Source organism: Salvia splendens, chromosome 2 (assembly GCF_004379255.2).
Source record: "Salvia splendens isolate huo1 chromosome 2, SspV2, whole genome shotgun sequence".
In the NCBI taxonomy this organism is placed as follows: domain Eukaryota; kingdom Viridiplantae; phylum Streptophyta; class Magnoliopsida; order Lamiales; family Lamiaceae; genus Salvia; species Salvia splendens.
In genome coordinates, this window is record NC_056033.1 from 32926355 (window position 1) to 32998443 (window position 72089).

Consider the following 72089-nt stretch of genomic DNA (forward strand, 5'->3'; position numbering starts at 1 on the left):
AAACTTCATGTGCCACTGACGGCTGGCTTGCTTCAACCCATAAATGCTCATTTTTAACAAGCAAACCTTGTTCTCATCACCAGCCTTCACAAAGCCCTTGGGTTGAGCCATATAGATAGTCTCCTTAAGCTCACCATGTAGGAAAGCCGTTTTAACATCTAGTTGTTCTAGTTCCCAATTCTTTCTTGCCACAATAGCCAATAGAATTCTGATAGAAGTATGTTTGACCACAGGGGAAAACACCTCATCATAATCAATCCCATACTCTTGTGTGAAACCCCTTGCAACTAACCTTGCCTTGTATCTCAGTTTCTCACCTTCTGCCCCTTCTAATTTTTTCTTGAATATCCATTTGCAGCTCACAATCCTCCTTCCATCTGGTCTCTCCACCAGCACCCAAGTTCCATTTTTTAATAAAGAATCAATCTCATCAACCATGGCTCTCATCCACAGTTCCCATTCATCACTGCTAACTGCATCTTCATAACTGCATGGTTCAGAATACTCCATTTCCTCAGCAGCCATCAGACAGAAAAATAGATATTCTGCATCAGAGTATCTGTTGGATGGCTTCACAGTCCTTCTCACCCTATCCCGGGCTAACCTCCAACTTCCTTCAACACCAGAATCTGTCTGCTGCACTGGCTGCTGCACTGGCTGTGATTGTGATTGAGAATTGGTTTCTGTGTCAATCACATTGTCCTCCACACTATCTTGAATATTAGGATGCTCCACCTCAATTCCAGCACTCTCAAACTCAGTTGCTCTTGCATTATCATCAGAGCTGGCAGTACTTGGCCCTTTCTTGAATGGTAGATCATGCTCCCAAAACACAACATCTCTGGAGATATATTCTTCCCACTACCAGGCTCCGTGCACCAGAGCCTATATCCCTTCACTCCCGGTTGATAGCCAAGCATGATGCACCTTATAGGTCTAGGTTCAAGTTTTCCCTGCCTCACATGTGCAAAGGCTCTGCAGCCAAAGGTTCTTAGATTCCCATAACTGCATTGTCTCCCAAACCATTTATTGTCTGGTATCTCTCCATTCAAACTTGATGCAGGGCATTTGTTTATTAGCACAACGGCTGTAGAAGCTGCCTCGGCCCAGAATCGCTTCTCCAATCCAACAGCAAAGAGCATACACCTTGTTCTCTCCAAAATGGTGCGGTTTGCTCTCTCAGCAACACCATTTTGTTGTGGATTCAGAGGAACCGTTCTGTGCCTTTTAATCCCTTTTGACTTGCAAAACACATCAAAGTCCTTTGATAGATATTCCAGACCGTTGTTAGTCCTTAAGCATCCCAAACTTTCCTTCTTTTCTGCCTCTACCTCAGTGCACTACTCCTTGAATCTTGTGAGAGCCTCTGACTTTTCTTTCAACACATAGACCCACATTTTCCTGGAGTAATCATCAATAATGCTCATGTAGTACTTCCCACCTCCAATGGATTGAACTTGGGCAGGCCCCCACAAGTCACTGTGGGCATAATCAAGAGGCCGGGTGGACGTATGAATGGCCTTTGGGAAGCTCAGCTTCTTAGCCTTCCCAAGTACACACTCTTCACATTGCACTAATTCATCCTTAGCTTCATCACAGTGGATAAGCCCCTTCTTCACTAGCTCTTTCACAGTACCAATGGTTGGGTGTCCCAGCCTAGTATGCCATGTTTTAAGATTCTCAGTGATGAGTACACAGGCTTCCTCAGTGCTATCATTCTGGATACTTGCTGCCATGTAATACAGACTGCCAAGTCTCCTAGCTTTCAACAGTATCTTCCCTGCCTTGCTGATGACCATTACACCACCCTCAGCTACAAATTTGCAGCCCTTCTTTTCAAGAGAGCCTAGAGATATCAGATTCCTTTTTATCTCAGGAATGTATCTAACATCACTGAGCAACACAATGCAGCCATTCTCAGCCTTCAGCTTTATAGTACCAATCCCTCTAACAGAGCAGATTTGGTTATTCCCCAGAATTACTGATCCGGAGGTCTCCTTTAAATCTTCAAACCACGCAAGATTGTGACTCATATGGAAGCTACAACCCGAGTCCATTATCTAAGAGCCATTGTCATTCTTGTCTATAACATTCAAAGCCACTGGAAGCTCACATTCTTCAATTTCCTCAATGGAATTCACAACCTTCCCACCACCTTCTTGCTGCTTTCTTTTCCAAGCAAAACAATCTTTCTTTAGGTAGCCCGGTTTCTTGCACCAATGGCAAGATCTTGTTTCCCTCTGTTCACCCGGACTAGGCTTAGGAGCTTCACTATACTTCTTGTATGGTTTCTTGCCCTTGAACTTCTTCACATTCAAGCTTTCATGGACTGAATTTCCAGATTTCATCTCAACACCTTGCAGCTCCTTTGATCTCAAGGCAGCCTGCACCTCCAGAAAACTCACCGTCCTTTCCCTTCCATACAATATAGCATCCCGGAGCTGATCATAGTTTGATGGGAGCGCATTTAACAACAAAATTGCTTTATCCTCATCCTCAATCAACACATCTATATTTTCCAGATCGTCAATTGCCTTATTGAAATCCTCCAACTGCTCCAACACCCCTTTTCCCTCCAAGAACTTATAGGAATACAATCGCTGCTTCATAATCAATCTATTCGCAAGCGACTTAGTAAGATACAAGTCTTCCAGTTTAGCCATTATACCTGCAGCCGTTTTCTCCCTTGCAATCTCTCGAAACACCTTATCTCCGAGGCAAAGGACGATCGTGCTATACGCCTTCGCCTCAAGCTCCGCACGTTGCTGAATCGCTTTTTCATCAAGATCTTTGTCCTCCGCCTCATTTCCTATTTCTTTTGTCGTCAGAGCAGATACAAGACCTTGTTGGGTAAGCATAGCCCTCATCTTCATCTTCCACAGGGCGAAATCGTTCTTGCCGGTAAATTTCTCCGCCTCAAACCTCGATGCCATCTTTGTCGCAGATCCGCCTCCTTCTCGCAAGAATTGAATCGATTCTCCAATTTGCGATTCCCACAGACTGCGCCAATTGTTATGATTACGAGCAGGTTATGATTGCGAGAGTGTGAATGAGTATTTGATTGGAGAAGAATCAAGAATGTTTCGCAAAAGAAGAAATCTTATTGAATTGAGAGAGAACGAAAATCAGCTGCTGTGTTAACTGAAAAGAAACAAACCAACGGCTATTTAAAACTAAGCTAACTAACGGTCGAAAGAAACGAACGCTCGGGATTTAATCCATCTTAAAACGCGAGATCCGACGGTTGCTGAAGCGTCTCAGCTTCCTCGACTTCTTCAGTGTTGATGCAGCTCATTTGCAGCTCGATTCATCACTTAACTTCTACATGGATGAAACATTCTTGTCAGCTGAATTCATAGTTGCTATGGAGAATAGCTTGCTGGAATGGTAAAATTCTTTGTTTCACGTCGAATAGGAGAAATGGGAAGAATTTTCTTTCTTGGTGGAGTACTATTTTAAGAAGTGAGAAGAATTCTTATGTTTATACATGTGTACATTTCTAAAAAGGTGACAGTGGCAAAACGCAAAACTTTTGGGTGCAGAAGTGATTCCCACGTTGATGATTTAATGATATCTACGGCTCTGCCAATGGTAATTAGATTGTTTCTTAATTTTTGACGAGAGGTTTCAAGATTTAGTGACCTAACTAGAGAACTTGTGTGTGTTTTCAAAATCTTTAGCGTTGGACAAAGCACATTCTAATGAAATAAACACGATAGCACTGGCCAGTTTGGTGAATGGTGAATGCATATCAGATATTTCCAACATATTAGAGCAGTCAGTGTATTCATAAAGTTTACTTGGTAACCATTTATATCTTATGAGAGCAAATAGCTGTTTATGGAGTCTAAATACAAAGAAATGCTTCTAGCTGCATTTATCTTAAAATAGATTAATGATGAGGACTATAGGTTAAGAAGGTGATCTATATATTTTCTTTTCTCAACTCAAACAGGTTGAGCAGAAGATGTGTGTGATTGCGATATCTAGCGTGGAATCAATAGAGGAGATGAGAACTCCTGTTCGTGATATCGATTTCAAAAATAGGTTGAAATTGGATAGCACTGATAACAAGATTTTGCAGGATCAACATAGAATTCCATTTCAGGATATTAATGGAATAAAAGTAGAGAATGACTCTTCATTACTTTATTTTCATTACTTTATTCTCGCTCTTATTTTATTACTTTATTATCTTTCCACTTTAACTATTTAATCATTTTCCTATTTCTTGTGTTTAAAACAACCGCTTATGGCAGACGAAGGGAGTATCAGATTATTACAACTTTTTTTATAAATTTCTAATTCATTTCAAGACTACTAATAGTGGGAATGTGATGTGAAGTTTTATTATGTTTTGGTAGTCGAATGTAGTACTTAAACACGAATGGCGCCAAAGGAAATGTGATGCGAAGTTTTCGATTTAAAACTAATTTGATTGTCCAATGAATGCCTAATGTTATTGTACGCCTCATAATTAGGTAAGTGTTGTGGACATTAACCTTTAAATATCACATAAAATAAGTGCTAATTACTTTCCTAAACTGACAACCAAGTATATTTATTTTTGTTTTATTTTCGAATTGGAAGACCAAATTCTTTTTAACGAACCTTATATGCTAATATGCTGGTCCCAACAAAAGCCAGGTCGAAGCTGGAAAGCCTAAATTATTTTAAGCCACAAGTGATCCAATTAAAGAAATCGTCTTGAAAGTGAAATATAAATAATACTCCAAACTTTGAGCTTCTTTCAGCTGAAATTCATACATATAACATAAAGTTGCATAATCGTCATTCTCATTAATTTATTCGTGAATAATATATTGCCAAATAATATTAGAAAATCATTCATTCATTGGTTACGGTAAACATGATACTATCAATCAATGGTAGCATCATTGCTTAGCTAACACTATAAGCAAGTCCTTAAATTTTTACTTAATTTCACAAGCATTGGCTAATTCTGAATTCCAACTTGCATTTAAATATTAACAGCACCATTCTCGAATGTTCGAATTTTAAATTGTATTTGTTTACCAAACTTAATTGTTAGTTTGGACGTATATTTAACATTTCGTTTGGATATATAATTACGAATATTACGACTTTTGTGTCTTTAAAGAAAGATGATTTTTAGTACTACCGTATCTTTTTTGAACCCATGTTCAGTTAATGTTTCCAATCATTATTACAACTAATTGACAGTTGACACATACTTTTGAGTCGATTGCTTAAACCCATTTTGCAGCCTTTGATGGATACAAACTTTGGAATTAAAAAGAAAATTGAGCAATAGATTATAGCACGACTTTACAAGTGTTATGCTAATATTTTGGTGCATATAAAGACTCTTATACTAAAATATACTACTCCCTCCATCCCATAAAAATATGTGCACTTTTCATTTACGTCCATCCCACAAAAATATGTGCATTCCATTTTTAAAAAGTTATACTACTTTAGCTATCATTATCCTCATCTCTTTTACTTTATCACACCATTCTCATCTTTCTCTCTTACTTTACCAATTTTGTCTTAATTTCCGTGTCACACCCAATGCCCGTATTTTTATGGGACGGATGGAGTACTACTAAAGTAGCATTTCTAGATTGCATTTCCTAGTTGACTACTCCAAATTGCTTTCTTTATCTATTTAATTCGTCGCTTTAACATACTATTATCATAGTAACATTTTGCAATATTGTATATTTATTTTTCCGTTTCCATTTTAAATTTTGTAACTAATAAAAACAGTTGGCGAGGTACACTGAATTCTTAATAACAAATGAGACTGTGAGAGACACGTCATTTTAAACTACTCCCTTCGTTCCATAATAATAGAGGCATTTCTTTCTGGCACGAAGATTAAGAAAAATTGTATTGAGTGAAGTAAATGAAGATTAAAGTATGAAAGTGAAAAGATAGAGAGATGAAGAAAGAATAAAGTAAGAGGGAGTAAAGTAAGAGAAAGAAATGTGTTGATTTTTACAAAAAAAAAAAGGAAATGACTCAACTACTATGAAACGGAGGGAGTACGGTTTAGGATTATAAATCAAAACAGAACTATACAAGTAGAGAAAGTACAAATGATGTGAAAACACATAAAAAAATTACAAACAGGGTTTTGAAAAATGATTTAGTAAAAAAAGAATAAATCAAATAAATTCAAAGAAAAAGAAATGAAATGAAATTTTTCCCTACAACATCATAAAATCAAAAAATGATTTATGTATATGTGTGTATGTGTGTGTTTCAACTTTCAAATGCAAGGTGCAAGGAGCTCTATTAAACCTCAAAAAAATTTAATGTCACTCTCATCTGTCCGACAGTGACTAAGTTGTAGTAAGTGTAAGGAAACGCCCAGACGTCAGTTTTTGTACCATTATAAACATACGGTAGTAATATTTTTACGTTCTTACGTAATTGATAACTCTCTTATTAACGAAATTTATGAGGTCAAAGTTCAATTTGTATCACTAATTAGATTGGTTGTCAATCAGTATAATTGTTTCAATATCCCCGCATTGCCGTAGTTGCTCGTAACAATGAAACTAGTAATACATTTGATTATTGCCTATACTCCACTTTAGAAGTCAGGGCAAGGGCCGCCCCAAGGGCAGCAACGTGCTTAGCGGATGGCTTAAACACACCACCGTGTACTTATCCGATAAGCACGCCACTGGAGGCCGTTGCATACCCGCCTCTTCCATGCCTTGGCGTGCTAAGCTAGGCGTTATTCGTTAAATAGAATCAATCATGGTTTGCCACATTTTTTTCTAATTTTTTATTTTTTGCTAAAATTGTTTTTATAGTAAAAAAAATTATTTTTCAAGATTTGATCAGTATTTGGTGGACTGATCACTACAAAAAACTCAATTTTTCGAAACACAAATATAAAGACGCAATTACTTGAGTTAGAAATTTTTTAAAAATAACAACAATTTAGGACCCAAAAGAAAGAGTTCCTAAATTAAGGACAAATTAACTTAATCTTTTGTTTTTTTAGGACACTTACATTTGCGTTTTAGTTGGGACACCAAAAATATGGATGTTTTTTTAAGGGTTGGGGGTATATTAAGAAACACAAATTAGCGTCTTTAACTGCATTAAAAGATGTCATTAACGAAATTTTTTTTATGGAGTATTGAATTTGATTGTAAAATCGATGCATAAAATAATAAATTTATTTCTTTCGTCTATTGATGTTTGGGAATATATACACTTAGTTGATTTAATTAATTTTTTTTTCGTTTTTATATCTTTTTTAGTTTACATACTTATACTATATTTTTGTTTTAAATAATAAAATTGTAGGAGTAGTATTCTTTGTGAAACTTTGGTTTTATTTTAATTAATTTCAACCGTATATATTTATCATCTAACATTATAGCTAAAATTTATTACTCCGTACATAAAATCTGTATAAAGGTATACTGCCGAGACTATAGAAAATTATAGAGTAAAGGTCAAAACTGGTCCTGAATGTCCATTTTATGATTTTGGTCCTATATTTTATCTTTTGAATTTTTGCATCCCAAACATTTAAACTCGGATCACAATTGGTACTACACTAACAATTCCGTCAATTTTTAAACGGTTTTAACCCGATTTTTAAACGGTTTTAACCCGAGTGTGACTGTTAAAACCATCAAAATCGGGTTAAAACCGTTTAAAAATTGACGGAATTGTTAGTGTAGAACCAATTGTGATCCGAGTTGAAATGTTCAAGATGCAAAAATTCAAAAGATAAAATATAGGACCAAAATAATAAAATGAGCATATGTTTAGGACCAGTTTTGGCATTTACTCAAAATTATACTTAAAGACATCTAAGATTATTTTTATTTTAAAATATATTTTAAGAGAGAGAAATGAGAGGATAAGAGCATCCACAACGGAGAGCACACCGCTGTCCGTTCGTCCGTGCCAGCGGCACTGCACCGCTGTCCGCCGCTGCGTTCAAATCGGGTTAAAACCGTTTAAAAATTGACGGAATTGTTAGTGTAGTACCAATTGTGATCCGAGTTTAAATGTTCAAGATGCAAAAATTCAAAAGATAAAATATATGACCAAAATAATAAAATGAGCATATGTTCAGGACCAGTTTTGGCATTTACTCAAAATTATACTTAAAGACATCTAAGATTATTTTTATTTTAAAATATATTTTAAGAGAGGGAAATGAGAGGATAAGAGCATCCACAACGGAGAGCACACCGCTGTCCGTTCGTCCGTGCCAGCGGCACTGCACCGCTGTCCGGCGCTGCTCTTAGCTAAGAGCACGTCCGTGCCAGCGAGCAGGGTGACGTGGCGCGTTTCTATTGGCCGTTGGCATTTTCTTTTTTTTCTTTTTTTTTTAAATCGAAAATAATACCAAAAATAAAAATATATATATATATTTGGATTCCCAAAAATATACATATTTTATTACCATTTTTTTGAATTTTTTTGAAATTTTAAAAAAAAAAATTAATCCCAAAATCATTTATAAATACACACATTCATCATCCATTTGGGCGAAATTCGGCCACGAGTAGTGGGTTTTTTTAATTTTATGAATTTAATTATGTAATTTTTAATTTTTAGGATTTAAATTATGTAATTTTTTATTTTTAAGACTTTAATGAAGAAAATTTTAATTTTTAGTATTTTAATTATGTAATTTTTATTTTTTTTTTGTAATTTATAATATTATTCTGGTTATTTTTAATGCATTTTAATATTGTGAAAATGTTTTTATTCAAATTGAATAATAGAATTGTGGGACCCTTGAGCATGTCCTTGCGGAAGAGCACGGATGTGGGTGTTATGTTCTTGCCTAAGAGCAGGGAGTAAAAGTGGGTCCGGGCCCACATCCGTGCTCGTTGGCAAGAGCACGGATATGGATGCTCTAAGAGAGAAAAGAGTAAACATGAATAATTGAATTTGTCCTTGAGACTGGAAGGGATAAAATATGATAGAAGTAGTTCCAAGAAACGAAAAAAATACTTCAAATGATTAAAACATCAACCCATAATTATTATGATTTTAAATTATGTAGTTTCATGCTTACAAGATTTTAATACAAGATTTTAAACTATTTTCTTCTTATAATAATCTAATTTTAAAATTTGAAATACATAATTTCTTTATTTAAAATTAATTTTGAATTTGAAACTGCAATTTATATGAAAAAATAAAGAATTTAAAATATAAGATTAAAATAAGAAATTATATAATAAAAATGATGATCTAATTAAGACGATTTCGTTTTTCAGATCCACTCGCCATTAGTTAACTTGAGAGTTGAGATTATACAGTAACATTTATAATGGTAAAAATGATTAGTTTGACCTCCAATGATCGGTAGTCATGGCTTTTCACACTTTTTTTCATGGTATCTAGATGTAAAAAGTAGTACTCCCTCAATCTAGAAAAATATGAACTTTTAATTAGTTTGTTATAGATTTTAATATATAATTATTAAAGTATAGTTACATAGTCTTGTGAAAAAGTGAGATAAAAGTTAGTATAAGTAGTATTAATGGAGAGTGAATTCCACGTTTAATAGTGTAATGATAATGATATATAGGGGTAAGGAGTGCGTTAAAATGCTAATTTTTCTTAACTTGCTAACTTGCTAACTCATCAAGGTAGTGTATTAAAAATGTTAACACATATTTGTGTTAGCATTTTAATAAACTGTGTTGACATTTAAATATCAATGTCAACATAATGTATTAAAATATCAACTTAAGTTTATGTTGACATTTCAGTATAATCGTGTTGATATTTTTAATACATTGCATTGATGAGTTAGCAACTTAAGTAAAGTTAGCAACGGATCACACCACGTATGGGTAATGTGTTACTATTTAACTATTCCAAAATTAGAAAGATCATATTTTTTAAAGACGAACTAATAAGGAAATAGTTTATATTTTTGGATAAAGTATTATGATTTTTTGGACAAATCATATAAATTGAGATTTGAGATTTCTGTAAGGTTGATATAAATTAATTATCAGAATATGCGGTCTTATGATAATAAAAGAAAATCCATAATATATCTCATTATGAAAAATACAATTCGAATTTCTTACTGGGTAAGTCGCCGAATATATTGGTTTTATCGTTTAATATGGTGGATTGGTGGCTTTAATTATTTACATTAAATTACATTAACCCAAACTTTTATATTTGGAGAAAGTTAATACTTCCATATTTATAGCAGAAGCGGCCTCCATTAATCAGGAAATTTCCAATTTATTATCATTAAAATGAAGCCTATTTAAACGAGCATATATAGTACTAATGCAATTTCCCCTTATATTAATGCATAAATTAAATTTTCCGTTCAATAACATTCTTTATTGTTTTACTTCAAGACTTAAAGTGCAATATCTATATCATTCCAATTTCAAGAAATGGTAAAAGAAATATCACGACTCTACGGAATATTCATATATATTATATCTTCTTACAAATAGTCATCTCTATTGAAGAAAATCTCTAACTACAATTAATCTATATTTATATATAATAGTAAATTTTTTCAGTATGTAATGGATCAAATATTTCTATTAATAATATTTTTATTTTTAATTTTTTTAACTTTTTTTTTTGTTTAACCACAGGTGTACCGAATCTGCCTTTTGGCGGAATTCGACTAATCATGCTCGACCGGGCTTGCGGATTAAGGCCGAAAATCTTCCAGCGGGTGGGCGGGGTTTGAACCCGTGAACTTTACTTAATCAATTTTATATTAATATTCGTTTTGGAGCTTTTTACAGTTTCCCCATCTTCATTCAGAATTACTACAAAAATTACAACCATCAAATTTGGTACGCAGAAAATGCCGTCCTTGCTTATTTATAAAATATTATAGTCAAATTAGCGTAATATTCCTCCAATCACATTTCACCTCTCTCTCTCTCTCTCTCAAACACACACAGTTTTATTTATAAATGTGAGCTAGGGAAGCCCATTTTTTGGTTTTCCGAGGAATAGAGTCATCTTCTTGTAGTCTCAATTTCTATTTCACCACTCTCTGCGCCTACGGAACTCAAAACCAAACACATTCTTCAGTCTTCATCCTTGTCTCCTCATTCATTCTTACATGTAAGTTTTTTTCTGCCTATATATACAAATGTATGACTATCAACCTTCATCTCTTTTATATGTCGCCCTTCAGTCCTAAAACGCCAAACAAAATTTCGAAATCTTATTTTTCTGAATATTCTATAGTTTTCCTTCACATTTTTTGGCATCTACCTCTTCTTCATAACTACTACTGTTCTGTAAAAAATCTTGATTTGATATTTCATTTTCTTGTAGTGGAGTATTGCAATTAAGATAAATTTGTTCTCTAATTTAGAAGAAGAAAAAATAACACGAAATATTAATTACAGATTTTCTGTTTATTAATTAGTTCAACCTCTCTCCTCTCCGCCCTGTCTTCATCTCTATCTATCTATCTCTGCAAGTCCCAAATTTAAAACAAATTATTCTTCAAGAAAAAGTAAATTCCTGCCGTCTTTCTATATCTTTATTAGTACAATATGAAATTCTACATCCACCCTTTTTATTTTATTTTATTTTATATTGCATGCAAATCGGTTCGTATTTTCTCTTCGTTTTACCGTTGCCTACTGTTACTGCAAATGCTGTCTCCATTTCTCCTGCATCTTGATTCTTTTTACATTTTAAACTATTCTGCAGTTGACATTTTAAACTATTCTTTAGACTGTTCACATTCATTAAGCCCCAGTTGCTTTATTTTATAGATTTTCTTAAACTGATCTATCGAAAAATATAACATACTAATATAATCAAAAAATATCTCCTCATCTCGTTTCAATTTTATGCCAAATCTCTTGAGCAGGATAAGTTTTGGGAACTAATCAATGAGGGAAGAAAACATGAATCTTCAGGTATATATGTAATTATCGAGTGAAGAAGAATTTTCACTTTATTGCAACTGATTTATTTTATGTGTATATGCTGTGACCAAATTTCTGATATAAATTTTTCCTATTTTATTTGAAGTCCTCGTGGCCAAAAGTGGTGGTTAGAAAATGGTTGAACATAAACAGCGGTAGAGATAAATATCACTCAGATTACAGAATTAACGGTAGATTTTAATTTTACATTTTCGAATATTACTAATAGTACTATATTTGAGATGTGCATAATTCATATAATCTTCATTAATTCTTGAAAACAGCTCAATTCCAAAGAAGAAGGAAGAGTTGCTCCGACGATGGTCAATACGTCGTCGTACCTGAAGAATTATCAGGTAATTACTTTTAATTTCGTCAACGGATACTCGTCTGTTATAATGGATTGATGGTTATTGACTCTTTTAATTAGAAATTACTACTAATATGAATTTACTTGTTATAGTGGTAATTTAACGGTGCAACTAATCCCCATTATAATATGTTAAATAGAAGAGTGGTTGATGGAAAAGAATACCAAAACTGAACGGCCGGGATTCAATCAAATGCCACCGCCACCAATTCCGAACTCCAACCTCCGGTAAGAAATTAATCAGAAACAAAATTCAATATTATTTTCATTTTGATACAAAATCATTATTAATGTAGACCTCCACATTATTTATTCATTTTTAGATTATTATTAAGATTGATGAGATTGAGTACTACTATATATTAGGAGTATGATATATTAATAAGGGATTATCATTTAATTATATCTTTATCTGTATATAATATGATATTCCATTTTTACCGCTGCAGGTTAAATTTGGTGTCCGTTTAAGTTTTATAGTATTTGTTAAATAGTAAATTATAAAGCCAAATGTCACATCTATCTATAGACAAAATCTTATGTGAGAACATCCTCATATGAGGACTCATGTACAACGCATCAAATTAAAATTTGTTAATCTTCAATTATAATTTATTTAATTCCGGGTTATGTCAAATTGAGAATGCTTATATCCTAGCTAGCTAGTTGTATACTTGGTAGTAATGATTTGCCCTATCTTTTCCCATGTTTAGTTACAACTCACTTGATATTATTAAAACTTATATATGATCGAGCATCTGATTTGATTTTGCATATTAAATGTCATTCTTCTTTTGGTGGATTGATTTCCTTTTATCCTACTATATGTTTCCAACTTTACGCATGTTCTATTATTTTTGATAGATTGGAATTATGAACGATAAAAGTGGTTTGATTTTGTATATATAGGATGTTCGTGGGAACGTGGAATGTAGGAGGAAAATCACCAGACGATCAACCAAATCTAAAAGATTGGTTAAGAACTAAAGAACCTTCTGACATTTATGTCCTTGGGTAAGATCAGAATCATATACGTACATTTCAAAGTCGAATTTGCTTGAAAAATTATGTACTATAATACGAATATATTTATACGCATGCGTGATTTAAGTTGATAATCTATATATTACTAGTAGTATTTAGTATTATTATCATAATAAGTTATTTCCATAGTTCTTAGTATATAATTTGATTTGATTATTTTCTTATTATAGAATATCCATTTGTAGGCCGTCTAATACGTGTTAATTTTTAATTAACACTACTTATCATATTAATTTCTATAGTTATTAGGATTTAATTTTATTTTATTTTATTTTATTTATTTTCTTATTATATATAGGATATCTATTTGTAGGTCTAATACCTGTTCATTTGCAATTAAGTACATATCTTTTTGTCATGATTAATTATAAAAAGTAAAACAACATAATAAAATTTGAATTAATCTTAAAACAATGCAATTCTTTATGTTGTTCAGTTGTTATTATTACAACATGTGAGTTTTCTAGCGAAATTCGTCCAAGATATATTACAAAAACAATATTTTTTGTTACCAATTAGGCAATGTGGAGTAGTTTTCTAGCAAAAATTTGAAATGATGAGTTGTGATTACAGGTTCCAGGAGATTGTACCTTTGAATGCAGAAAACGTACTCGGAGCGGAAGACTGTGGGCCGGCGGCTAGGTGGGTATCATTGATCCGGCAAGCTCTTAATGAACCCCAATATTGCCAACCAAGATTGAGCTTCTCCGATGATGGTTGGACGAAACAACAAAAGCACTATTGTTTGGCAGCCAGCAAGCAGATGGTCGGGATCTTCCTCTGCGTGTGGGTCCGCCGCGACTTTCTCCACCATATCACCAGTTTGCAGGTCTCCTGCGTCGGAAGAGGCATCATGGGATACCTCGGAAATAAGGTAGCTATATATTTGCTTGACAAGTTAAGAGATTGCATACATTTTTAATTATATTTTGAACTGATATAAACATATTTTTCTTGTGAAAACAAGGAAACTAAAAAGATTATAAACATGTAGGGGTCGATATCTATTAGCATGGTAGTGCAGCAGACGACGTTTTGCTTCGTGTGTAGTCACTTAGCTTCGGGAGAGAAAGACGGGGATGCTGCTAGACGGAATTGGGATGTGATGGAGATCCTCAGGAGAACGCGCTTCTCTCAAAATCATCCCCGTACCATTTTGGATCATCAGTATGTCTTAATTACTCAAAATGTTCACTTTCTATATTTGGAAATAAATCTCTCTCTCCTAATTAAAATATTAAACTAATATTTTTTTAGCTTCTTCTAAAATCCTGTTTCACTTAAAGAATTTTTTTCAATATTAATAGAATGAGTCTTCTAAATTTGGCTGCTTAATTTGTAGCAACATAATTTGGCTGGGAGACTTAAATTATCGACTGGCTTCAAGTTCAACTTGTGGGGACACCTATGATCTACTCAATATGAATGATTGGCAAACCCTACTACTCAAGGATGAGGTTAATTATTTACTTATTTCTTAATTCTAATTAACAAAATATGCACCCCTTTAATTGGTTTTATATAGATATATTTGTAAATAATTGGCACAGTTGAGGATGGAACAAAAGGCTGGTAGAGTTTTCAAGGGATTTCAAGAAGGGGAAATCTATTTTGCTCCAACTTACAAATACATTGCTAATTCCGACCGTTACGTCGTTGCACCTAAAGACAAACGTCGTACTCCTGCATGGTAAATTAAATCTACCTTTTTTAATTGCACTCAAATTTTTTTATTAGTTTAAATTCTTTAGTGGCACACCAGCTAAGGTTGATTTCTATATTTAGGTCGGTTAAGAGGATAAACCATGTGAGAAGGAAAAAACATGTAAAGAATCAAATTCCATGTCCTCGCTAATTTTAAATTAATTAAAAATGGTCGTTTAAAAGTATTATCCTTATTGTAAAAGTAATCGAGATAAAGTAGGTGAAATATTTCATAGAATATGATTCCAAGCTACGAGGTCTGCAGATATCGTGAAAAGCTGATGGTCGGTGATTAAATTAATCTAATTACTCTGTGTCGGCGTTTCATAGAATATGTAACCCGCTCGCTGTCTTTTGGCTGCCTTATTAATGCATTGTGTGTGAATTAAATTAATAAATCTCACATTTGATATGATTTTGTAACTCTATCAAGTTACGATCTTAGTAAATCTTTGTAATACGATTTTGTAAACATTGGTTATTAAAAATGTGTAAACCCCATTTTCTGGGTACTAATTTTGTATACTTGGAATACTTACTCCGCCTCAAGGTAAATGTCACAATTAATAAATCTCACACTTGATTTGATTTCTGTTATTACCTAAGTATGACATATGAGTCGAGACGAGGGAGTACTAAATTAGAGTGTTGGTGGATAGGTGTGATAGAATTCTTTGGAAGGGAGAAGGCGTTGAGCAAATGTATTACACGAGGGGCGAGTCAACGCTTTCAGACCACAGGCCTGTATACTCACTCTTCTCGGTGCAACTGAATTTACCGGAATACCCCACACGAAATTCCCCCAAATCTGCAGTTGAAGAGTTGTTAGTTTGCAGAAGCAGAAGCAGAAGTCAGAGATGCATCCGCACCACATCTGGAACAAGATTCCATTGAGACACGTACATGTTTTTGTAGTACAAAACTAATACTCCTATACACTCAGATTTTCTATTTTCAGATTGTTTCAAGTTTCAACCACTAGGATTTCCTCCTCCTATATGAAATATACATTTAGTGTGACTTAGAAATGTGTTTCTCGATTTTGTGAAATGATTACTTGATTTTTGTGTACTTTGTTACTATTAAGTAGCCCTGCTTGGTCAATTTTGTCTAATCATTTATTCTGCACATTTCTACAATTACACACTAACTGTGGTATAGAAGAACAATTGATGTACATTTTGTTTGAGGCGATTAACACGGAAAAACTAACTTACAAAACAATCTTTGTTAAAGATTTTATCACAACTTAGATTTTCAAGAAGAGAATATTGTGCCAAAACTGCGCGTGTCAAGTCAGGGTATGTTGTTAAAAAAAAGTTTTAACATAAACCAGAACAAATAATTTGGGCCCAAGCCATTTTTTAAGATAATAGCAAAGCCCATGTCAATGAAAGCTTATACTACTTTTAAGTCCTGAATTGTTAAATTATTTGGTATTGGATATACAAGAAAAAACTTTTACACTAATCTCCCGTCGCTTTCATCATTGTTAGCAACCACCTCCAGTTTGGATGAATCACTCTGCTTTAGCTCTATAGAAGGGGATTTGTAGTCTTTTTGTTTGCCCCATACCACGAAGTAAAGCCCAAGCACGATCACACCCGCACCAACAACCCTGCATTCATCTTAATTATTAGTTACAAAGATCCTATAAATAATATGGTCAATAATAGTGAAGATTATATACCTTCCTAAGTACATTTTCTCGGAGAGAATGAACGAGCTCAAGAAAGCAACGATGATCATGCTCAGAGGACTAAATGCAGTCACAAAAACAGGGCCTCTTTTTTTCATCACAACTCCTTGCACGTAGTAAGCAATGCCCGAACAGAATATGCCCTGCAACCCCCATATATACATATTTTTATATATTTGTATTAGCAAGTAAAATTATGACATAATTTATTAGCTTACACTGTAAATAGCTGCAAGAAAGCTAGTGTTCCATTTGATGGCCCAAGCTGCAGCATTTCCTTTCTCCACCACTAATGCCACAGCTGCCCCTTCTACGGTTCCTAGCAAGCATATCCATGCAGTTAAGGAGAGTTCTGCTGGGTACGTACGCAACGTCACAGCCTACAAACAAAATGTTAGCAAAATTAGACAAATATAACTATAACAATATTTCTATAAATAGAGAACTGGAACCACTATATGATTAATTAATTAATTACCTGCAAGATCATGAAAGCGGCCCAGCTAAAGCATCCAATAGTGATCATGAGGGCACCCTTGATGGTGTGTTGAACAGAAATTTGAGGTTGTTGATGAAGGTCATTAGTGGGTCCTGATCTGGTCCATGGAAGGTCGAGATTAGGGCCAGTTACCAATGTCATGATCATGGCTCCTGCAATTGTAGCCAGTGTGCCCAATATCTTTGCTTGGCTGCGGATGCTCATCAGCTTCACCTTCTCAACCCTGAATTCGTGCTAATTAATTACCAATAATTATTCTACACCATAACTTTATTATGATCAAGAATTAAAGTTTATGTCCAATCATGGAGCACCTGAAGCACCATGCCATCACGAATGTAATTGCTGGAAGAACGTTTGCCATTGCAGCTGCAAAAGTCGCTGTCGTGTACTTCATCCCCAAGAAGTAGAGATTTTGGTCTATTACTGGCCTTTAATATATATTGAACATACATTTATAAGTTTCTTTTTGAATTATAATTACCATAACACAAGCAATTATTGAAGATTTGAAACAAAAAATAATTCAAGAGAATTCTTGACCATATTAAGAAAACTCAAGTGTAGAACTTGATCTGAAATAGTCGTGTGCATGTGTGTGCACGCGCGTGTGTGAGAGAGAGGGAGATCGCTTACTCCAAAATACTCATTAGCATTATCTTGAGGAACGTTGCTGTAGTCATTTTTGGCCTTATTTTTCTGAACATAAATGGCATGCATATTAGAGAGAAAGATACAGGTTAACTCTTGATGTGAAGTTAAAACTTAAATTTCTTGTCAACTAAAAAAAATTAAATAGAGTTGATGTGGAAATTACTTGTCTAGGATGAAGGCAAAAGGGGCGATGACTAGGGTGGCGACAGCGTGGCGATAGACGACAAAGACATAATTGCTCATCCCCTCGTTCAACGCGGCCTTAGAGATGATGTCCATCCCCGCCAGCCCGGCTTGCAGAAAAACCACTGCTAAAAAGGGTTTTGCCTTCCCAAACACTACGTGCAAACTCTCTCTTGTTATCTTCATTTCAATTCTCTTCTCTTATCTACCAAAAATAAATTTCAAGATTAATATATCAAAATATCACTCGCAAGTCGCAAATTGCCATGCAACTCTATATGTTTACCTAAATTCCTATATCACTCTCCTCTGATAATTTTCCAAGATGCCACTCCTGCTTATATATACTCATATGCGTGCTACACACATCAACTCATATGTTAGAATCTCTTTTTCTTTAAAAAAAAGAAAAAGTGAATTTCACGTTTATTTACGAGTGTGAGTGTGTGTATTATGTTTGCGGTTGTATGTTTACTATATATAGTAATCTAAATAAAACAAATACTACAAAATATAGAGTTTATTAACACAGATATTCAAACAAATGGAGGATTAAAAAGCATCAAATTATTAAGCACCTACGTGCCTTTCTTTACGTTATAGCTTTTCTATTTTCAAATCTTTTCTTCTGTGTTTCACACTTTCACGTATAGTACATGAATATTAATTAATTAGAGTAATCTATATTAGTTATCACTAATAAGTAATACCCCATACTTGGGTGCGTGCATGACATTAAATCCTTTCATTAATCCCTAATTCATCAACTATTTATTAATAGTTTTAAGGATTAAGTTTAAATAATTATTAATTAGAGTTTAATAATTATAATTAGGGTGGGTTTAGGTTGAAATCTAATTATATTTATTAATCTCAAAATAGAATGTAGCAATCCACAATACTGTGCCTTCATAACTCATAAGTAAATAGATGCTCACTCGCAATTACTTGGTGGGTATATGTCCACAAGTAAATAGATTATATCGTTTCCAGCTAATTTCTTAGAACCCTTTTCATATTTGCTGATAAATGCTCATTTTGGTGACATATTTAGTAAATTGCGTGATGAATGTTTGCATCTTTTGATTGATGCAACATGTGACTCAACAAGTATTATACTAGTACCACTTAAAGATCTAACTGTTTAAATGTGAATTGTAGGTATTTTTATTTGTTTATTGTTAGACTTGTTGTTTAATTTATTAACACGTCTTTATTTTTGAAGTATTTTTTGAGGGAACACGTCTTTAATTTATAATAATATTTTGAAGACAATTAGATACAATTGCAAATAAAATATCTCAGCGGACTACTCCCAGAATTTTGATTGACGACTGTGTAAGAAAACTCATTAAAATCAATTCAGGACTCTTTCAATATTTAGAAGCACAATTAATTAGATGAAGATTCCTCTAATAAAAGGAATTCTACTAGACAATCCACAAAAAAAAGATGCTTGGATTTGTATAAAAATATTTTTAATGTGTGATCCCGTGGATTCCCTTTTTGTATTAGTTAGCAATCATAAAAATTGTTGGAGCAAATGCATGGAGCATTATTTTAATCACACTAGTACTTACTTATTAAAAATGCAAAAGGCATTAGTTTTTTTTTTTAATTGTGTGTTGTCCAACCCACAAAAAAAAATTAAAATTAAAAATTGTTTGCATTCAACGTTGAAAGTTTTATTTCTTGTCCAAGAAAGAAATACATAAAGAGGAAGTAATCAAGAAAAGAAATATTAATTCAAGTTTAAAGATATGGACACTCTATTTTTAGAAAAGTGGCTTAAATAAGTATATGTCCTATAAAAGGCGGTTAAATTAAAAGTTACTCCACAAGACCACAACCATTTTCTCATCTATTAGTAACACACACCATTTATTCCTTCACAATCACCTTCAGGCTTCATCACATCACATTTAAAGCAGCTACATATGAGGAAATATGTATATATTAGATAATGATTAAACACTTAGTGCCCTACATATATTAGCCTTTTGATATAGTACAAATGATGTGTAGACCCCTAAGGAATATGAATGAATTATGGCCACAGTATGATGCTATATGGTAGTAGCTTTTCTACTTTAAAAATTGATTGTGGTATCTGCATTGGCATTGCACCAAACATGTATGTCTATAGAATCTGCTGTCATGCTCATTACAATCAACATTTCAGATTGCAAATTATACCAGCTGGAAATTATGCCTCCCATTATAGTCTTTGCTTTGGATAAATTTTGTGTAGAGGATGAGGATTCCACTTCCACTTATTAATTTGCTTTTAGGCACTATAATCTTCAAACTATGGCGATTCACATTTCGAATCATTTACAGAGGTCGAATTGCGAATATTAGGAATATAATTAGTGTTTGTTGATGGATTTGGCTAATCATGTCGATTTGGTCAGAAAACACTAGTGAGATCACCTCACTGAGATGTTAAGTGCAGTGGAATGATCAATTCAGATTCATTGAGTTTTCATTTACATTTTCTTTTTAATGATTAGAGTTGGATCAATTTTTGGCCGACACAACTTATTTGCAAATATTGCACTTGGACAAATCTTTAAAATAAAGTCAATTTAGTAAAGTATGGTACCATCCATGGCCTATTCTGTTTCCAACTTTAATGGACCTCATCATCAGAATCACATTTTTCAAAATATGTACTAGTAGTAGTAGTAGTAAAATTTTTATTTTCTCCTCATTGATAAACCATGATTTTTACATGTAGATGGGGATTAACTTGGCTTATTTTGATCGATTTTTATATGGGTTGAATATGATTTTATCTATACTCCAATCAATTGATTATTTAATAATTTTATTTAGTTTTAATAAGGCTTAAAAAATTCAATGACATAGCAAGCTCACCAGTCTGTTGGGTTGGTATATACCAACCCTATGGCACGCTTGAATTGAAGCATCAAACCAGAACATGTCCAACGGCTCGCTGAGTTGGCCGTTGTCAACTCAGCGGTCCATTTATTTTGTCTAACAAATTTTTTTGCTAGATTTATTATCTTTTAACGCCTGATTTCTCTCCAACTATACAAGAAGACCTAGGGCTCAATTTTAACTCACATTTCAGAATTTACACATTTGAGAGAGCTCTATGATTGATCAAGGGATATAAAGGCAAGGATTTCAAGAAAGACTGAAGCAAGAAAATATTATAAGATTTTTTATCTTTGTTTTTATGTAGAACATGTATTCTCTTGTAATTTTGTTTTTGTTATTCAGCTACATGAGTGGATAATGTTAGTATGCCTTGAATTTGTTTCATAATTGGGATAGGATTATGTTTCCTAAATAGAATAGGATCTCATGTGTGCCTATTTATATGTGAGTTAAGCACATAATTCTGTGTGATCGTGATCTTAGATTTGAAATCTGTAACTGTAGTCATAATACAATTTGTTCTCCGTTCTTGCCCGTGGATGTAGCCAATTGGCGAACCTCGTAAATCTGTGTCTTCTTTACGTTTCTGTTTATCTTGATTACACAATTGCCCTATTTCATAACAGATAAACTTCTAAAATCTAGGGATTGGGAGTAATTGAATCTTATGATGTTCCTTGGATTATTTATTTTATATTCAGACATTTTTTACTTTGTTCTTAATGTTTTTAATTATATGTAAAATAAATTAATGATCTTTTGTGTTGTTGCGAGATTCGAAAAATGAGTAGCAACACATAAATAGAAATAATTAACACCTTAGCGCAATAAAATTGAGAGGTTTAAGACTGTTTATGAATCGATAGTAGTAGTAGTTGCATTGCATAATAGGGATTTTAACCGTATGATGTTGGTTCTATTGTGTATACTGTAATCCAATATCTAAATATTTTGAGAGAGGGTTTAGATTATATTTATAACAAATAAATGGTATAGTAGTTATATCTCATTTTAATTTAATGGAGTATCCAACTTGTCTAATGTTTATTTTTCCTTCTTTCGGATAAGTTGACGATCCAGCAAATAGGTAAATGTGACTTATTAATCAATCGTTCATAATAAATCAAAATATATATAATACATTTGTTTATTTTGTCATATCCAACTTTATCTATCCATGTAATAACCCTCCAAGTAAGCATGCACTTATTTTGTTAAAGTGGGGAAGTATACAGTAGTATTATTAGCAAAGCCTTATTTTTCGTTTATAAATCTAGAAAGGTCAACTGCCGTAGCAGTAACCCTTCTTTAGTCACTTCCAAACTAAGGCATGAGAAATCGGGGGAGTTGCTGAGATTGAGATTTCATCCTCATACAAAAACGAGAAACAAATAATATTAGCATCTAAAAAATTGAGGGTAGCAAATACAAGCAATACCAATATTGTCAATTGTCATAACAAAATGGTCAACTTAAGGGATCTCTGCTAACCCTATCTTAACCACAGCAAGCTGATTTTTGAGCAGCTTGGCCAGACCCACCATTCTGGTCCGGCTGATTAATCTTTATGGTCTGAGGCTGCATGTGGGTAGAATATGATCAGATTCTGATGTGGCAACCATGTAAAACAACAAATGTGCTGTATATTATAGTATAACTAGCAACAATTAGTACCTCAGCCTTTGAGTCGGAGTCAGCAAGTCTTTGTTTTATGTCCCTGGCAATTGAGAAGAAAACCTCCTCCACGTTCATGTTTGTCTTAGCACTCTGTCAAAATGATCATATTAGACTGTCTCACTCGGTATAAGATCCTAATGTAAGGCAACAGTGCTACTTACGGTCTCAAAAAACTTGATTCCATATTCATCAGCTAGTGCTTGACCCTTGGCAGTAGGAACAGCCTATGGAGTTCAATTTGTTCAGAATATTGTAGAAAACAAGAAAAAATAAGAAAATAAGCGCACACAACATGCATCACATGTTAGAGCACTCATTATAATGGCTCCCTGTCATCATTCTATTATATTTCTAATTCTTGAATTTCCCAAGCATTATGATGAGTTTGTCTGATATACAAGCATTATGATGAGTTTCTATGAACTGCGACTAGATGTAACACAAGGTAACATCACACTCCCGCAATCAGATATACCCACAAATTTATATGTTTACAGACAGAGAGAAAGTGTACCCTTTTGCTTTCATCCATATCAGCTTTGTTTCCCACCAATATCTTGTTGACGTTGTCAGATGCGTGCTGCTCAATGTTTCTAATCCAATTCCTAATATCTGATAAGGGTGAGGTCAATTCCTAATATTGTTAGCTACCACAAGATATAACGAAATTCTGAAAATTCCTCCAATATCAATTATGCTTATATAAGTATAAGGTATGATGAAGAGCGATTACTGTTAAAAGATGCTTCATCAGTAACGTCATACACCAGTAAAATTCCCATTGCTCCACGATAGTAAGCTGCACATGAAGCATTCTTAAGCAATGAAATTCTATAAGATGTAGGAGCATACTACATACAGTATATGAAAAGTTAAGACAAAACGTTAGAAGATTTATGCTTCTACAATAGTATATAATAGCAGTATCCAGTAAGGTCACAAGAGGTGCAACAACTGCCACTACTATTCCCGTAATTTGATAACAACCAAAGCTAGGGAAGGCAGTTAACTGAACATAAACTGGAGAAATGCATTTGCAAATAGTCTCCTACTACAACAGCAACCAAAAATCTTAACCTAAATTCAGTAACACAAACTACTTCAACTAATATAAAAAAGTTCTCAGAAACTCAAAACTCAAGAACTAATTACCCAAAGCTTAGAATATTGGGGTTATCATTTCGAAGAAGTTAACTATTTTTGCATAGAACTAATTAAAACGCTAATTCAAATGGATACAGCAAAAATGCAGTATGTGGTTATGCTATTTCAGAAAAGGAACAATCAAAATTTTATGAAAATAAAACTCCACTGTTAGCATCTCATTCCTCGAGTGAAGAAATCTAGACATCGTTGGATATTCCTAATTGACTTTTCAACTATCTTATGACCCTAGTTTATGCTTGGATCATTTCAGAATATTGGACATACTCCCTCCATCCCAAGGAAGATGACCCTTTCCTTGGGCGGCACTGAATTTTATGTAGTTTTATTTTGTGTGTTAAGTGGAGAGAATAAAGTAAGAGTGAGGGAATAAAGTAGAGATAAAGGTGTTTCTATTTTTAATAATGACTCATCTTGGTTGGGACAAACCAAAAAGGAAAGTGGGTCATCTTCGATGGGATGGGAGGGAGTAAGTTTTAAAAAGGCTGTTAAGCTCTAATAAAATTCTCTTACTTTTTGTAACCTGCTGTAAAGGATTTTAGGCACCAAGGAGGAAGTAATTCCACTAAAGTATGAATTGATCAAAAAGCATGGCCCTTCCCATAACCAAGTCGCCCATGTCATGTCATCCATCTCCACTACTTTGCTTCACTAATCAGACATGCTACCCTGACTTCAATTATTCCTGGCACAATTACTCTCCCCTGCCCTACCCCCATCACTAGCTTCAACCCATTCTACCACTTCATCCCTTGTAACCATCTTCCACATCATGGACACCATACTGTCCTAACCAACAAACAAACTATTTGAGAAGCATGAAAGTGATTCAAAAGAAATTTGAGAGATCTCATAAGGTTTATGTAGGATGGTATAGAGAGAGGGAGAAACAAACTAATAGAATGAAATTCAAGATACAAGCATATGCAACACAGGGGAATAAGCAAAAGAATATTATTCAATATCCGGAACCAACTAAACTCGACATTAAAGACAGATTTTCTAATAGTTTGGCAATCAAGTGTGGACTATAGCCTATAGGAAGGATTTTAGTCTGTCCAACAGTATAAAAACTCATTAGTTTATTTATTTTTCAAATGATCACTTCTGCCCCAATTTCAAAATTTTACATAATTATAATCAGCTTCAAGGGATTTGAAGTGTTCACATCAAATGTTATACTATAGTTGTCATGAAACTCTGTAGAAAAGCCAAACACCCCAGATCAATGTAGGCAGACAAATCTGTCTATTTTATTCTCATTCCAATGCACTTCATCTTTCTTTACTGCAACTTAGAAAGAAAAAGTGATTGTACATGCCTATTATATTTGTAGAAAAGTATAAAAGAGTTGTAAGTAAACTGAAATTCCTACTTAAGTTTTCTCAAGAGAAGGGAAAGGGAAAGGCCTGAATCATTGAAACAGTACCAGTTGTTATAGTACGAAATCGCTCTTGTCCAGCAGTATCCCATATTTGCAGTTTGATTCTTTTACCATCAAGCTCTATAGTTCTTATCTTAAAATCAATCCTGTAAAAGAATGGCATGATCAAATAAAATAGGCAGGAGCAATTTGAGACATAAACGGTAGCAAGAAATCAACAAATGAAGGGAACCTACCCAATAGTAGTGATAAAACTGGTGGTGAAAGAACCATCAGAAAAACGTAGAAGAAGGCAACTCTTACCCACACCTGGAAAAGCCATCAAATCAATTAAGACAAGCCAGTTCAAACAGTACATTTGAGATTAGTCATTAGTTACCAAATTGCCAAATAAAGGCTGCAAAAAAGTTGTATGACATGAATCGACCAAATGAACGAATAAAAATAAACAGATATCTTTAACAGTTTCTTATGGCACGTTACTTGTCATAGAAATACCAGTTCCTTGATGAACATGAGAGGTTCAATTATCAACCAACATACTGGATGAGCACAGACACCTGACCAGACTGATTTCCTCAGTCATGAGTGGATACATTAAATACACAGGATCATAAGGGAGCAATTCCTTTTATTTGCAATATGCTATCAAAGGCAGCCTAACACCAAGAAGTCCAAACAATATAAAGTCTACCATTTATTTATCTTAGTTATGTCACTTTTTCTTTATCCATCTTCTCAAATCTATCTAAGATTTAAAAGCCAACTGAAACTCCCTCCTAGCCTTAACAATGACAATTTTCCTCATGCAGCTGCCAGTGCCTAGTAATCTAAAACTTATAAAAGGCCTGAAAAATAAATGCATATAAATATATGTCATTTTCCTTGTCACTTTAACAAGCATTCAAGCAGGTAGAGCTCTTGAAGGACCCACACAGACAGCGTCTCACCATCTATGCCAGAAAATCGTAACAAACAAGTCATGGTAGATCATATAAAATGCCCATGAAATCAACACAATAGAGAGCATCGGTATACTCAACCGCAATAACAGAAGGGGGAACAATACATGCATTGCGCATCAAATGAAGCTGAAAATTCCAAACTCCATAAGCAAAATTCATATAGTTCGCATTCAAACCGCAGAGAATCTAAAATTGAGAGAAAAATATGGTATAGATTCGAAAAGGGAAAAAAAACGCACCGCTATCACCGATCAAGAGAAGCTTGATGAGGCAATCATAATCGGCTCGTGCTCTGGCGGGTGGAGCGGCCATCTGATTTCAATTTTATTTTTATTTCAAACAAACCCTAGAAAATAAAATATAAAAAGCCTATGAATCAGTTTGAGCGATGAATGAAATTTGAAAATGGATATGAATGTGGTGGAATGGAAACTACAAAAGGAGTTATTACCAGATCAGACTCAGGGATTACACAAAAAGAATATGGATATGGATCTAATAAATGAGGAATGAGGTCGTCGCTCAACTCTGTAATCTTAATTCTGAGTTTTATTTTACTATTTTATTTATGTATTTATCACATATTCTATTTGTATTCCATTTTCTGAATAAATTGTGCAATTGAATTGGCAATGGGGAAGATTAACACGGGGGCGCCAAATATTATTCCTTAATATTGAATTGAACTATTCTAATAATCTAGAATAATGTAACTACTAACTAGACTCAAGTAGGCGTTGACAACATTATTTAATTTCAAACTTAAAAAAAATATAAAATGTAGAAATGGTCGTATACTCGTATGACATATAATTTCAAATGTGGAATCCGGTTCATTCAACAAAATTGGCATCCAAAGATGATGATGATGATGATGATGATGATGATGATGATGATGATGATGATGATGATGATGATGATGATGATGATGATGATGATGATGATGATGATGATGATGATGATGATGATGATGATGATGATGATGATGATGATGATGATGATGATGATGATGATGATAATAATAATAATAATAATAATAATAATAATAATAATAATAATAATAATAATAATAATAATAATAATAATAATAATAATAATAATAATAATAATAATAATAATATGGAGTAGTCTTTATCTAAACAATGTATAATTTCATCTATTACCATATGGATTCAATTATTTGATTGTAAGTTGTAACATAACTTATGAATCTTTTATAAAAAAAAGATATGCTGCATACTTTATAGTATGAGGTTTTTTTATACGAGCAACATCATGTTTAATCTTGCTTATTTGGAATATTATTTAATTTGATTAATATGTTAAAAATATAATTAAAACTTTTAATGTTATAAAATTCACAAAAATTAAAGATTAATTTATTATTTTATTTTCTTATTTGAAGTTATAGAAAAAGAAGCAAATTGAGCATAATTTTATGATGACTTAACTAAGCATGGATGCAGTCTTCCAAACACAGAACTGAAATACTACCTCTTCCACGTCCCATAAAAATATGTGCACTTTCTATTTCTGTCTGTCCCACAGAAATATGTGCATTCCATTTTTGTAAAGGTATATCAATTTAATAATGTAGGTCTCACTATCCACTAATTCTACTTTACCTATCATTCTCCTCCTCTCTCTTACTTTATCATATCATTCTACTCTTCTCTCTTACTTTACCAATTTTGTCTTAATTTTCGTGCCATTTTATCTGCTTATATTTTTATGGGACGGATGGAGTATAATTTTTCAGCAGACGAGTCCCATTGGAATAGTGGCCATTGCCCATACTTTATATTAGATTTTGAGTTTAATAGCCACGGCTTAAGTTCAAATTACATTTTCATCAACTTGAGTCAGCAGTGGCAGATCCAATGTATAATAACCAAATATTTCCTATTTAATTATATATGTAAACATTTTTCATACTAACATCGAATTGGTGCAGTGGTATCCAACCTCTAATGTTAGGTGAGCCATCTGGGATTGATTCCCATAAGCTGCGGTTCTATATTAATATTTTTTTATACACTTATTTTGCTCTTTTTAATTATTTTTAGATCTTTCCCTATTTATTGTATAATTGTCACTGTATTGCAAAATATTAAACTAATTCATACATAACAAATAATTTATGGTAGTTATTATATTTCTCTCTGCTCAAATATTTTGTGTTCTTTTAAAGAAATTCATTTATTTTATGTAATTTTTACATTTATATTTATATACGACATTCACAACTAATAAATATATAAGACATTTACAACTCACAAACTACTGGTATAAAATATTTAAAATTAGTAATAGAAGAAAACTTATCGATTTTAAACTTTAAAGCCATATGTCTCTATTGTTAAATATCGTACTCCGAATTAAAATTTCTGGATCCGCCACTGTGAGTCAGTATTTTCCCTTCAATTTACAGACTTTGCAATTTCCTGTATTTGTGTGAAAGCGGGTTGTTAACCATTCATGGTTTTGAAACCACCTTCCAACTAACTCAAAGTGCGTTGTTCCTGATTGTGATTACAAATATTAAGCAACTCCTCGTTCAATATTATAAATGTATAATACTATCAAATCAATATAATTTGATTAAATTAGTGTGCACCGACTTGTTCGACTATAATTTTGGATGAAATGTTCCATGCCCGGACCTTTTTTTTTGTGCGTTTGAAATTTAAATGTGACTATTCATAGGATTTCCATATTAATTTCCCAAAAAAACAGTGTAAATTGACCAATTATGAAAGCTAAAGATGAAAAGGTCGTTACGCGCAAAAAACTGCATGTGTATTAGGATTAATTTGAAAGTTACAACAACCAATAATTTGACCGCACATCGTGTGTAAGTATAATAAAGCAAAATTGATTCTTTAATAAATTAATAGATAACGATCTTGGATATCGATTTAGTTTTTGTAATTAAGGTTTCATTTTGTTTATTTTTTTCATTAATGTATAATTGTAGGGTATGCACAAGACACATGCCATGATATAATATATAAACGTTGTATTGTATGTAAACAATTTTAAATTAGACAATTATAGACTATGAAGCGTATCATGACCCGTTGGTAAGATGTATCTCATTCTTTCAATAGATTGAAAGTTCGTGGTATCCAGACGTAAGGGAGTAACCATCATACATCATCTTTTAAATAAAATTATTTTAAAAAAATTATACAATTTAAAGTTCACTAATCAATTCATATATGTACAATGCATGATTACACAATGGTAAAGTATCGATTGAAGACTTGATCAAATTTATTTTTAATTGACTTCTTAACTAACACATTAAACAGAATACGAATAATGAACTTTTCAAAGTATAAGGATTACATTATTACCAGTATATAATAGGTGAGAAACTGAATCAAAGAAAGAGAAAAGCCCATTCCTTGAAAAAACTAAAATTCGAAGTAGGGTTGAAAAAAGAATTTAACTTTATAATTGGAATAATATAATGACCTAAATCTTAGAAATATTCAACTCCATGAGGATTCTATCACAACTTTGATTCTTCTCTGATTTTCGGACGGAATATATCATGCAGAAAACAAATTTAGTAGTAAGATAAGTTACAAAAAAAATAGTGCGTAGTTATATCTTCTTTGCGCTATATGGCATAAATAAAAAAAATTAAAAGTAAAATCAAATAGTACTATATACTTTTATGTGTTATTCTTTTTGCATGGATAATTGAATAAAAATTTAAATGTCATGCTATGAAGGCCTTGAATCCTTATATATGTGTTATTCTTTTTGCATGGATAATTGAATAAAAATTTAAATGTCATGCTATGAAGGCCTTGAATCCGAGACTTGTTATCTCAGCATTACCTATAGCTATACTGCTTGGCCAATTCACACAAATAGTTTATGTGTTATTCTTGCTTTGGGGCATATGAATATCTGGACGGCGGACATATCATGTAATCAGGGATCTCCTACCATGCTTACTTTTTTAATTATTGATTACATAATTTATTAAGAAAATCTTAATAAAAAATTATTGATTGTATATATATTTTACAATCATTGAGTATATAATGATAGTAATTATTATTATCATTATTTTACTAATAAAAAATTTAATTACTTAAATTTAAATATTACTTAATTCGGTTATTATTTATATTACTTAATTAATTAATGTAAGTTCAAAACTCAAATACATTTCTTTCATATTTCCAAACATGTATAAATAATTTATCAGGAATCCCAAGAATAATCATTAGCAACATTATTTTTCTGACAAACAAACATGCCTAAAATATAATTGTGTAAGTAAACATTTAGTACTTCATTATAAACTCCTAAAATTTTGAAAATTATATTATTTTGATTTATCATTACCTATTATTTTATTCTACATTTGAGGAAATTTAGAAAAATTATACTCATGTTTCATAGTTTTAGGTAAAGGTGTATGATATGATACAAACAATTGACTGATAATTTTTTACATGAATACCCACAAATTTAATGGGTTGAGATCATGTTTTATTGGGTTCGTGTTCATATCAGTTTGTCCCGTTAGTAACTGGATATTTTCGGATTGGATTTGAGTAACTCGTTAAAAATAATATTTCTATATTTTTTAAAAAATCTAGATCTTGTAAATCCAAGTTTAAAAATAAGATACGTAATAAGGTAGTAGTATTAGATTTTAATTGTGTAAATTAATTTTTTATCATGTAAATCACGTTTAATTGTGTAATATCATGTTTTAATCATGTAAATCGAGTTCGTATTGTGTCAACTCATATTATACCGTGTGCCTATCATATTCTAAGTTTTAAAATATTAGTCATGTCGGATTCATATTCGAGCTGAAAGTAAACTATGCCAAAATTATTCCATACCGTGTTACTCCATGTGTGTTTATTGGAGCTGAAATTAAACTAGACAAAATAATTCTCCATTTGGCATCCATCCACTGGAATTCCATGTGATTCCATGGCCGGTAGGACTATCCACCCTTCTCGAATAGTTGTAAGAGCATCTCCAATAGCACTGGACGTCAAATAGCCATCAAATAGCCTTCACACTGTGATACGAGCCCGATAGAACCGCAGGCTCCGCACGAGCCCGCCGCGGAGCAAAGCCAGCAGAGTAACGGGGACAGAGTAGAGCAGAGGCGCGCAAAGGGAGCCCGGGAGGAAGCATCCATTGCAAAGTCGAAACCGACAAGGAATGCAAGGCCTCCGAAGAGGTTCGGTGACTTCGTCGCCAAGTGATTCTTTCCTTAATTAGTTAGACTTTATTTTTTGATCTTAGTCGTTTATTTAGTCTTCTTTTCGGATTCTTTTATTATTTAATTAGGTAATTAATTCGAGCGTAATTATAAGCTCCGTCGGGTTTTCTTGTTGGTTCTTTCCCGATGTAGGATTAGGTCGAACCAAACCTAGGGTCCATAGATTATAAATAGGGCTTTATTGTTCACAACATGAGGAGGAATGAAAATATTGATTGCCCAACAACTTGTTGATAACTTGTGAAACACTCTTCGATACGGTTGCCTGACGGGGAAGAGTCCCGCACACAATCCGTTCGAACCAAACCGCCGACCCGAATCAGGGCGCCGGGACGTTTGCTTGCCGCCGAGAGAGAAATCGGGGCTGTTGAGGGAAGAGGGTCTTAACATCTGGTGCTTTCAGTTTTTGAACTCATGAGACGCTACAATACCTACGGCAGAACAGGCTGGGGTTCGTCGCGGCGCGGTCAGCCGTCGAATCGCGGCAATTTTGGAGGAATTAATCACCATACGTTTGAGGATTTGGAGATGGAATCTGGTCAGGGGGACGAAGGGCAGCCTGGGGACCCCGTCAATGCTAAATTAGATCGTGTTTTGGATCGCTTGGATAAGTTTGATACATGGAAGGACGACACGGATCGGAGGTTTGCGAGTCTCGAAGTGTCGCGTGAGTCGGAGCCCCCATCGCGGGTGGACGATTGGGGGGAGTTTGATGATATTGATGTCCGCGGTAAGGGAGTGTGGGATAGAGGGTATAGGCCTCGTCACCATGTTACGGGACGTCAGGAAGGGTACGGTCGAACGACCGCTATGGGCGACAACTTAGGGTTTGACCCCAGCCGTAACAGATTCGCCGGTCCCACCCGAGGATTGGACCGTCCAGCAACCTGTTGGGATCCGCCCCAGCGTTTTGGTACGCGAGAGTCATCTATGGATAGAACGGAAAGGGTTAAGATGGCAGCCCCGCGGTTTGATGGATCGGACGCCACTAATTGGGTGTCGCGAGTCCAGTATTATTTTAATCACCTATTGATGCCGGACGCACAACGCTTACATTATGCGGTGATGTTGTTTGACCCCCCAGCATCGGAATGGGTCTTTAACTATTGCGCGAACAACGAATTTGTCACGTGGCAAGAGTTCTTGGAGGATGTTCGACATCGATTTGACCGACAGAGTTTTCAGGATTACTTTGGACTTATTGCAAAATTGACCCAAACGGGCACTGTACTAGAGTATCATGATACTTTTGAGAAATACCTCAATCGAGTTCAGGGCGTCCCGGAAACTCAGTTGCTCACCCTATTCGTGGCTGGCTTGAAGCCGGATATGCGCGAACGTCTGCGCCTACATCGCCCATCGTCTTTAGCAGCAGCGATGGCTATGTCCTTAGACATTGCCGACTCTCAGAGCGAGCGCCAACCATCACAGCAGCCCTCGCGTCGTCCATGGCAAAACAGGGATAAACCCTATCACACAGGCCCACCCCCCAGCCAGCCGGCCCCTCAGATACCCGGCGGTCAGGAGCAGCATCCGGCTCAAGGGCGTGCTCCAAACCCCCCTCGCCAGCCACTGATCCGCGTCTCTCAGGCCGAGAAGTCGGAGCGTGCGAGACTGGGACTCTGCTACTATTGCCCGGATAAATGGGTCATTGGACACGTTTGCAAACAGCGCCTCCTCTGCTACGCCGAGGATTCGGACGACGTGCATGACGGGGAGTTACAACATATCGACGCAGGAGAATGCGACGTCACAGAAGTAGCCCACATCCACGCGATGTATGGGGATCGCAGATCACGTCCCCTGAAGGTGATAGGGACAATCCAAGATCGGGAGGTATGCATTTTGATAGATACAGGAAGCGATCGAGACTTCCTACACCCGCATATGGCGGAAAGCTTGCATCTATCACTTTCCCCTATTCGCCCATTTCGAGTTATTGTGGGAAATGGCGAGGCATTACTTTGCACACACATTGCGAAGCAGACAACATTGGAGATACAAGGGACGACATTTTTGGTGGATCTACATATTCTACCTATTCATGGACCGGACGTTATTCTAGGGATGGACTGGCTCGAGTCCTTGGGGCCGATTACAGCGGACTTCACACACAAGAAACTGACATTTTCACAAGGGGATCAACAGGTCGTTCTGAAGGGAATCATACCCCCCCGCGTCGGGTTACTCTGCAGATGTTAACATCTCTAGTGCCGTCGACCGAGGTGCTAGACATATTTGAGCTATTGTTATTGGATCCAGAGAGTGCCCACCCGGAACAAGCGCCGACAGACGATTTCCCGCCTAATCTACCACCGGCCATATTGGAGGTGTTATCGCAGTTCCAACCGGTTTTTACCATGCCGGTGGGAATGCCTCCCAAAAGACCGTTCGATCATCGTGTCCATTTGCTGCCAGGCACGAAACCCATCAATGTCCGACCTTATCGTTATCCCTACTTCCAGAAAAATGAAATTGAGCGCCAGGTCAAGGACATGCTTGAACAAGGCATTATTCAACGAAGCAGCAGTCCTTTTTCGTCTCCGGTCCTCCTTATCAGGAAGAAGGACGGGACGTTCCGTTTCTGCATCGACTACCGCGCTTTGAATAGTGCGACTGTTCCGGATCATTTTCCGATCCCAACGGCAGATGAGCTTTTTGACGAGTTAGGCAAGGCTCGTATCTTCACCAAGTTGGATCTCCGTTCAGGATACCATCAAATAAGAATGCACGACGAGGACATTTTCAAGACGGCTTTTCGTACGCACGATGGCCATTTTGAGTTCTTGGTCATGCCTTTCGGTCTCACAAATGCGCCGTCGACGTTTCAGGCAGCGATGAACGCCATTTTTCAGCCTATGCTGCGTAAGTTCGTCATCGTCTTCTTCGATGACATTTTGGTCTACAGTCCGTCAGTTGAGGTGCACGGGCAGCATCTGACCGCTGTTCTGGAGATTCTGCAGAAAAATAGTTTTTTCGTAAAATTATCAAAGTGCTCTTTCTGTAGTTCGACAGTAGATTATTTGGGGCACTTGATCAGCGAGGGGAGCTTAAAGGCCGACCCCAGTAAACTTGCCGCCATGACGGCGTGGCCTAGACCCACTTCAGTGAAACAACTCAGAGGGTTCCTGGGTTTAACGGGTTACTACCGTCGTTTCGTAGCAGGCTACGCTATGATTGCAGCTCCGTTAACTGAGTTGCTCAAGAAGGATGCCTTCATATGGTCGTCAGAGGCGGAGGCAAGCTTCGACAGGTTAAAGACGGCGATGACATCGACGCCGGTTCTTCGTCTACCGGATTTCGAACGACAATTCTATATAGAGACCGATGCGTCTGATCTGGGCATTGGGGCAGTGTTGTTACAGGATGGACACCCCATTGCCTATTTCAGCAAGAAACTAGGTCCGCGCCGCCGTGTGGCATCTACATATCACAAAGAGCTGTACGCGATTGTGGAGGCGGTACAGAAATGGCGCCAATACCTCTTGGGTCGTGAGTTTGTGATTCGAAGCGACCAGAAGAGCTTGAAGGAGTTGCTGCAGCAAGTGGTACAAACCCCGGACCAGCAACTCTATGTGCGAAAGTTAATGGGATATAAATTCAGAATAGAGTACAAAAAGGGCGCTGCAAATCGGGCCGCGGACGCGCTTTCCCGTCGTGCCGAGCCAGGCGACGAGTGCGCGGGAGGCAGTGGTGACGGCGGGCAGCTCGAGGATGAGCAGGCAGATGGGATCCTCCTCACGGCAGCAGCCTGCCCGGTTCCACAGCTCATCGAGCTGCTGCGGAGCGAGGTGAGATCGTCTCCGGAATTGCGCGAAATGACGAAGGAGATAAAGGAGGGACGCGCTCCACCACACTTATCATGGGTGGATGGCCTGATTTACTACAACAGGCGGATCTTTGTGGGATCCCGGTCCTCGGCACGCACACCAATCTTGACCGAATATCATTGCTCACAATCGGCGGGTCATCCCGGGTTTGAACGGACTCTTCGTCGCGTGACAGCCGAGTTTTATTGGCCAAATATGAAAAAGGAGATCCGGCGATTTGTCAAGGCTTGTGTCATATGCCAAACGACAAAGTACTCGACCCAGAAGCCGGCCGGGTTGCTGCAACCGCTACCGATCCCGTCACAGGTTTGGGAGGATGTGTCAATGGACTTCATCACAGGCCTACCCCCATCCCGTGGGTACACGGCCATAATGGTAGTTGTGGATCGCTTGTCCAAGTACGCCCATTTCGCACCCTTACCGACCCGATTTGATGCATTGCGGGTAGCCCAGTTATTTGTTAACACGGTGGTGCGACATCACGGGTTCCCCAAGACGTTGGTCTCGGACCGTGATTCGGTGTTCTTGAATCAAATTTGGGCAGAAATTATGCGGCTAAGTGGAACGAAATTGAATTTCTCGACGGCATACCACCCACAAACGGACGGGCAAACGGAGGTGAGAAACAGGGGCCTCGAACAATATCTGCGGGCCTTCGCGGGGGATCGCCCTTCCAAATGGACGAACTTCCTGCCTTGGGCGGAGCTCGCACTAAATTGCTTTCATCATGCAGGCTTAGGCATGTCGCCGTTCAAAGCTTTGTACGGGCGGGAACCACCTAGCCTCGTTTTTTCGCCCCCATCGGCGGCGACTCCCCCATCGGTGGCGGAAATCATTAGGCAGAGGAGTGAGCTGTTGGTTCAGCTTCGTAGGAATCTAGACCGTGCCCAGCAACGAATGCGGGAAACGGCGAATAAGCATCGTCGTCATGTGGAGTTCGCGGCGGGTGATATGGTGTTGCTCAAGCTCCAACCTTATCGTCAGCATTCCGTCGCGCGGCCATTGTCGGCAAAATTGGCGCGTCGATATTATGGCCCTTTTGCTGTGATTGAGCGGATCGGACAGGTGGCATATCGGCTACGACTTCCGGAGGGTAGCCGGATTCATAACGTGTTCCACGTCAGTCTCCTCCGGCCATTTGTAGCAGGGGATCCCGCGGGTACTGTGGGAGCATTACCGACGGATTTTTTCGGGGACCGCCCCGTGGTCTACCCGGTGCGTGTGCTGGAGAGAAGGACGCTCTGGAATGGGGATCAACCGAGAGAGCATGCGTTGGTGCGTTGGTCGGATGGCACGGAGTCGCCAACGTGGGAGCCTTTGGATGTAATTCAACAGAAGTTCCCGAATATTCTCCTTGAGGACAAGGATGTTGCCTTGGAGGGGGGGGTTGATACGAGCCCGATAGAACCGCAGGCTCCGCACGAGCCCGCCGCGGAGCAAAGCCAGCAGAGTAACGGGGACAGAGTAGAGCAGAGGCGCGCAAAGGGAGCCCGGGAGGAAGCATCCATTGCAAAGTCGAAACCGACAAGGAATGCAAGGCCTCCGAAGAGGTTCGGTGACTTCGTCGCCAAGTGATTCTTTCCTTAATTAGTTAGACTTTATTTTTTGATCTTAGTCGTTTATTTAGTCTTCTTTTCGGATTCTTTTATTATTTAATTAGGTAATTAATTCGAGCGTAATTATAAGCTCCGTCGGGTTTTCTTGTTGGTTCTTTCCCGATGTAGGATTAGGTCGAACCAAACCTAGGGTCCATAGATTATAAATAGGGCTTTATTGTTCACAACATGAGGAGGAATGAAAATATTGATTGCCCAACAACTTGTTGATAACTTGTGAAACACTCTTCGATACGGTTGCCTGACGGGGAAGAGTCCCGCACACAATCCGTTCGAACCAAACCGCCGACCCGAATCAGGGCGCCGGGACGTTTGCTTGCCGCCGAGAGAGAAATCGGGGCTGTTGAGGGAAGAGGGTCTTAACACACTGTCACATCATCAGCACTACAATTCTCCTGCCACATCAGCTTGCCACATCAACTGGACATCAAATAACCCTCACATAGCCTTCACACTACCTTTCCACATCACTAATAACAATTATATAATTTAATTTACACTTGTATCAACATACGGAATTTAATTTACGAGACAAATACGGAAAATTCGAATAATAATATTAAAATTTAAAAAGTACATTAATTATAAAAAAAAGTACAATAATATAAAAAAAGTACAAAAATTAAAAAGTACATTAATTTAAAAAAGTAAAACAAAATCACTCATCGCCGCCGTCCTCGTCTCCGTCGTCGCCCAGCGCTTCTTCACCGTCGTCGCCGCCGCCTCCGTCACCACCTACGCCGCGGCTATTCCCGCCGGTGTCCCTCCTCATCGCCTCCAATTCTTCACGCTGGCTCTGGAGCAATACACGAAGAAAATCCTTCACCTCGGGGTCCACCGCCGCTTGGAAGTCGGCTAAGGTCTTCACCATTTGAGCGCGCGTTTGTTGGCGCGCGAAGAATTTGAGCTCCTCGGTAGACCTGCCGAGGGGGGATGCCGAATGGACGTCCTGGGAACTCGGGGTGCCCCCCCTCTCAACCTGCTGCGCCCGCCTTTGCCCAACCGGGCGAGGTCGGCGACCGAACGACCGAGGAGTCGGGACCTCCTGGGCCGTCTCAGGGAGGTCTGACGAACCACCGCTGCTGCCGCTATAATCTCCGGTATAGTTCAGTCTCTGCCTCTTCGGCCAGCCAGCGTCGACGCCTTCCCGGAATTTCTCCGACTCGTTGAGCACAACGTAGCAGTTCCAGTAGGTGAACTCATAGTACTTCTTATCCGGATCGGGGTAGGCTCTCTCCGCAATCCTCCTGCAGTCTTCCTCTGTTTGGCCACTGGTCTGCATGCGGAGGGCGTTGGCGTACAAACCCGAAAATCGAAAGACGCCAGCCCTGATTCGGTCCCAGCACTTCCGGACCTCCTCCCCGGTGCACGGTCTCCCTTCAGGGCAAAATGTCATGTAGGCTGCGGCTATCTTGGCCCACAAGTTGACGATCCTCTGGTTGTTCGAAACCAGAGGATCGTCGCAGACACTCACCCACGCCTTGGCAACCGCAACGTTCTCCGCGTCTGTCCACTTCCTCTGGCCCCGGATTTCGGCTTGGGGCTGCGACGACTCGCCGACCTTCTTCGCCTTGCCCTTCTTCTTACCCCGCCCTACTCCCTGGCTTTGAATGAGAGTTTCCGAAACCTCGTTAATATCAAAACCCAAGTCCGCTAAGGAGAAGGTCTCCGTATACTGTGCATCCGTTGGGGTCGATGTGTGCGAAGAACCGGTGGAAAAATCAAAAGTCGGCTGATAGGCGTTGTCCCCCCCCTGCGTCCCCTGTGCCGGGGGAATAATCTGTTGCGCCGGTGGCATCATCTGCTGCGCCGGTGGCTGCATGCCGGGTGCCCACCCCGGCATCATCTGCATAGGGGGCTGCATGCCGGGTGCCCACCCCGGAATCATATGCTGCCACGGGTACATGTTGTAGTACCCGCTCATCGGAGGCCAACCACCTCCCCCAGGAGCCGGGGAAGTATGGGACCCTGCCCCGGGAGTAGGGGGCGTCTGAGACCCTACACCGGGAGGCGGGGGAGTCTGAGACCATCCCCCGGGATTAACTGGAGTACCTTCGTAGTTGTTCTCCATTGCTCGTTATTGATCTTGTACAGAAAGTAAGGTAGAGAGAGAGTACTCGTTAAAACAAGTGGTGCGAATGAAAATGAGGTTCAACGCGCGTATATATAGTGTGTTCGAAAAACAAAAAAAAAATTTAAATCCGACGCCGGTTTGGCGCCGATCCGGGACGCACAATGGCGCCCGTGAGGATCGGCGTCGGAACCGGCGTCAGCGCGGGAATCGGCATGGCGACGCCGATTTTGACGCCGATTTCGCCCACGCCGGTTCCAATGGTTCGGCGTCAAACCGGCGTGGGCGAAAAATCGGCGTGGCGGTGGTGACGCTGGTTATTGGAGATGCTCTAACTCCTAACGGGTCCCACACAACCGAATCACGCAACGCCACATCATTTAAAAAGAAACGAAGAAATATTCCCTTTATTACCTTCCCCAATATGCCGTCGCATAACCAAGGACTGGGCGGGAACCGTAATCCCACCGCCATAATCTCTAGCTTCTCTTTACAGTTGCTTTATCTCTCATCACCCACTCATTTCCTCTATAAAATCTGCCTTCCTCCCTACGCACCGTATCATGTTCGAGATCTGACCTTTGCTTTAGCTTCCCACCGACGTTTTCCCTTCGCTCTTATTTAATTGTTTCGGGTAAGTTCCATTTTTTAATGACAAGCTTCATCGTTTTCTGCATTTCTGTTATGTTATCCGTTGTTTTCGGCTTTATTAGACTGTGATGCATGAAGCTATTCCGGGTATTTTTGAATTTTTTATGCATGGGTGTATTGGATTTGAAGATTTTATAGAAGCTCTGTTCAATCGACTTAACGTTTTTGCCTCAATCAACTAGTTTTTTTTTTTTTTTTAAGTTTCGGAGCACAATTTGCAACTGAATCTGCATGCTTTTCTATTTCATCCTTCTCTAATTTGATGCTCGTTATAATCGTTTGCTAAACATGAATCTGTTGCTGCTTTTTTCGTGTGTATGCTACACGCATTATGTTAGATTGTGCATTAAACAGCATTCTGCGAGTATGTATTAGAAGAGCTTGGATCCGAGCTGCGATTGCGATTTACGATAAGTTCATTTTTACTGTATCTATAAATGATGGATATAATTTGTAAATGGACCGCAATTAACGGAATGGAGTCAGTCAACTATGCAGTTGCACTCTGTTCCGTCTGTTTTGCCTTGGTGTGGCCGTTGTGGACGCTTGTGTACAATAGTTTGGCCTTGTAAGGTTTTTATCAGGTTTGGCTAGAAGTATATGGAAAAATGAAAGTGGCTGGGACTTCTATATTTGTTTAGATTCCTTGATGAAACATGCCTTGAGATTGAAATGTCATTTGTGATAGCTGGAAGCTAATTTGTCTGATTTTTTTAGACAATATATGTTGAGGATATGATGCACTCCTAATTCCATAGTGCACGATATAATTGAGAAAGTAAAGAAGGCATGAGTTAACTGTTTATCGGTGAGTCTATTGTAAATTGTAAAGTTTTTGTCAGAACATAGTTCTATATTATTCTAAATCTACACTGTCTGCAAGAATTTAAAATAAATCATCGTATGATTTGCCATTCCAATCTGTTGGAAAGGTCGCTTGAATGAACCACATGAGTGCAGTGCTTTTAGGTGTATGTTTTGCTGTCAATTTAAATATTAGTTCTCGATGTTATACTTAGAGTATATGTCAACTAAGTGTGCAGTAAGTGGCCCGGTAGTTAGATAAACTTTTTTGGTAGATCTTGTTCATTTCATCTGCCGAAAACTGAAGCACGAAACTTCCTGATCACAGTGGACCAACAGTGAATGTGATCAACTTCGGAGTTGTAGTAAACTCTTTATCTTCCTGTTAGCTTATGCTAATCAGTTTCCTGTTATGCAACTTCCAGTTATGGCTCCACCAATTGAAATTTCAACCAAATCTCCTGGCGTCCAGAAGGCATCACATGCGCCTCTTAATAAAAGGATACTCTCTTCCATGACGAGGAAAAGTGTTTCTGCTCATCCCTGGCATGATCTTGAGATTGGTACATATCTTGAATATCTGTTCTACCATATTTGTCACTACTCAATTAGCTTTGTTAAATTTAATCTGTTTTCCCATAATTGCCAATGTAGGACCTGGCGCACCAATTATCTTCAACTGTGTAAGATGCTGACTTTCTTTTACCTTTTCATTCTTTAATACTCCTAAGAAATTTGAGAAGATGGACATTTAACTGAAAACCTAAGAATATCTCTATCACTTGTATTAACAAAGTTGGTAATACATTCCCAAATGGAAATGGTAGTTTTGAGATGAGAACACTGAATGAGCTTCCATCTGATAAGAATCCAAACTCCAAACCTTCTGACATCTCCCTGAGAGTTCATTTTCATTTTATTTGTTTGCTATTGGTGAACCAATAGAAAAATACTTAACTCCGATGAGGCCAACTGAATCTTGCTGCCATTAGTGACAATTGAATAGCTATTTGAGAATTTTCCCTTCTCTTTATCTTGTTCCAATCCCCATCACCACTCTTATTAGCTTGAAGAAATATATGTAGTTCCACTTTCCCCAGAAACATTATCTTGCTTTGCTATTAATCCTTTTTCTTTAATTTGGTCTGATTAAATTTAATATTGATACTCCCTTTGGATATTTCCATCACATTTTATTTATTCTTCTAGTAGCCTTGCACAATATTAGTATATCCTAACTACCACTTTTATTGTCTAATCAAACTATAACATAATTGTTGTCCCAGCACGGGCAGTACACTCAATCTGCTTGTTAAGCATCAACATAGTCGGACCAGAGTCACACATTTACTATTTCCTACTAGTAATTAAGTTTCAAAGTGTATCATCTGGATATATTAATATCCTTTTGGTGATATATGGATAGCTGCTTTATGTTCTCGTGCTTGCTTTTTTGGCATGATTACATAATTTTTGTAGTTTGCCATTTCTTTTTTATTAGACTGACAGATTTTTTCTGTGCTTTACTGTGCCATTAACGTGCATCATCACTGCAGGTGGTTGAAATAAGTAAGGGAAGTAAGGTGAAATATGAACTTGACAAGAAAACTGGTCTAATCAAGGTATGAGATTTAGTATCTTGTAAAGCAAGATATGTTTGGGTTAATCATTAACTGTAAATTTGTTTGCACCTACAGGTTGATCGTGTTCTTTACTCGTCTGTTGTGTACCCCCATAACTACGGCTTCATCCCTCGTACTCTCTGTGAAGATGATGACCCACTCGATGTATTGGTCATTATGCAGGTAAACCAGCATATTTTGGTGACATGATGATACTTGGAGTTAAGGCTTTCAAGAACAAATTTTCGTTCTAAAAGTGATTGTGACGTGTACTAATTCATGAACATATATTCAGGAACCTGTCATTCCAGGCTGCTTTCTAAGGGCCAAAGCAATAGGTCTCATGCCCATGATTGATCAGGTACAGTTACTTTACCGTTCTTAGACCACATTTATCTCAGAATTCAGGAAAGGATTTACCGACTTGATAAGTGCAACAGGGTGAGAAAGATGACAAGATAATTGCTGTCTGTGCTGATGATCCCGAATATCAGCATTGCACAGACATCAGTGAGCTTCCTCCCCACAGATTGGCTGAAATTCGCCGTTTTTTCGAAGACTGTATCCTTATGAGAAAAGATTATGCTAACTCTGTTTGTTTATTTGTTTGTTTTTTTTCTGATTAAACAAAACGCTCCTGCTTTTGGCAACTTAAATTCGGCTTGTGGTTTACTTCGTGTTGTTATCTTAACTGGTAAATCCATCAGACAAGAAAAATGAAAACAAGGATGTTGCAGTTGATGACTTTCTTCCAGCCACAGGAGCTTATGAAGCAGTCCAATCTTCCATGTGAGTGCTCCTCCCCACTTTAGTTAATTGCAGATTGAAGCAGCATTTGCTTGTGTCTGGAAACAGAGAACTGCAAAAATATTTGATAATGTTTAGTGCTTTCTCAATTCTTTTTCGCATAGCTACACATAAACTTTAGAGTCAAGATGTCAATTATAGCAAACATTTCCAGTTCATTAGTATCAAACATTTCACCATTTTGATGGGATACATTGGCTTGTGTGGAGCAGGGATTTATATGCAGATTATATAGTGGAGACCTTAAGGCTGTAGTTTGTGGCAAGCAAGCGATGGTGCTTCAAGTTTATAATTTTTGATCTGGAAGATTACTTGATACTATATTGCAACACATCTGCACAATATAAGATGATGATGAATAAGTATTTATAGAGTAGAATATGATATTTGGTATGTGTAAAAAGGAAGGATTGGCTTGATTGATTTTTGACTATATTCCATATGTATACAACCTTACTACTCATTTGTTATGGTTATTCCAGTTCTTGCTTCAGCACATTACTTGAACCTAGATTACAATTTATAGGCATCTAGGGCCGTATGTATGATTGTAATGAATTAATATGCTGCTACTTCTATCATCTCTTAAATCTGATTGTTAATGAACTCTTCCAGTATTACGGGCATCTATGTCAGTGTTGTATTGTATAGCGTCCAACCATTCTCTTTTTTCCACATTTTTCTCCGTATCACACTGAGGAAAATTTTACCTGGAACAAATCGTGCATGCCATCTATTTTTCTACCTTATATAGAGAAGCTTCTTTGTGCCCATATACAATATAGATATGTTTGGATCTTTGATTTACACAAATGGCTCTACTCGCGCGGTCCATAGAAAAAAAAATTAGTATCCCTAGTCCCTAAACTTAGAGCTCATTTGGTAGATTATCCAAGTTACGCCAAGGTTAGAATAATGACCATGATATATAATGATATACTACATACTTTATGTGAGCATCATCCATGAGTACCTCGCTCGTTTAAGGCACATTAAAAATTATTATAGACAAACGATGCTAAATGTGTCTTAAACAATCATGGTGCTTACAGATGGTGCTCCCTAAGGTATATAGCATGAATAAAAATTTAAAAGATTTTATGGTTTATGATCTCATATAATTTTGAAATTTTTAAAAATTTAAAATTTGTATGGAGAAAACAATTCTCCTTCATGTTTATGGTCTCTAATAAACGAGACTCACAAAAACGGAGGCTAAAATAAACTTCCCAATTGTAGAAGCTAATTTCCGGAATATACCCAAAGTTGAACTTCGCGAATTTCCTGCCAAGTATCACGTTGTCAATTTTCATAATCTTTTACATTCTTCTTTTTGTGAATTTTACATCCTAAACCCTGTCAAAAATAAACACTCCTCCATTTTGAGAACTCTCTTTTCAACGAAGCACTTCCTCTGTTAGAAGCTCAATTACTCCTCAAGATAAAACAGTCTAGAAAAACATATGAATGAATTAAACACAAGATGAATTTCCAATTGTGTATTCGTTAACAAGATGTAGCAAAGAGGTTCCACAATTGCAAAATATCTAACAGGACAAAACCTACAATTACTCCTTCACTTATAAACATTGAATCCTACAACATACCAACACCACACCAAATCGACCAGCTAGAACAACCACCCCCCAAAATAAACCCACATCAAAGAAAACTAGGCAGCAGCCTTCTTCGGAGACTTGCCGGCCTTGGACGGCGACTTAGTCGCCTTCTCAGCAGCGCCAGCCTTCTCGGCTTTCTTCGGCAGCAGCACTGGGTTGATGTTCGGCAGCACTCCTCCGTGCGCAATTGTCACTCCCGCTAGCAACTTCCCCAGCTCCTCATCGTTCCTCACCGCCAGCAGCACGTGCCTCGGAATTATCCTATTCTTCTTGTTATCCCTCGCCGCGTTCCCTGCCAACTCCAAAACCTGAAAAACCATTCATATCAATGCCGGAAAAGAAACCCTAATTTATTCAAACCTAGATCTAAAATGTACAATCCACGGAAATGCAATGCCGAGAGAGAGAGAGAGAGAGAGAGGAGCACCTCAGCTGCGAGGTACTCGAGCACGGCAGCCATGTAAACCGGGGCGCCGGAACCAACGCGCTGGGCGTAGCGGCCTTTTTTAAGATAGCGACCGATCCTGCCGACGGGGAACTGGAGGCCGGCTTTGACGGAGCGGGAGACAGACTTCTTCTTGGGACCGCCGCCCTTCCGGCCACCGGCTCCCTTCTTCAATTTACCGCCAGCTTCCATTTAATTGACCTGCAAGAAAGTAATTATCGACGAAATCGATGAAGAAAATGGTGTATTCAAGGTTAAGAGAAGCTGTGCGTGTCAATTTAACAGGGGCGGTGCAGTTGGTTTAAGTAGCAGCATGGAATGGAATCGGCATGAGATGAAAAGGGGGTTAAAACTGGAGCGTCAGATTGTTTTCATCGACGGCTGAGAAGGAATTTGGAGACGATCCGCGTCACTTGAAATGGACCAATAGTTGTTGCTCGTACAGCAGGCTAACAGTCGGGTGAAAAGACGAGGGTTATTTGGGCTTGGTATTTTTGGTGTGGATATTTGAAATTAGACATTATTTATGTTGATTTATACGTATTTAATTTAATTTTATTCTGAGTATTTACATAATTATTGTAATAATTATATAAAAATATAAATTCAATATTTGTTTTTATTTAAATTTTTAAAAAATATACTCCAATTGAACTTTGATTTATAGGGTTGCACTATTCTCCTTTTCCACTCTAAGATCATTTTCTCTTCTTAATAATAGCCATTAGATCCATCCAATCAATGGACCACGTTAATCCTTATTAATTATTTCCGCGTTGCATTATAGCTCCTTTCGTTGTGCATTATGGGGGTAATTTAGTAAAATCCCTAAATTGGAACCGCCTTTTGTTTTGGGAGGTGCGAATGTCACGGGATTTGCAATCTTCCACTCTTCAGTTTTCTCCCATTTACTCCAGCCGACTCCTCAACTCTCCCACTCCTTCCCCTCTCTCAACCCTACTTACATCCGCCACATTTCGAATTCCACAGCCTCCGCCACCGATTTGCGTCGATTCCACTCCACCGCAGTTACCGCTGCCACAAAATCGACCGACGTTGTCGTGTTTGCACGCCATATTCAACAAATCGAGCAGGTATGCATTATGAAATCAGTCAACTAAGCGTATGCCTAGACTTTAGGATATCGTTTTTACCCAGGTAATCGTCTAGGGTTTTCTCTGATTATGAGTCCGCGACATTGTGTTGGGTTTACCACGTCTCGGTGCAAGTATCTTATTTATTTCGGTTTATTCCAGATCAAAAATGACAAAAAGAGGTCGTCCCCCCGCGCAAGCATCGCAGGAAGCAGGTAAATTGCACTCGTTGGTTGTGCATTTCAGTAGTATGAATACGAATAGCCTTATTTAGATGTCTAGTTTAATTACGTGCTGTACAACTAGCATTTTAGGGGTATTGTGATGTCCAGTGCTCAAGAGTATATACATGTATTGTTTATTAGGATTAGTGCATTATGTATATGGTTGGATATTCATTGAATGTTTTGAATTGTGCATTATGTAGAGTAGGTAGTGTGTTGCAGAATGCATTATGGAAGAATTCCGTGTGCATTTTTTAGGCCTGACAGTGCATTATGTATCATTATGTATGCATTATGTTGCTTTTAACATTGGTCATTGGTTGTATTGGTTTGTTGCCTCAGATTTTTACAGAGGAATCTGATTGATGATTTGTTACTTTTATATACTATATGGTTTGATTAGTGCATTATGTCTATACTGAAACCGTCATTATGTGCAGAAAAGTATGCAATATGTATGGTGTTGTGTGTTTTAGTGACTACAATCAGTAAATAGTACATATGTGCATTTTTTAGTTTGTACTGTGCATTATTGAACATGATTTATGCATTATGTTTACTAAATTATGCATTACTAAGCGTATTGGGTGTGTACTCATATTTACCCAGTCAGGATGAGTGGTATTCATTATGTGCAGTAAATTATGCAATATGTAGGGTGTTGTGTGTTTTAGTGACTAAACTCAGGAAAGAGTACATATGTGCATTTTTTAGTATAGACTGTGCATTATGGAACATAATTTATGCATTATGTTTACTAAATTATGCATTACTAAGGGTATTGGGTTTGTTGTAATAGCTGCCCAGTTAGTATGAAAGTTTTTTATTATGTTGTGTTGGTACTGCATTGTGAATCAGTAATAGTGCATTTTTTTGTAGTATTGTGTGCATTATATGAGTGGTATTATTTATATTGTTTAATACATTTTCTGTGTAACACATGTGCATTTTTGTGTTTAGACAATGCATTATGAGTAATTTTTAATGCATTATGAGGTTGTATTATGCATTATTTCATATGATATATGCATTAATATGTAAAAAGCTAGCAGCATTATTTATTCTGATTTATTGATAATGTTTTGATGTTTTACTTTGTTTGTTCCATATCAGAGAAACGGCTAAGATCAGACATTGACGATGCAGTTGACGATGTTATTCCAGTTGACGAGAATTGTGGTTTGGAGTGAGTTTTGGTTCGGCTATAAGGAGATCTTGGTTAATGGGTAAACTGATATTCGGATAGATGTTTCAATTTAAAACTGTACTTTTTCGCAACTTAATAAGTGCGTTTGGATATTAGCTAATGATTTAGATTTGGGTAAATTGTCCGTATTCAGCATTATAGATTGTGCATTGTGTTTTACAATCTGTGCATTACTCCTTTATCGACTGTCATTATTTGCAATGTAGTGTTCGTTACGATAATAATTGTGTATATGCAAAGTCTGAGCATTATGTGTAATTATATCGTCATTATTTACAGTTAATTATGCATTATAAGAAGTATGCATGATAAATTTAAAGTGGATATAAACGTTGTTCGGGGGTGCATGGTTTATTTCAACTGGATATAAATTCAACATTAGATAAATTAGTGCATTATTTGATTAAAACGTTGCATTATTTACCAAGAAATTATCATTATTTAAAATTTTGTATTGAATAAGACGTATCAACGGGCTGCATTATTTATTCCAATAAGTGAATTTTTTAATTTAATCGTTTTGCCAGAATTCAGGGGTCCATGGAATATTAAAATCGGATATCAATTCTGCAATAGACATTTTAGTGCATTATTTTACTAAAACGTTGCATTATGACCTAGAAAAAAAAATTGGGAACAAACAAAATAATTCATCAGAACACAACTGATACAAAGTTGACTTGTTTAAATAAAAACCAAACGTTGCATTATGACAGATATAAAGTTCCAATAACAATAACAAAAACAAAAACATGACCTAGTGCAAGATACAAGATGTTGCTATATGTACGTACTATACCCTAGCCCCTAATCTTATTAAACCCTGGGGGAAAACAAGAAACGTGTGCCAAGCATCGTATCACGGTACATCTTATTCGTATGCATTGCAGTTCACATAATTTGCATTATACAGTCAATAATATGCATTACTCGCTACAATTTGGTGCATTATTCAAATTGTTTTACAATTTGTAATTAATGTGTGCGTACTATACCCTAGCCCCTAATCTTATTAAACCCTCGGGGGAAACAAGAACCGTGTGCCAAACAACGAAACACGGTAAATCTTATTCGTATGCATTGCAGTTCACATAATTTGCATTATACAGTCAATAATATGCATTATTCGCTACAATTTGGTGCATTATTCGAATTGTTTTACAATTTGTAATTAATTTGTACGTACTATACCCTAGCCCCTAATCTTATTAAACCCTTGGGGGAAACAAGAACCGTGTGCCAAACAACGAAACACGGTAAATCTTATTCGTATGCATTGCAGTTCACATAATTTGCATTATACAGTTAATAATATGCATTACTCGCTACAATTTGGTGCATTATTCGAATTGTTTTACAATTTGTAATTAATGTGTACGTACTATACCCTAGCCCCTAATCTTATTAAACCCTTGGGGGAAACAAGAACCGTGTGCCAAACAACGAAATACGGTAAATTTTATTCGTATGCATTGCAGTTCAGATTTTGATCATTATATAGTCAAATATATCCATTACTCAATACCATATGTTGTCATACATAAACTGTTATTAAACCCTGGGGGGAAACAAGAAACGTGTGCCAAACATCGTATCACGGTACATCTTATTCGTATGCATTGCAGTTCACATAATTTGCATTATACAGTCAATAATATGCATTACTCGCTACAATTTGGTGCATTATATGGATACAATCGATTCATCCTCAATTCGAAAAACACCTAACAACAATGAACAATAAAGCAATTCAAAATTCTCGAGATCAATTATACAATTATTCGATTCGCAAAGCAGCATTCGAATGAATGAATGAAAAATCACGGCTATTATAAATCATCAAATCAACATCGATCGATCAGCGCCGCACCTTCTTATGAAAATTCCGATGACAGTTGCAGGCGGCGCACCTCAAGGCGGCGGCGGTGCCGTCCTCACCGGTAGGCATGAACTCGCAGCAGCCATCGACGGCGTACTTGCCGATGAGCGGAATCGTCAATCTCCGCACCAATTGAAGTTTGATCACGTCGTTGCAGCGATTGAAGGATCCTTCTAGATTTTATTCAAATTGCGGTTTTGGATTCGATTTGATCGTCGGACTTGAGAGAACGAATCATTCTCTGGATTTCGAGAACAAATCACAGTAATTGAAGGATAGAATTCACTGGTGTTGACAACGATTTTGATGAATTAATTGATTGGCACAACGATTGCGTGAATATCTTCCTTCCAGATTGAAGACGATTTTGAGATATTGAAAATAAGGAAACACGTGAATTAAGGGGGAGAGAAACTGATCCACATTTGATTTCCATTTTAGCCCTTTTCGTGTTTTTTAATCATTAAATTTAATGTTTTTACAAACAAATTTAGGCCATAGGATTTGGAAAATCAAAGGCTAAGATCAAGAAGGAAATAGGAAGAAATATAGGAAAAGGAAATGAATACATCCCTTGATTTATATACTACTCCTATTATAAAATTAATAATGTATAAAATGAAATAAATAGTGATAATGTGGATTAAATGAGAGTATTGCTCATAGACAATTCTCTCATTTTTCAATAGTTCAAATGTTCCGGATTAAAATTTTATTTTAGTAGTACTATATACCTTTGACCAGTGAAATTTAAAATCCAATGCTTAATTGTCTTGGAATATACTACTAATTTTTTTTCCTAAAACAAGTTAATTTAATTAAATCAATAATATTATTAATTAATTAATTAAATATTTAACAGATATTGATATGTTAAACATGAAAAATTAATGAATTAAAACTTAAAATACATTAAACATAGTACAATTATATTCAAAACACAAATTTTAGAGGCAACATCTTTTTTAGTACATCAACTATCCTAAATGAGCAAATTTGGTCCGTAACATTTCATAATATCTTTTGAGGTCCATTAACTATAAGTTAATATCAATTCAACTATTTTTTTGTTATTTCCAATATTTTCATGACCAAAGTACCCTTAAGGCCAAGAAGGGCAATTCAATCTATTTATTCATCCACTTTTTTCTTTCATTTAATTTATTTGGGATTAAGTTTATTAGATCTTATACTATTATTATTAATATATACCATACCTTATTTGAATATTATGATATTACTTTCTAGTGATTAGTTAGTACTTTTATATGGTTACATTCTCAATTATTTAGATAAAACTAAGATAAATTATTTTATTTTAATGAATCTCGGAATTTTATCAAACTAAAAATTTAAGTTAATCATAATATATAATATATACTACATTGAAATAAAAATTTAATAAAGTAGAAAAAATATGATTCACGAATAGTCAATAGAATAGATATGAGAACTATGAACAGTTTTCATGATGTTGTAAATGGCCTAATGATAATATTAAGACGCGACATTGTGATATTAAACAATTGATAGCAACTATTGATTTTTTATTTAACTAAACAATCATATATTTAAATTAAGCATATATTCAACTAAGAATGTCATTGTCTTTTTTTATTAAATTGATTATTGATAATTTCAACTAATTTTTTTAGACTACAATTACTACATAAGAGTAGATAAAATAAAACTTAGCTCTTTGAATTATTTAAGATTCTACGTATGTTAATAAATTTTAATTTATTTTTAATCATCAATTTTGTATTGCACTTAAAAATAACATATTCTATGTATAGCTTTAAGATTGAAAAATTAATATTCCATCAAATAAATTGAACTACTTTTATATACAAATATTGTACGAGAACAATGTTTACATATATTTATATCTAAGTTATTTTACTATTAGTATTAAATAAGGACAATAATTTAAAATGTTACAAATAAATAAAACTAAACGTAAATAATTAATAGTAATAGAATATTAATATCATTAAGATATTTTTATTTTAAAAATAAAATTAGAGGAAACATCTTTTTTGGTACATCAACTATCCTAAATTATATACTTTAGTGAAAATGAGAGGGTAAATAGATTGAATTGTCCTCATTGGTCTTAAGTGTACTTTGGTCATGAAAATATTGGAAATAGTCAAACAGTAGTTGAATTGATGTTAACTTATAGTTGATGGACCTTAAAAGATATAAAATATTACTGTTCAAATTTGCTCATTTGGGATAGTTAATGTACTAAAAAATATATTCCCTCTAAATTTTAATATATACTCCAGTACTATTATTTGTTTGCTAAAACGGTTATACCATTAAATATTATGTCAAACTAATAAAATATGAAATACTAATATTGCAAATAGTATTAAATTTTTACTCAAAAGCTCTTTACATTGTTTTTCTATTCTTATAAATTTTATTTTCTTTTTTCATTTTCTAAAATGCACTTAGGAAAATGATTAAACTTGTTCAGTTGTTCTTCCTTTTCTTTAGGCAAAACGCAAGTTATTTTGTTATATTTGTCTAGTTAGATTTTGATTAAAAAAATCAACATTATATTCAAAGGGTTAATTACATCTACAATAATTTAAAAGTTTGGATGTCGAATATGAAGGAACAGACTAATGAAAAATGTACAAACAATCGTCATTGTCTGCAGATGTATAATTCATTAGAGCACCCGCAACGCGTGCCGAAACCGTTCCGCGTGCCGTTCCGCCGGAACGGTTTCGCCGCGGAACGCGTTGCGGCGCTGCATTCCGCTCCCGTCCCGTTCCCATTCCGTGCCGGGTGCCGACGGCACGTAACGCGGCACGGAACAAGCCGCCACGCGCCTGGGCGACGTGGCCGATCCCCGTGCGTGCGTGCTTCCCACTCGCCGGCCCGCGAGTGGGACACGTCAGCAATGACGCAATAATTATTTTTTTTTATAAAAATCGAATTTAAAAAAAAAAAAAATTTTTTAAACGGTAACATTACCGTTTTTTTTAACTTTTTCTTAATTTTTTTAATTTTTATTTTTATTTTCTTATTCTATAAATACACCTAATTCATTCATTCTATACACAACTACACATCTATTCTTCCTACATCAACATCAATTTCTCTCCAATTTTCATATTCTATCTCTTCAAAAAATGTCCGGCGACGGCAATTACGGTGGTGGCGGCGCCGGAGGGTGGGATCTCAACGCGTTCGGCGATTGGGAGACCATGTACAACACACTTGGTGGTTCTGGGTCATCGACGCCGGGCACGCAGGGGTCGGCGACGCCGGGTGGGTACCAACCACCCACTTTCGATGTGGATGCCTACGCTCGAGGCTCCGGCTCGCGGCTTTCCCAGGGTTTGTCCCAGATTCGGGAGGATATCCCCGTTGAACCCACTCAGGGAGGAGGCCGAGGCGGTGGAAGCTACAGGGCTGCGTCTGAGGCACCCGAGGAGGATGAGGAGGAGGAGCCGGAGGATCTGGGCCGGCATCCCTACACCAACGAAGAAACAAAGGCGGTGTACACCGCCTGGCTCACCGTCTCATATGATCCCATCGTCGGCAACCAACAAGCCGCCAAGTGCTTCTGGGAAAAGGTCCGTGATGTCTACCACGAGACTAAGCCGAAAGGGGCCCGGAAGCGCAAATATACAATGCTTCGTGCTCACTTTGGCCGAGTCGATTTACAGGTCAAAAATTCTGCGGGATCTACTCCTCCGAAGCGGCGCACTACCAAAGCGGAGCTTCGGGCGCCGACATACTGAGGGCGGCTATGCGCGCCTTCCACCAGGACACCGGTGTACAGTTCAAATATGTTGATATTTGGCAGCTCGTCAAGGACGAGGAAAGGTGGGCCGGTGGTGTCCGCTCCAGCTCGGGATCAACCTCAAAGCGGACGAAGCACACGACGAGCGGCCAGTACTCGTCTGGTGACACCGATGCGCCCAGTGATCGTGGCACGCAGGAGGTTGGGGTTACGGCCGCCGAGTACGAGGGATCTAGCCGTGGGCGCCGTCGTCCGCAAGGGACGAAGGCGGCGAAAGCGGCTAGAGCGAGGAAGGGCCGAGGAGAATCAAGCCAGTCGGCCTCGGGATCGGGCTCACAAGGAGGCTCGAACACACTTATGGTGGCGTACATAACCGCCACAATGGCGGACACTTCCCGCTTCTCGTACGCCCAATTCACGGCCTGGTGGAACGGAATTGTGCATATGGCAGGACTACTTGGTCTTCCCCCTCCCCCTAAACCTCGACCGCCTCCGGAGGATGATTCGCCGGCGGAGTAGTTTTTTTATTTTCCCACGTTTAATTGTGTGTTTTTTATTGTGTGTTTTTTATTTTTTTAGGATTTGAATTGTGTGTTTTTTTAAATTTTTTTAAGTTTAAGTTGTAATTTTTTTTAATATTGTGTGTTTTTTAATAAAGTATGTTTGTTTTTTAATAAAGTATGTTTGTAGTGTGTTTATTTAATTTAATTTAGTTGGAAATAAAAATAAAAATTGAAATAGAATGAATAGTAATTTAAGGAACGGTTAAGGAACGGTTAAGGAACGGAGGGTTGCAGGTTCCGTTCCTTAGTTAAGGAATGGAGTAAAAAAGTACAGTGGGGCCCTCAAATAGTGGTTTAAGGAACGGTATAGGAACGGTATAGGAACAGCGTTGTGGATGGCCTTAGTAAGCGTGATCTAGTACGTTTTACTATCATTTATTGCTTCTTGGAGGTGTTTGGTTCGACTTTTTTAGTTTTATTAAAAAAGAAATAGCTTTTGTTAATGTTTCTATCTTGATGGCATTCATGTTACAGTTCAATTTCGTATATTTGGTTTGGCTTTTTAAATAATCTAAGTTTCCTCTTTTTTTAAACAACATACTCTTATTTTATAACATGCCAAGTTTGGGTAATTAGCATAAGGGCATCCACTATAGGGGCGGCGCCGGCCGCACCCATGCTGCCGGTCGCCCCGCCTAACTATAGTGCGGGTAGCGCCCACCCCGAGGCGGACGCAATTTTTGGGGTGGAAGGCCATCAGGCGAGAAGAGTGCGAGGACGCGCCGAGGGATATGTCCCACGCCGATAGGCGCGCCGGCCTATAGCACGGGGGATTGGGGCGAACGAATTTTTTTCCCTTTTTTTATAAATTCAATTTCATTTACCTATAAATACACCTCATTCCCTTCATTATTTTCACACCATTCCAACTCCTTCACTCATACTTTCTCTCACTAAAATTTGTAGATTCAATTGGTATTAAAAATGGACGATTTGTGGAATGACGCGTGGAATTCTCTGATTCAAGAGGTGCAAAACCAAGCCAGCGAGGAGGATGCGGCGCGCGCGGCGGAATTGGCGGAGGTCGCGATCCCTTGTGCGATTACTCGTCGTCGGACCATCCAACGAGACCATAGCGGAGGCCGTTTTTTCTAATTACGTATAGTCCGATAATTTTAATTATAATTGAATTAAAATAAATGAAAAATGAAATAAAATGAAAAGTGGCTAAAAAAGTGTCCACTATAGCTACGTACAATTTTTTTTGTGTGCGCGGACAAATAAATTGAGGCTGTGGATAAAAAAAATGGCGGGGCTATTGGAAATGTCCGGCTTATAGTGGATGCCATAACTAAAGGAATGGTCTTTAATTAGGTGGACTAGAGCAATTAATGCAGGCCTTGCAGAAATGGTAAAAGGCAAACCAAACAATAGAAACGGATTGTATTGATGCATTTAATCCTCTTAAAAGGCAAATCAAACACCTTAATGTGTATATCCAGCACGTAGGACTCGATTTTTAAAACATGTTCAAAATTTTGTACTTCCATAACATCTTAAATGATTCTTGATATTAGGAATTTTCTTTGATGGTATTTTTCGTTAGAGACATTGCGTTGAATTTTGTTTTGGAATTTGTTTTTTTATTATGTAAAGCGATATTGTTTTGAATTTTTTTTAAATAGTATGACACATAATGTTCATATTACGGACTCAATATGTTGGTCATTTTAGTGTAATTGGATTAACTTGATTGATCAATATTATCATAATGAGACATCATATAAGTTTGGAAATGCGGAGTGCACACTTGTTTGAATTCATTATGATTAGACAGGGGTTCGGGGGCAACGCCCCCGAGTAGCGGGATCCAAGGGGCAAAGCCCCTGGCTGGGGTCGAGGTTGCTGTACAGAAAATTCATCCGGAAATATAATTTCTGATAATTGAAGGACTAATTTGCAATTTTCGAAACCCGCCAAAAACTGTTAAAAACAGTTATGAAAACGAAGAGATGCGACGTTTCATTTTTAGCCTCTTCTTATTGATCATTTTCTGGTTCAAAGGATTATCGAAAAATGAACATACGAATATTCTACAAACCTGAATTGTATCCGATCAAATATTGGTAGAACCACCAAATTGATTTGATCTGAAAGTGTTTCACGCCTTTCAGGATATCCAATTGTTCGCATTTAGTAAATTTCCCTAACACAATATTCCACATCGGTCGTAAGAGCAATCGGCGTGAAGTTTATAGACTAAATATGTGCTCTCCCTTAACACACTAGTCTTTTGGGTAAGTTCTCATTGTCAGTAACATTGGTTCTTTCACTAAGAACCCAAACAACTTGAAGTGGTGGCTGGGTGAAGAACTCGTTGTGACCAATAAGTACGTTTGGGTTCGACTCGGAGTGGTGGATGGGCAAAGAATTCGCCGTAACCAACGTGGTCCTAACCAACGAGAACTCGGAGTGGTGGTCTGGCAGAGAACCAGTCGTGACCAACGAGGGTCGTAGAGCAACCAGTGTGAGGTTTATAGACTAAATGAGCTGTTTCTCCAAACAGACAAGTCTTTTACGATGAGTTCTCCTTTTTAAACTGCAACCGTTCATATCATGCTTCTAATGCTATTAATATGCTAATATGGGGAGCCACCAGAGATTTAGACCGCAAGGTCGTACACAATTTGGAATGTATCTTTTAAATTATTTATAATGTTTTGGAAATTTGTCCTTGGTTAAGAGCCAAAAATCACATAAACTTTTAGCTAAAATTCATATTCTTACAACAAACTTTAAATGTGATGGAAAAATACATCTACTTCTAAGTTTTAGTAAATTTTACATGATTGAATTTCCGATGAATTTAAGTATGTGTATTTTTTTACAACTTTATAAGTTCATCCTATAAACCATGTTGTTTCTGGAAACCGGTGGTCAAATGTCATAGGCATCCTAGTGCGATATGTAGGATTATATTTGGGAGAAACTGAATTTTGTAAAAAAATTACAAGTTAAAAGTTTGTGTATTTTTTCACCACCTTGAAATTTTATGGTTAAAACTTGAATTGACAAAAAGTTTGTATATATTTTTGCTATTAGGGCATTCACAATTAGGGGTGAGCAAAAAACCCGAAAACCGAATATCCGAACTGATCCAAATCGAAAATTTAAAATTCAGTTCGGTTTGTGCGGTTTTTCGGTTCGGTTCGGTTTGGTTTTAGAATTTTGAAAATTTCAGTTTTTCGGTTCGGTTAGGTAGGAAAAAAATCCGAATAACCGAATTATATTTTAATATATATATATATATATATATATATATATATATGTGAGCATTATTCTCCTATTCATCCCTTAGATCCTTTCTTCTTCTTATTATTAGTCGTTAGATCCGATCCATCAACGTCCCAGATTGATTCTAAGATTCTGTCGCCGAGTTGCATTATAGGGAGTTTATTAATGCATTATGAGGGTATTACACTCATGTCACATTTTAGATGAACCGCCAGAATTTGGCAAGTCTGATTTTGGTGGGATTTGAATCATACCGTCTTTTCATTCACCCTCATTCAATACTCTGTAATCTCTCTCCACTCTCTCCACTTTCTCCACTACCATAAACCCTAATACCGTCCTCCTCTCTGAGTATTCCTCAGAAGTTTGAAAAATTCGTAGATTTCTCCACCCAGCGGCGTCAGCGAACCAAAGCAGGCTACACGATTTCAATTATAATCAACAATTCAACCAGGTATTTTTGAAAAGATTTTTCTGGAATTCGTTGATTTGATTTTGTAGTTACTAAAAAGTAAAAAATGGAACTTCAATGATGGCGTGTCGTTTGTAAATCAGAAATACGGAGTAGTTTGTTCATGGTATTCACCGCAAACGACAGGAAGTCAAAGTTTTTTTGTTTAAAATCATGGTTTCACGTATCTTATAGGTATTTTTTCTGACCTACCGAAAATGTCTAAGCGAGGACGCCCGCGCTCACAACCATCTCAAGATGCAGGTATATTTATGTCGCTGAACTTGCAATTCGGTTGCATAGATGTTGTTTCTATGGAAGGGTATTTCATTGTCTGTCTATTTCAATATCGTATCTGTCGATGTTGTGGAAGGATAATTGCATGTTTGATTAGTGCATTATGTATATATGTAAGTGTCATTATGTGCAGTAAATGATGCATTATGTAGGGTGGTGTGTTTTTTACTGAATAAACTCAGGCAAAATTATATATGTGCATTATTTATTTTGGACTGTGCATTATGTACCATGATTTTTGCATTATGCTGTCTATATTAGGCATTAATACGGGTATTGTCTATGATGGTTAAGCAACTCAGTCAAGATTAAATATGGTTATTATTTGTTTTTTTGCTGTGGGACATTATTGAGTGCATGCATTATTTGTTTGCTGTGGGACATTATTGACCAGATTATTGCAGGACCCTGTTTTGGCATATTTCAAAATTTGCTGTATAATAACTACTGTTTGATGATTGAGGTCTTGTTCTTGCAATCTGAGTCCATTATTTATGTTGTATTGTTGCATTATTTGGTTGGTGTGGTACATTATTGTAGTATGCGTGAAGGCTGAATGTTTATTTTCTAAATGTACATTACTGGGTTAATGTTATGCATTATTAGGTTGATGGTGTGCATTATTTAACTATTTCTATGGACTATATACCTGTTTCATGCATCAAGCGTCTGCTGTTGTACATGGGTTAAAGAGTGAATGGAATATTTTTATGTACATAACTAGCCTGAATTTGTACATTATGTAGCTATTTCTATTCATTATTTATCCTGTTTTATGCATCATTTGACTGTTGTTGTACATGAGTCTAAGAGTGAATGAAATATTTTTATATGTTCATTACTGAGTGAATCTGTTCATTATTTGGCTATTTGAATGCATTATTTATCCTGTTTTATGCATCATGTGATTGCAGTTGTACATGGGTAAAAGAGTGAATGGAATATTTGTATGTTCATTACTTGACCGGACCTGTACATTATTTAGTTATTTTAGTACATTATTTAGTTATTTTAGTGCATTATTTATCATGGTTTATGCTTTATGTGACTGTTGTTGGACATGAGACAATGAGTGATTGCAATATTCATGGTGCATTGTTGATTTATTCTGAACATTATTTGATTATTAAAATGCATTATGTATCAGTTTTTAGGCATTATTTTGATGCTTCTGTACAAGAGTGTATAAGTGAATGCAGTATAACTGTCCACATTATTTTATTCAGTTTGTACATTATGTAACTAATTGTATGTTATTATTCTGTATGTTGTACAACATCAAAGCAGCGAAGATTGGACATCGACGAGGCGGTCGATGATATACTGTCAGTAGGAATTGCCCAGAAATTCCGGGAGCGGTTATCAGAGGCCGGGACTAGTACAGCTCCGGAAGAGACGGAGGATAGGAAACCAAGGGGTAGGAACGTCGACCATCTGTATTGTCGACGAACCCCTACCGAGTTTCTGAATTCTATAAAGAGTTTAACTCCACGGCATAAGGAAGCCGTCACGGAACTTGTACATGAGTGTAAGAGTGAATGCAATATTTGTACATTATTTAGGTATTTCTATGCATTATTTATCATGTTTTATGCATCATTAGATTGTTGTTGTACATGAGTCTATGAATGAATGCAATATTTGTATGTTCATTACTTGAGTGATTGTGTACATTATTTGGATATTTGAATGCATTATTTATCTTGTTTTTATGCATCGCGTGGTTGCTGTTGTACATACTTGACCCTAGCCCCTAGGCTTGTTAAACCCTTAGGGAAAACAAGAAACGTGCGCCAAACTTCGAAACATAACACAACTTAAATTAAACGGATCAGGATAAATATTCATTCCATATTACAAATAATGCATTACAGAAACTAAACTACGCATTATACTATACCAAATTGTACATTATGTATGTTTGTTTTAAAAAATACATGCATGTGCAACCCGAGATGAAATACTGTAGCTCGTGTATTTGGACAACGTTTTTTAGACATAGAGCATACTACACCCTAGCCCATATGCTTGTTAAACCCTTAGGGAAAACAAGAAACATGCGTAAAACATCGAAACACGGCACAACCTAAATTAAACGGGTCAGCATAAATGTTCATTACATACCACAAATAATGCATTACAGAAACTAAACCACGCATTATACTACACAATATGTACATTATGTATATCTGTTTTAAAATATACCTACGCGTGATGCATGTGCAACCCCGGACGAATTACTCCAGCTCGTGTATTTGGACAACGTTTTTTAGACTTAGAACATACTACACCCTAGCCCCTAGGCTTGTCAAACCCTTAGGTAATACAAGAAACGTTCGCCAAACAACGACACACGACACAACTTAAATTAAACGGGTCATGATAAATGTTCATTACATATCACAAATAATGCATTACAGAATCTAAACTATGCATTATACTATACAAAATATACATTATGTATGTCTATTTTAAAAAATACCTACGCGCTATGCATGTGCATCCCGAGATGAAATACTACAGCTCGTGTATGTGGACAACGTTTTTTAGACTTAGAACATACTACACCCTAGACCCTAGGCTTGTTAAACCCTTAGAGAAAATAAGAAACGTGCGTAAAACATCGAAACACGGTACTGTAAAAAAACAAATATATCAGCGAATGCATACAAGCGCTTTTTGGAAACATTATCATTATTGTGTACGTACTATACCCTAGCCCCTAGTCTTATTAAACCCTTGGGGGAACACAAGAAACATGTGCCAAACATCGTACCACGGTACATCTTATTCATATGCATTGTAGTTCACATACTTTGCATTATACAGTCATTAATATCCATTATTGGTAACAAATTGGTGCATTATTCGAATCGGTTTACATTTTGCAATTAATGTGTACGTACTGTAGCCTTGCCCCTAATCTTATTAAACCCTTGGGGGAAACAAGAAAGATGTGCCAACATCGTAACACGGTACATCTTGTTCGTATGTATAGCATTTCACATATTGTGCATTATATGTTCAATTATATCCATTACTCGTTTACACTTGGTGCATTATTCGGTGCTTATTACAATTCATTATTATTGTCATCGTACTAAACCCTATCCCATACATTTATTAAACCCTATCCCATAAACTTATTAAACCCTTAGGAGAAACAAGAAGGGTGTGCCAAAAAACGAAACACGGTGTACATCTTTAACGTATGCATTGCATTTCACATCTTGATCATTATATGTTCAATAATATCCATTATTCATTACTATATGGTGCATTATTTGTATGTTGTTAATCTTCTAGCCTAGCCAAGTCTATATCTACACCCTTAAAAATTGATTCATACACGCGGTCTTCCATATTGGTTACGTTTCACACTCTTATGTTACATACCTATCGCCCAGAATTGCAAACCTACACCATTAAACGAATCGTCTAGAACAACTAATAAGCATTGGGCGCAATGTTTAAACCAAATCGATACATACACAAGTATCATTTTATCGGAGTAATCGGATTTACTGAAGAACGAGCGACTAATCAGACATAACTTAATTGATATTAACACAATGGATACATAAACAAAGGAAGGCTTATCTTAATTACCTTCTTCCATAATTGACAGAACACAGATCTCTACGACACCTTCAACAAATAAAATTAACGACGACGACGCGTGAATGGATATCCGAAAATTCCAAACAGTGATGAGCGAACAAAATCAATTGCGGCAAAGGAAGATTGGATAAATTAACGTCTGGAGCGTATTGCAGATAAGAATAACCGTGCAAATCTTCTTCAACGTAAATTAAGGAATTACCATAACCAACTACAATATTGAGTTCCAATTTAGCCCTTTACACGATTTTTAATCATTAAATTAATTGGTTATACGGCTGAATATAGGCCATAGAATTTCGAAGATCAACTGTTAAGATTAAGAAGGAAATAGGAGGAAATATGGGAAAAGGAAATTAATACATCCCTATATATATATAGGAATGTATTCATTCCTTTTTGAATCTTTTGTTATTTGTTCTTTTTAATCTCAGCCCCACGATTTTGTCATCCGACGGTTAGATTGGTGGCACGTGTCATTTAATAATGCAGATTTTCAGTTGAATAATGCACACCGACTAATAATGCACCATTATTGTGTAATAATGCAGATTTTCAGTTGAATAATGCACACCGACTAATAATGCACCATTATAGTGTAATAATGCAGATCATCTGGACCGTTGATGAATGCGATCTAACGTCCCATATTAAGAAGAATAAAGGATCTAAGGGATGAATAGGAGAATAACGCTATATATATATATATAGGGTTTTGATCTATGCAAAACTAGATTTAAATATAGAAACGCAGAACAATATCATAATTAGGTCACTTTTAGGTCATAATTAGGTAATTTTTAGGTCATGCTAACAAAGCATGACCTAAAATGATCTTAGCATGACATTAAACCCAAATATTATAATATGACCTAAAATTGCTTAATTATGACCTTTCCTTGTTTTTGGTTAATTATTGACCATTAGATCATCTAATCCTATGGCCAAGATTTGGTCTGCATTTCTGGATTTAAACACATACTTATTTTGATCATCTCCCTATATATATATATATATATATGATTGTGATCAAGATAGAACCATTCTTAAACGTAGAACCATTCTTAAACGTAGAACAAATGCCAAACGGAGGTCGTTAGATCTTTTAATCCAATGGTGTTGATTTGCACAACAACTTCCCATTACAACCAAAACTATTATTAATGGGTGAATGCAGATAAGTGAAAAAATAAAGCATGCATGGACTCTTCTTCGTTTCATTCATTCTTCCATCAACATGTGAGTTTTTTCACATGTTGAGTCCGGAATGTCGTGAAAACATAGTCTAATATGTATGATTTTTAATCTTGACCGTCATTTTTTCCTCATCCAATGAATAAAATATGTAGAGTTCTAGGTTCTACACTTAAGAATGGTTCTATCTTTAACGCAACCCTATATATATATATATATATATATATATATAGGGTTGTGATCAATTGAGATTTTTTAGCCTAATTGAGAATTGAGATGCATTATTAGCCACTCATTTTTATTAAATGAGTGGTCCAGAATTTACCACATGGAAAATATTTTTACATTAATTAATTGTGAAAGGGCAGAATGGTAATTTCATCATACATTTTATTTAATAAATATTTTTTTATTTTTTTAAAAAAAATTAAATTTTTTTTCGATTTTTTATTTTTTTATTATTTTTATTTTTTTGTCAACTACATATACAATTCATGTCAACTACACACATATAATGTCAACTACATATACAATTCATGTCAACTGCACATATATAATGTCAACTACATATATGATTCATATCACCTATACACATATAATGTCAACTATAAGCTGTTGACATTTGATGTGCAGACTATTGACATTTGATGTGCAGGCTACACATCGTAGTTGACATCGCGTGAAAATTAAAAAAATAAAAAAAAAATTAAAATTTTTTTTAAAAAATAAAAAAATAAATTTTTTTTAGTTGTTGACATTTTAATACGAGTTGTTGACATTTGATATTCTGGCTATTGAAATGAAATGACGATAATACCCTTAGTTGATATAATCTACTTGTAGTTGACATTTCAAAATGAGTGGCTGAAAATGCATCTCAATTCTCAATTAAGCTAAAAAATCTCAACCTAACAAGACCCTATATATATATATATATATATATATATATATATATATATTATTTTAATATACTTGAAAACAAAACCCTTAACACAAAGATCGTGTTTTCTGTGAATGTGCCGCGCTCCTCTTCCTTCTCTCAATTCTCAAACCCAAAATCTCTCAACCTCTCCATCACCAAGACACCAAGCCGTCGCCTCCAGCGGCAAGCTCCGGCCCGGTGCCCCTCCACGTCGTGAGAGAGAGATAGTGCTCCGACCCGTCGCCCCTTAGTCCTCCAGCTCCGGCCCGGCGCCCCTCCACAACTTCACGCCTTCATCTTCACCGCTCCAGCTCTACCGGAACCTTCAATTGCACAATTATGTTACCCATCTGCCTCTTTCTCTACTTTGACATGGATGATTTAATGCATAATATAACAGTACATTCTTGATTCAATGCATAATATAGCAATGATAATTTTACATTTCGGTTTTAGGTTTTTCGGTTTTTCGTATAATTTCAGGTTTTTTGGTTTAGTTCGGTTTTTTAAGTTTGGTTTTCAGTTTTTCAGTTCGGTTCGGTTTCAATTTTAGCCTAAATTCGGTTTTTCATGTTCGGTTCGGTTTGGGCAAAAAACCGAACCGAAACCCGAATGCTCACCCCTAATCACAATGCAGCCCCATCTAGGGCAGCCACCCGACGGGGCTGCATTGCATCCCCTCTCCCCAAACGGCCACCCGACAAATCCCCCCCACTAGGCTAATTTGCCGACCACTGCACCACGCGATTTTAATTTTTTAATTAATTCAATACTAGTATATTACTCCCTCCGTCCCCTAATAGGAGTCGTTGTTTGACCGGACACGAGTTTTAAGAGAGTCGTTGTTTGACCGGACACGAGTTTTAAGAAATGTAAAGAAAAGTTGGTTGAAAAAGTTAGTGGAATGTAGGACCCGCTTTTTTATATTGGTTTTATAATAAAATGTGAGTGGAGTGAGTTAGTGGAATGTGTGACCTACTACCATTTATGGTAAAAATGAAGAGCGATTCTTAATGGGGGACGGCCCAAAAAGGAAATTAGCGACTCTTATTCGGGGACAGAGGGAGTATTTCTCTATAAATACGCACACTTCTTTATCATTTTTCACAGCTCCTACTCTCTTTTCACACTTCTAGTTTCTATTGACCATAAAGTTGCGAAGTAGAATGGCAAGGCCGCTACCACACCTTCTCACTCACAAAATCAAACCGAGTTGGACCCCAGTACGAAATTTGTTGAGGAAGCGTTGTTGTGGCAGACGTACCGGTCGGCCATTCCTATGGACACTTCCCGAATGGGCAAGGATGAACGCGTCCTCCAACACAAGATATTGTGGAACCTGGGATAAAATTGAGATTTTAGTACAAAAAAAATTGTACTCCCTCCGTCTCACTGTAGTAATAAATAGTTGAAGTAAGAGATATAATAACATATAGTATAATGCTCAAAACGAAAGGCCTTTAAACTATAGTGAAACAGAAGGAGTAGTTATTTAATAATTAAATTAATATAACTTTTTTTTATTTTCAAGTAATCTGAACTAGTAGTAGTTTTTTTTTTCAATATTGAGAGTGAAATTGGTGATGAAAATGAGGTTTTAAATTAGGGCCAGATATGTGGCAGGTGTTGGGCTGAAATGAAAAAGCTTATGCGACAAGTGAAAAATAAGATTGGCCTGATTATTTTAGTTGCAATAAAAACTATGGTATGGAGAGCTTTAAATCCTTGGGCCAGCTGTCACACCATTTAAGGTGCATATAAATCAGCACATGGAATAGTCACCGGACCCTTGGTAATTAAAAAAAAACTACCTTCGTTTTATTGTCTAAAACTATGTCATTTTGTCTTTTTTGTTTTTGTTTTATTTGTGTGACACATAATAATCCATATCATGCTTCTAATGCTATTGGTCTACACATATGATTAGATTTGGACACATCATTTTTTATTTGATAGGAGACTAGAATTGCGGGAAATTCGCACAAGTTTTACATAACAAGTTCGAAAAATACTACATTAAATTTCAATCAAAGTTCATAGTATTTTTAACAAATATTCCTAATCGATTGTCTACAAATCATGCATTTGGAAATATATAAGAAAACTAATGTTAAGCCCATCGTGAGGAGTAACCATGGCAGCTCAATAGCAAACGGAGTTGTCTAAGAGTGTCCACCATAAGGCGGACGTCCTCAATAGCCCCGCCCCCTTTTTTGTCTATAGCCCCAATTTTTTTATCCGCGCCAAAAAAAAAGGTTTCCGCCACTATAGGCGGACACTTCTAATAGCCCCGAAATTTTATAACTAATTTTCATTTTAATTTTTTCCTTTAGTTTCTATCAATTATAGTTAAAATCATCGGAATTTAAATAATTAGAAAACGAGGTAATTGTGACCGAATATTCGTTGTATTGGAAACGGTAAAATTATACAGCGAACATTTAAAACAAAATACAAATAAAAACGCCGCCACCGTCTAATCGGTGGTGGAGTCGGAATCCCCCTCTTCTTCTCCGTCTCCCTCGCTGCCACCGGCCGCCCCTGCCTCAGGAGCCTCATCAGCCAAGCCTAGATGGCGTTGGATCCGACTTATGAGTTTCAAGTATATATCCTTGATGAACGGGTCGGTTGCGCCTCGTATTTGCTACAGACGTCCTGCAGTTGTTGCATCAACTGCACATCTAGGTTCTCCCTTAAGACCTCGCGGGAACCAGGGACCCTGTGCGGCGGTGCTGGGGCGGGCTGCGGGGTGCACGATCCAGACGCGGCCTGCGATCGGCGGGAGGAAATTCCAGCCTTTCTAGCGCGTCGGATAGAGGTCTGTTGTCCCGGAGGGCGTGCGCGCCTAGAGTGTGTAACGGAGGGCTCTTTCGCTTGCTCGTCGTTCAGGTCGAATGATTGCGAGCCGTTGCCGCTGCTGTAGTCCCCGGCTATGTTGTGTATAGTACGCTTCGGCCCAGGAGCTCCAGTCTGCTCTTGCGCACAAATGGCCTTCAATTTCGGACAGTGCTCGAGAACTTGATACCCCTCCCACATTGTGAACTTCGGCCAGCCCTCCGTGTTGTATTGGCCCATAGACAGTGCCTTCACGTCGGCTTCGCTCCGGCCACTCTCAGCATTGAGCAGGTTGTTCTGGTATATGCCCGCGAACCGCTTGGTGGCCGGCAGAATCCTAGACCACTTTTTGCAGAGCTGTTCTCCATCACGCGGCCTGGCGTCTTGAGGTTTGAACTCGTTGTATGCTAACATGACACGCTTCTAAAAGCTCCCTTCGGTCTGATCGGTGCCCACTATGGGGTCGGATGTGACGGCATCCCACGCCCTCGCCATAGCAATGGACTCCGCTTTGGTGTAGTGTGTGCCCCGTTTGTGTCCGGCTTCCGGCGCCGCTGCATCGCTGCCGAAGCCGCTGCCCGAGCCGCCACCGCCGCTTCCGACGCCGCTGCCCGAGCCGCCACTGCGGCCGCTGCGTCTTCCGCCGCCGCCACCGCCACTGCTTCCACCCGCCCCTTCGGTCCCGCCGAGTCTCGTTGGAACGGGCGTATCCGGTACGCCGGAACTGAGCAGACCCATCATCGTATCCAGGACGTCTTGATCTGCATCGGTGAAAGGAGATTGGCTGGATTGGAAAGGGGTCTCCGGACGGGGATGGTTAAGCGCATCGAGGTTGGGTCTGTAATCTCCAAACGCCGAGCGACTTAGATTCCGCTGAAAAGGTTGGGGCATGGGAGAAGACCTCCACGGCTGAGATGTAGGAGGAGTTAGACTCGATCCCCACGGAGGGGGAGATTGACTCCAACTCCACGGCTGGGACGGAGAGCCGCCATATCCGGACGGCTGAGAAGGATATCCGCCATATCCCGACGGCTGGGAAGGATTGCCGCCATATCCCGACGGCTGAGAAGGATAGCCGCCATATCCCGACGGCTAGGAAGGATTGCCGCCATATCTCGATTCGACCGAGCTGGGTGAGTCGTCGTGTCCACCGTGCTAGTGAAAGTGTAGATAGTGAATGAATAGAGAGTGTGTGAAAAGGGTGTAAAATGGGGGTAGAGTAGTGGTATTTATAGGTATAATTTTTGAAAAAAAAATAATAAATTTGAAAGGGGGCGGTCGGCACGCCGAACGCTGTGCACTGCCGGAGGACCTTCCGCCCCGGAAATTTCGTCCGCCTCGGGCCGGACGTCCTCCACATTATAGCAAGGTGCGACGACGGCGGGAAGGGGGAGGTCGGCGCGCCGCCCGACACTCTAAAATCAACCGTCAGTTTTCAAGTTGGCATTACGAAAAAACCCATACTTTCGATCTCTGATTTAACCACCAAAAACTTCTATGATGACGTCAATTTTTTTTTTCGAATAGGCAAATATGCTACCAAATCCACATGCCAAACCCAATTGTTAGAAAATAGTTTTTGACTAACGCTTGGCAAAAAACAATATGAATAAAATACTATAGTATTTAATCACCGGATCACGTTAGTATCTGATTCACAACTAAGACCAAGCCTACATCATTAGATCTTAAAATTAGTAGATGAGATTAAAGCTTACGGATTTCAATAAATAGTAGATAAAATATCAATAAAAGGGTAAAATAGTCAATCTATTTTATAACATACTCCCTTCGTCCCCAAACTTTGAGGTCGGCATGAGTTTTAATGTAAAATTGGTAAACTAAGAGAGATGTAGAGAGAAAAAGTAAATAAAGTATTGTTCGTGAAGAATGAGTCACACCTCATTAGAGAGAAAAAACATTCCAAAATTAGAAAGTGCATATTCTCGTGGAACGGAATAAAAATGAAATAGTGCATATTCTTGAGGGACGGATGGAGTAATAATTTTCACGATTCTTTTTATATCAACATAGTATATTACAATTATCAATACAGTGTCATGAAAATTTCAACACAAGCACTCGAAAATATCAACATAGGTTTATTGATATTGTACATGCATTATATTGAAATTTTTTTATGCAATTATTGATATAAAATCTACTTTCAAAATATACGAAAATTGAAATCGAAATTATAAAATTTCATCATTCGATCATCGTCGGAACATATGCAATTGAGACCTCGTTAGAATCCTTATGAAATTATCTTTAATTTGGTATAATTTATAAAAAAATTTATTTAAATCGAGAGCGTTACATAAATTTAAAGTTTTAAGATGATACTGAGGAGAGAGAAAGTGGTTAATTATAAGCACAATATATAAGAATTGACATTAACACTCTTTAAATTATTTTAATAATTTTTTAATTTAAAATATAATTCACATGGCATTATTTCAATCACTAGATCTCATAATCTAATGGCTAAAATTTGACCTTAACTTGGAATTGCTAATAGTTAGCAATTGACCATAGCCCTTTAATCATTGATAGTAAAAATTATATCAAAATTACAAAATAGAATTAGTTTGTAATTTAATATGCGGTTTCCCAATATTAAACCTATGGAGGAGCTAATGTGGGGATACAGATTAAAATTGTTATATCGAGTGACCATATACAAACTTTCCCGCATTATTATAAAGCAAAAAACACGTCCCTTATAAGAGCATCCACATTGGGTCGGACGATAATTGTTATATCGAGTGACCATATACAAACTTTCCCGCATTATTATAAAGCAAAAAACACGTCCCTTATAAGAGCATCCACATTGGGTCGGACGATAATTGTTATATCGAGTGACCATATACAAACTTTCCCGCATTATTATAAAGCAAAAAACACGTCCCTTATAAGAGCATCCACGATGGCGCTATCGTCCGCCACTGCGGCACCGCGGACGACGGACGATGCGTCGTCCGCGCCCGACGCTTATTCCACGGACGAAGCGCGGACGATAGGGCATCGTCCGCCCATTGTGGGCGACGCGGACGATGGCGGACGATGCAACACGTTTTAGTTTTTTTTTTTAATTTTAAAATTCAAAAATTTTGTTATATATATACCTCTGGCTTCACTTTTCATTTGTAACTTTTCGATTCACATTTCAACTCTCAAATTAAGCTATAAAATGGATTCCGGTGGATACTCAAGTCCTAGTAGCCCGATGGTTGGAGATGGCGCACGGTGGCCGGGTACACAACCTGGCGAATATCGGTCGTTCGACACCAACACGGATTCGTACGGTCTCTCCGACATGGAGCCGTCTCCAACTCGCCCTGCCGCCGCCCCCGCCAGAAAGAAGCGGACCAAGCACCGGGCGCACAAGTTGCTACCTCCGACAACTTGTGAAGAGTACGCCCCCGACCGTACGAACTACCAGTTGGATGAAACCCTCGTCTTGGCGAGGTGTTGGGTGGATATATCGGAGGACCCGATATTCGCGAACAACCACAAGCAGCTCGCGTACTGGGAGCGCATCTCCGAGCGCTACAATGAGGCGAAGCCGCCGAGCGCGTACAAGCGCCAACGGGAGCAGCTCCGCAAGCACTGAGATCAGGTGAAGAAGCAAGTCAACCTGTTCGCGGCGGAGTACGAGAAGTGCTCGAGGGATCAGGGAAGCGGCGAGAGCCTGAGCGACGTGTGCGATAGAGCTTTGTTGTCGTACCAGTCCATGTTCGACGACTTCAAGCATTACAACATCTGGGCGCTCTTGAGGGACAAGCAGAAGTTCCAAGGCGGGATTCTGCACACTGGTGGTTACACGACCAGCGAAACTCGTCCGGTGGACCTCAACCAGACATGCACGGAGGAAGAGAGTTCCGGCACACCGATGTCCTCCCCGGCGGAGTCCCATAGACGTCAAGGTTGCGAAGAATAAGGGGAAGGCGAAGGCGACATCCTCCTCGGACGATGCCCCCCATCGCCGATCCCGACCCGACGACGACCCAGGTGACACTTGTCTACGCGGATTTGGCAACGGCCTCGATGGCCCGAACGTTGTTGGATACACACAACGCCCTTATGAAGTGTACGGATCCGACCCAAGCCGAGCGCCTCCAGAGGTTGAGCTATGAGTTGAGCCGGAAGTTGGGGCTTTTGTAGGATAGTCATTTTTTTTGTTTCTAACTCGTGTAACTTTTTTTTAATCAATGAGAATTTTTTGCCGTTATTTTAGTTAATCGTTGTGTTTTTTAATAAGTTTGCATTTATATATTTGAAAACATTTAAATTAAATAAGAAAACAATAGTAAAATGCTTAGGGTGCCCCGCTGCAGGTGGAAGGATAAGAGGATAAAATGTTGACGTGGCGGTGCATATGACGGGATTTAGGACGCGCCTTAGGGCGCCCCATTGTGGATGGACTAAGCATATAAAATCACAAGTATATTTGTAATGAATTATGAGATTCTAATCATATATAGTTATCCTCCCTGTTTGCACGTTTGTACCCATTCGGATTAACCCAGATAAGATGCCAACATGTTCATTGTATGATTTTCGGTTATAAAAAACAATTCTTACCATCAAAACCTTTTCAGTTTAGTAGTAGTATAAAACTCCACTACTTATTATCATCCAACTGTAAGTTAATTATACTTCTGACTTTTGAGTAATTATGAATTAACGAATTTACTTCCTCTATTCTAAGATTGATTCTAAGATTAGTGGGGGGTAATACTCCAATTGTTTTTATTTTGGCAAAAAATAACTTTAACTTTATTTTTTTTCTTTATGAATAAGTTATACACTTATAATGTATATGTTACTATTACCAAATATCCCCGTGTATTTTTAATGGGACATCTCAATTTAAATAACACTATATTTTTATTTTTATAAAAAATAATGTTTAATCTTTTATTTTATGATAATTAAGTTTATTACCAAATAATCATAAAACCCAACAATATTCGTCTAGAAAAAAACAATCTTATAGTAGTACTTTTTAATTTAGAGTATCCAAGAAATTTCATATGTATTTGTTTACAATAAATTTTTTCTATCAAAAGAGGTGGTCCTATTTTTATACATTTTGTGCTGTATTGATTTATATTGATGATAATCCTGTTAAAATGGAGAGCCTTGCGTTGACATATATGTAACGCAGCTTGGTTGTTTGATAATTCGTCTGTCTTTTCCTCCTTCGTCAATCTATTCTCTATCCCTACGATTAGGGTTGGCACTTCCAATCTCCCGATTTCATTGCAATCTCCTATTCCCTCTACCCACTTTGCTCCAAGCCTCTGGACCATACAATTTCGACAGCGTTTACCGGAAAAATTGGGGATTCCTGATCTGAAGAGCATCGAACGATGCATTCGGTGCCTCCAAACCACCTTCTCCTCTCCACGCGCCCCAGCGTCTCCTCCTTCTATGGCGGTTCTTCTTTTCATCGTCTGAAACATCTTCAGAAAAGTGATCGGCGTGGTAATCTCAGTAGTTAACCTTCTGCCTTCAATTGTTTTCGGATCCGTTTTTCCCCTTCGAGATTTCTCTGCGCTCTGTTTTTCGTTCCCGGACGTGACGTTAGGATTTCTTATCAATTTGACGTCGGCTCGGAATTCATTGATCTTCGGATTTCTGTTGATCGGACAACGAGTCGTTTTGAGGGGTTAAGTGAGGTAATTAGCGCTGATGTTTCCCATTTCTAACTTTTTACTATGTTTTGAGTAATTTTATTCTACTTTTTATATCAATTTCGCAGGATTTGTTCATGATCCATTGCTTGTTATTGCTTATTTGAGCCTCCTCGCCAGGATTTGAAACTGAGGGTCTATAATCAAATTACTTGTTGTATTTATTTGGCTTGATGGTTAATTAGAGTTCCG

The 72089-nt window shown here is 37.2% G+C and overlaps 6 protein-coding genes across 13 annotated transcripts in view; 3 read left to right on the forward strand and 3 right to left on the reverse strand.

Annotated features, from left to right (window-relative positions):
- The first annotated feature begins 10949 nt into the window (after nt 1-10949).
- On the forward strand, nt 10950-16089 carry LOC121792274 (type I inositol polyphosphate 5-phosphatase 8-like). The gene is made up of 11 exons (XM_042190148.1): nt 10950-11100; nt 11864-11912; nt 12028-12112; nt 12206-12277; nt 12432-12519; nt 13201-13305; nt 13909-14209; nt 14330-14502; nt 14678-14792; nt 14886-15025; nt 15699-16089. The coding sequence occupies exons 2-11, from the start codon at nt 11886-11888 to the stop codon at nt 15931-15933; spliced, it is 1341 nt and encodes a 446-aa protein (XP_042046082.1). The 5' UTR covers nt 10950-11100; nt 11864-11885; the 3' UTR covers nt 15934-16089.
- A 254-nt stretch (nt 16090-16343) lies between these two features.
- Nucleotides 16344-18505, reverse strand: LOC121792275 (WAT1-related protein At2g37460-like). 2 transcript variants are annotated; one of them, XM_042190150.1, is made up of 8 exons: nt 18361-18505; nt 18055-18279; nt 17874-17936; nt 17552-17668; nt 17217-17460; nt 16957-17118; nt 16730-16881; nt 16344-16657 (listed from the first exon to the last, which is right to left on the reverse strand). In XM_042190150.1, exons 2-8 carry the CDS (start codon nt 18258-18260, stop codon nt 16501-16503), a joined length of 1101 nt encoding a protein of 366 aa, XP_042046084.1. In that variant the 5' UTR covers nt 18261-18279; nt 18361-18505; the 3' UTR covers nt 16344-16500. The 2 variants fall into 2 exon arrangements, with proteins under 2 accessions (XP_042046084.1, XP_042046083.1); XM_042190149.1 differs by having other exon boundaries at nt 18055-18488.
- A 3849-nt stretch (nt 18506-22354) lies between these two features.
- On the reverse strand, nt 22355-26782 carry LOC121792277 (ras-related protein RABE1c-like). 3 transcript variants are annotated; one of them, XM_042190151.1, is made up of 9 exons: nt 26623-26782; nt 26411-26517; nt 25443-25515; nt 25252-25352; nt 23392-23457; nt 23173-23270; nt 22820-22882; nt 22656-22748; nt 22355-22559 (listed from the first exon to the last, which is right to left on the reverse strand). In XM_042190151.1, exons 2-9 carry the CDS (start codon nt 26481-26483, stop codon nt 22479-22481), a joined length of 648 nt encoding a protein of 215 aa, XP_042046085.1. In that variant the 5' UTR covers nt 26484-26517; nt 26623-26782; the 3' UTR covers nt 22355-22478. The 3 variants fall into 3 exon arrangements, with proteins under 3 accessions (XP_042046085.1, XP_042046087.1, XP_042046086.1); XM_042190153.1 differs by having other exon boundaries at nt 26411-26540; nt 26623-26726; XM_042190152.1 differs by lacking the exon at nt 26623-26782 and having other exon boundaries at nt 26411-26610.
- A 12629-nt stretch (nt 26783-39411) lies between these two features.
- Nucleotides 39412-43337, forward strand: LOC121792278 (soluble inorganic pyrophosphatase 4-like). Of its 3 annotated transcripts, none has more exons than XM_042190156.1 (9): nt 39412-39591; nt 40838-40975; nt 41067-41095; nt 41969-42034; nt 42110-42217; nt 42330-42395; nt 42475-42595; nt 42742-42823; nt 43054-43337. In XM_042190156.1, exons 2-9 carry the CDS (start codon nt 40840-40842, stop codon nt 43094-43096), a joined length of 651 nt encoding a protein of 216 aa, XP_042046090.1. In that variant the 5' UTR covers nt 39412-39591; nt 40838-40839; the 3' UTR covers nt 43097-43337. The 3 variants fall into 3 exon arrangements, with proteins under 3 accessions (XP_042046090.1, XP_042046088.1, XP_042046091.1); XM_042190154.1 differs by lacking the exon at nt 39412-39591 and adding an exon at nt 39618-39695; XM_042190157.1 differs by lacking the exon at nt 39412-39591 and adding an exon at nt 39714-40416.
- Nucleotides 43338-44309: 972 nt separating this feature from the next.
- Nucleotides 44310-45199, reverse strand: LOC121792279 (histone H2A-like). Its single transcript, XM_042190158.1, has 2 exons — nt 44888-45199; nt 44310-44768 (listed from the first exon to the last, which is right to left on the reverse strand). The coding sequence occupies exons 1-2, from the start codon at nt 45095-45097 to the stop codon at nt 44514-44516; spliced, it is 465 nt and encodes a 154-aa protein (XP_042046092.1). The 5' UTR covers nt 45098-45199; the 3' UTR covers nt 44310-44513.
- Nucleotides 45200-71714: 26515 nt separating this feature from the next.
- LOC121792280 overlaps nt 71715-72089 on the forward strand; it is a 2550-nt gene continuing 2175 nt past the window's right edge. For 2 of the 3 annotated variants that reach the window (XM_042190161.1, XM_042190159.1), the window contains exon 1: nt 71715-71882. The gene's annotated coding sequence lies outside the window, so the exon portion shown is untranslated. Of the gene's footprint in view, nt 71883-71965; nt 72033-72089 lie in introns of all 3 variants that reach the window. The other variant, XM_042190160.1, reaches the window with a different exon arrangement.

Coding starts and splice junctions, on each gene's coding strand:
- LOC121792277 (XM_042190151.1), bottom strand. CDS start 26,483: ATGGCCGCTCCACCCGCCAGAGCACGAGCCGATTATGATTGCCTCATC. Junction 23,458..25,251: donor ATTTCGTACTATAACAACTG/GTACTGTTTCAA, acceptor CTTCATGTGCAG/CTTACTATCGTGGAGCAATG. Junction 22,749..22,819: donor GAATCAAGTTTTTTGAGACC/GTAAGTAGCACT, acceptor TCATTTTGACAG/AGTGCTAAGACAAACATGAA.
- LOC121792279 (XM_042190158.1), bottom strand. CDS start 45,097: ATGGAAGCTGGCGGTAAATTGAAGAAGGGAGCCGGTGGCCGGAAGGGC. Junction 44,769..44,887: donor TCGAGTACCTCGCAGCTGAG/GTGCTCCTCTCT, acceptor ATGGTTTTTCAG/GTTTTGGAGTTGGCAGGGAA.
- LOC121792275 (XM_042190150.1), bottom strand. CDS start 18,260: ATGAAGATAACAAGAGAGAGTTTGCACGTAGTGTTTGGGAAGGCAAAA. Junction 17,937..18,054: donor TTTGCCTTCATCCTAGACAA/GTAATTTCCACA, acceptor ATTTATGTTCAG/AAAAATAAGGCCAAAAATGA. Junction 16,882..16,956: donor TTCTTGCAGCTATTTACAGT/GTAAGCTAATAA, acceptor TGGGGGTTGCAG/GGCATATTCTGTTCGGGCAT.
- LOC121792278 (XM_042190154.1), top strand. Junction 40,976..41,066: donor CTGGCATGATCTTGAGATTG/GTACATATCTTG, acceptor TTGCCAATGTAG/GACCTGGCGCACCAATTATC. Junction 41,096..41,968: donor CACCAATTATCTTCAACTGT/GTAAGATGCTGA, acceptor TCATCACTGCAG/GTGGTTGAAATAAGTAAGGG.
- LOC121792274 (XM_042190148.1), top strand. CDS start 11,886: ATGAGGGAAGAAAACATGAATCTTCAG. Junction 12,520..13,200: donor ATTCCGAACTCCAACCTCCG/GTAAGAAATTAA, acceptor TTGTATATATAG/GATGTTCGTGGGAACGTGGA. Junction 13,306..13,908: donor TCTGACATTTATGTCCTTGG/GTAAGATCAGAA, acceptor TTGTGATTACAG/GTTCCAGGAGATTGTACCTT.